Source organism: Argiope bruennichi, chromosome X2 (genome assembly GCF_947563725.1).
Source record: "Argiope bruennichi chromosome X2, qqArgBrue1.1, whole genome shotgun sequence".
NCBI classification, from domain to species: domain Eukaryota; kingdom Metazoa; phylum Arthropoda; class Arachnida; order Araneae; family Araneidae; genus Argiope; species Argiope bruennichi.
Window position 1 is genome coordinate 90,616,697 of NC_079163.1, and position 72,089 is coordinate 90,688,785.

Genomic DNA, 72,089 nt, shown 5'->3' on the forward strand with positions numbered 1-72,089 from the left:
AAAATTATTTTTCTGAATATATAAGAGAGAAAAAAGGTAAAGCATTTCATTTCCCGAATTAGGAAATGCAAAAGATAACAAATTAAATGTACATGCTTAATTTTGCACCTTCATTTTTTTTAATAAAATTGCAGAAAATCCTTTGCCTTAAAATGGCACGCCTTTATATATATTTCAAATTTAAAATATGTCTTAAATTATAGAATTTTTTGTAAAAAAAAAGTAAATTAACTCAAACTAAAAATTTCTTAAATATGAATTGTCTGCAGAAATGAAAACTGAAAACGAAATTGATATTCTTATAAAAAGTAAGAGGATACTGGTAAATAAAGCAATTTTCCCTTCATCATGTTGCAAACAACTGTATTCAAGATACGTTTAAAAAATCAATTTGTATTTTATGTCACTATTTAAGTTTCGTATTTTTTTTAAAAGCGTTTATATTTTGAGAAATTTGTATGTATGATTTTAAGTTTCTTTAAAAAATCTGAAAGAAAAATTTATTAATCATTATGAATATTAAAATGATTTTATTTTTATCATAAAAATTTTAGTACATGATAAATAAGTAATATATTTTTTTAGAAAAAAATTAAAGGAGTTTTGAACGACTAGTGTGAAATATCATAGATGATAATGTTTTATATTTGACTTTTCTATCCTGATTTTATTTTTTAAAATTTCTTCCTCGTTATATATCAGTTGGGTACACACAGAAAAAATAATTGTACTTGAAATCTTCGAAATAAGGGTGATTGTAAGTTTAGCAACTAGCAATAAATTAAACAAACCCTTCTACCAAGCTGCAAATGACAACCACGAGGTGTCCTATTAGTGTGGAAAACTGGACAGGCATTTCTATTATAGCCCAACAGATGCCCGCCCCTCCTGTTATTAATCTGAAATAAGGGACGATTCCATTCTGTTTTCGTAGTCGAAAAATTACCCCAGGTTTTGAGGCATTAGAATTCCCACTTTAGCCTTATAGAGTTAATGAAAAATTGTCTCAATCAACTTTTTAAAATAAACTGAATAATTAATAATAAAATCTTCTGTTTACAACACTTTGAAAAATTTCAGACCATCTTCAATATTATTGAATACTGTATAATATTGTTTATTAGATACTTGATATTCTACAGTATTCATAATATTGTTCAATATTTCCGAAATAGTATACCAAATTGTGGTGCCCTGGACACTTGACAAGGATGTAAGTTCTACTTTATTATACAGTTTTAAATGCGGCTATTTCATTCTTTCCTTATTTTTTTTAACACTTCTTAAATTAACCATATTTATAATTCAATAAGCATTTATAGATTTGTCGAGGGTACCAAAAAAAGGGTGTGTTATTAGCGTTTGGAATAATTTAGTATGATATCAGTACAGCATAGACAGTAAATGCTCGCATATGAATGGCCAAAAATAGTTTTAAAAAAATTAGTAACTTAATTATCATCAGAAACCAAGAACAATAAGTTGAATATTCCATTTAAATCTAAAATGTTTATTTATTACTAGAAATGAAGAGGATAGAATTTTTCGAAGAGTACTTGTTCTCACGACCCGCAACCTCTAACACTTGATATTTGATTGACAATATATTGTATCATGATTTAAACTGAGAAATTCATTTTTGTCAGTGCAAAGATATTTCGAATTTATTCTAGAAAATGAGAAAAATTTTAAAAATTCGTTTAGAAAAATTTCGGTACAGTTAATAAATGCCGCCAAAGACGTTTCAAAAGTAATTTGAAAGCAGCATTTGACAATTGTTCAGATGTTTCCAAGATATTCTACAAGATTGTGTTAATTCTGTGGAAGATAGACATTGTAAAATTTGATCCTGATGTCTTTCCTGCCTGTAGGTCTTGAATATATAAATAGCCTTATATTCTAGTGCGATAAAAATTCAAACCTGTAAAATGAGACGAGTCTTTTCGAACGAATCGCAAAGAAAAAACTGTGTTTGAATGCGGCATTGCGGCATTAACTAAACGCTTTATTTTTGACAATTGAGCCGTCTGAAGATAAAAATACATGATGACAGATGAGTTTAAAAAAGACGAATTAGTTTGGTAAATATGATTTATAATGTTCCTAATTATCATATTATTGTGAACGTAGTTTGTATTACACTATTTTGTTAATCTTTTTAGGGCGAAAGTAAAATATTTTCCTCCATGGCCAGCAAAGGTAAGCATATTTCATTTTATTCTTATCATGTTCTTATTAATTCTCTTATAAATTCTCATTAGAAATTTTCAGTTACTTTCCGATAGAGGCCATGAAACTGAATATTTTATAACCGCAAAAGATGTTTGAAGCTTTTTTTTTTCCTTACTCTATTCGGTACTTTAGTCATTTGTACGAAATAGAATGTTAGCTGAAACTAAATTTTAGGGTGCATTACACTATTTATTTATACTTCTGTTTCTTTTTTGATACACATTATAATATTTATTATTTTTCATACGAACTATTTTCCCCTTATTCTTTATTAAATAGAAATTATTTTGGTAAACGTTTACAGTTGGGTACCCCTTGAATTTTTGGCGATTTTTTTGACGCCAAGATCGGCGCCAAGGCGATTTTCGGTCGATAACCCAACAGAAACGTTAATGAAAACAAAACATTATTGAAACCAGAAGTAGTGCTTCATCGCCAATAAAAGGGGCACTAGAACCATTAGTTTTGTTTTTATTTCATACATATGGCATTAGATTTGTTATTCCAGTACAATTTTAGCTTCTATCATCTTTTCAACGGAAAAAGTGTTGTATTAATGAAATGGTTTCAATTTTTTCTTTTTTTTTTTTTCCATGAAGAATAAGGTAATGGGATTCAGTATGTATGGAGTTTCATAAATGTTCATTAAATCGTTAATGTTTTGTATTCTATGGTTTCTGTTTAGTCGAAAATATATTTCGTAAATACTAAAAAATAGTTTAGATTTAAAAAAAAATAAATAAGAATAAGATGAAGATTATTATAGCTGAATGATGGAGGCTTAGGGTTATACATCCATGTATACGTATCAAAATTTAAAAAAAATAGTTCCTAACTTGTATTTAAAATTTCCAACTTGAAAAGAAAAATTTTTTTTTAAAAAACTGGTGGTAAAAGTTTTCAGTTTTGTTTTTACTTGCAAATTCTCTCTTCTTGTTATAAAGGTTAGGGAAGAATAATATTTATCGGTTAAATATCCTTTTTGACTTGTCATTTGTTCTGTGCATTTTCTGTTTTAATAAATGTATGTCAAAAATGAAATCAATAACTAATTATGTTGATCATGTACCATTTAATATTTAAAAAAACAAACAGTTCTATCTAAAAAAATAAGTATTTAATCTAAGCAATTCACCAAATGCGTATATGTGTAAGACATGATTTGAGGAATCGGATATTGAAATATTTTAATGATTTTGATTCTTCATAATTTCAAGGAATTTTATATTATTAATTTTTATCTTTTGTCAAAATTTTCTTCAAGCCATGATGACAGCCGTGTAGCGAACCAATTAGGATGGCAAGAAGGGGAGGCATTGAGAAAGTATTTTGAACTTTTATAGTTTTTGGAAGAATTTGTCAACTCACTATTTTGGTTTCATGGGGAAAATAATAGTCTGTACTGCTTAGAAGTTAAAGTTATGGTGCTCTTGGAGTTCAGGTGATTAGAAAATTATTTCTTGAACAGAGCTAGTTTGTAATTAGTACAATTTTCCTCCTCTACAAATCTGATATGACAGCCTGGCCCTTGCAATAATAAAATTCTGTGAAAATAGAGCAGTTTAATAAATACATTTAAGCAGTTTAAAAACTAAATTGGTCACTAGTCATGACTTGAAACAGTTATTCAAAGGGCAAAAATACAACAAAATAGTTACAAATCTACAAAAATTCAAATGCAATAGAATTAATATCTTTAAAAAATAACAAGAATAAAAACAGTTTTTTGTAAAATATCTTAATTTCAATAAAATTTGCATAATATTGTACCATATAACAATTCATCGAAATTTCAGTTTAGGAATTTCATATTTCAAACTGAGAAAAGACACTGTTTACAAATATAACTGGAGCATTTATTAATTTATCACAAACATATTCAAATGTTATTTGATTATTTAATTTCTTTTTTAATTAACAATTTTTCTCCATAATAATCTGAGGTATGACATTTTAAACTTGAAGGTCTGAGAAAAGTGAAAGTCAACATTAATTTTTTTTTTTACAAGTTTCTTTTAAATTATATATATATATATATATATATATATATATATATATATATATATATATATATATATATATATATATATATATTAATAATGTTAGCAAGGGTTGGGGTTGTAGTACATAAATTGGAAACAAATTATTAAATTAATGGAATTGATATTTGTGAAACATTTTATCTTCGGTGGGATATTCTTGCTTACAGAAATAAGCATATTTGAGTTTTTTTTTAATAGTTAATTCTGCTTGACTATCCACCTTGCATCTATCTTCTGAGAAAATAAACTCTTTCTTTTTTGTAAATTAACACCAATCTATCTTCCCTTGTGTAGTCTAATGTAATGTGATCCCTAGAGGCATGAAAAGGTAAGAAGTTAGTAATTTTCTTTTTTCTTTATAAATAAAGAACTATTTTCTCTAGCAATCTAGATTTAAATTGATCTCCTGAGTCCTGAAAAGGTAGGTAGTTGTATGTTTTCTTTTTTATTAGTTAAACTATTTTTCCATGCTCTAAAAACACTTATAATTTAACTATATACACCAAATTAAATTTTTAAACTAGATAAAATTTATAGAAAATCAAAAATAATAATATTTTTGTGAGAACACATATTGCTAGTTTGCTGTACCCAACATTTTAAAAGAAATCTTTCAAACAAGCAGTGCATCTCAATAATAAGAACGAATACTATTTATGGAAATTTTCAAAACATATCGGTTTGAATTTAGTTTACTGGCATTAAAAGGAATTTTTTTTAACTCTTTTTAATACAAAAAGGCCACAAACACCCATTCTGCAAAGCTGTGGGAGCTGTCCATGTTGCTGGATATCACTGTCTAATTACTTCCGCTTTCTTTAAGTATGATTGAATAAATACTCATGGTACATATTTTGTTTGTTAGAGATACTCAGCCAGATGAATTTGGGGAACAGGTTGGTTTTTCTCTCAAAGGATGTCCAAGCATATGCTTACTTAATATCTGTCAGATGAGTGGAAATCTCTTGTTCTTGGAAAACTCTAAAATTTAAAATGTAATCAATAATCAATTTCAAAATATAAAAATGCCATGAAATTAAAACCATGCAAAACAAATAAAATATAATTAAATAACTTTATATTTTTGAACATGAAATATTTTAAGAATTCTAAACTTTTTCTAAAAAAATAGTATTTCAGTTTTTCAAATGTCGAAATCTATGGATTGCATTAACATAAATGTCAAAAATTAATGCTAGAAATAAGATGAGTTTAGAACATTATTATGAGTTTATTGACATTATTATCCAGTTGTGTTTTATAAATATTGTTTATATATAAAACACTCTTAAAGATACTGAAACAATTTTTTTTTTTCATTTTCCCCTTGATAACTTAGAACCAGCTTTCTTTTTTCATAGAATTTATATCTTTTTAAAAACATTTTTAAGCTTTGAACATAACACAGTTTGAAGAATGTTGAAAATATTTATCACTATTTAATTGCAAAATAAACCTGTTTGAACTGTAACACCCATATTTTTCCTTGATACTGATATATTTTCCTGAACGTGCTGAAGAACAACTGAAAGGGATAAGATGTGGTTTTGGTAGCTTTAACTATACAGATATTCTTCTCAAAATTATTAAAATGTTGAACGTTAAAAAGACTGGTGAGCTTGTTCAATAAATGGAGTCTATATTCTGAGGGATTTTTTTTTCATGAGCAGGTGCTAATCCTGGTAATTTTTTGTAAAGCATGTTTTGAAGAAACAGTCGTGATATTCTTTAACGATTTTTATTCTTCATAATTTCAAGGAAATAATCCAATTTTTCTATTATCATAATTTTCTTCTTCAGGCTATGATGAGAGCAGTATATGGAACAGATTAAAAAGGCAAGAAGGAGAGGCATTGAGAAAGTATTCTGAGCTTTTATAGTTTTTGAAAGAATTTTTTAACATTGTATTTGTTAGTGATGAAGATTTCTTGGTTTAGGGCTTCAGTTTTCAAATTAGTTTCTATTGAAGATTTCTCATGTATACAGGCCTGGTGCTTATTAAATCTGATATCATGAGTTAGATCTCCTCTTTCCAAACGTTTAATGTAGAAGCTTGAAGATATGCCATCCTCGTCATGGTGCTATGTCACAAAATTATTAGGTTCATCCCAAAATAGCTTTTGTGTTGTTTCAAAATAGGACATTAACCTTTTGTGCTATAAATTAATTGGGAGAAGCATACAGAGCAACATGCATATAATATCGTAACATTTATTAGAGACACTTTAGTGATTTAAAGATATATTATTTTGAACTACTCTTTTTGTTGTTGCCTACTTTTTAAAAGTCTTTCTTACTTTTAAACCAATTTGATCAGTTTGTAGAAAATATCCTAGAAGATTCTTATGATTTCATTCTTTTCTATATTTAACTTATTACCCAGATTATATGAAAAATAGAATAAAGTGAAATAGTGATCACAGACAGTAATGAACTAAATTTTTTTTTATTTATAAAATTGCAATTATATCCATTTTTGTTACTGATAGTGACAAAAGATGTTTTGACTAAAAGTTAAAGGCATTTGTTTCTTGATATTGCAACTCTGGAGTTAAAGTAAAGGCAAATTTGTATTTATCCATTTGAATTTAAATTTGTATAGTATTACGATTCAATTAGCTGTTAGTGTTATGTAAATATGACATTAATTTAATAGCTGAATGATGCTTTCTAAAGACCAATTATTTTAATCAAATTATAGAAAGATGACTAAAATAATCTTATTTTAGGAAATGTTTTTAAATTCAGAGTAGGCTTTGTTCATATTAATTTTTTGTTGTTATTGTTCTGATTAGTCATTTTGCATCGATTCCCTTCTTCAATAAAAGCTCTTATTAATTGATGATAAATACTTCACACTAATAATAAAGCTTTCTTTATCTACTCCTTAATTCCGAAAAGAGGCTTTTAATAGTCCTAAATAATGTTTGCATAACATGTTAAATTATATACTATATAATTTAAAGTATGCTGGGAAGATCCTATATTTTTCAAACATATAATTTTTTAGAAAACTAATATTTTTCAGACATTTATATTATAATATATAAAATATTAAAGTGCATTATATTAACTTAAATATTCAACTCAATAATCAATCAATTAATCATATATATATATTCATTATAGAATGTTATTTATCCAGTTAATATCTTGAAGGATATGAATATTCCAATTTAAAGAAAAATATGAAGGCTTGCATTTATTTCTTAGATTTGTAAAGTGTTCTTTTTAAGAGTAATTATAATCTTTTATTTCCATACTTAGAACATTTATCAGTCGTAAACAACTGATTGAGAAATTTAATTGCTTCACTACATATCTCTCTATATAACAGGAACAAGCAAAAAAAGAGGAAGGGGAAAGATCATGATCTAGAATTGAATCTCAACATCTTATAATATAGGTTATAAGAGTTTGGGGTTTTTTTCTCCTCTCTTCATTCATATTTTCTTGGAGATTTTGTCAAAATTGTGGATTTATCATATTTGTTAAAACTTCTTATAAGTTTCACTGAATCTCTACAAATGAAGTAATATCTTTCTTCTGTAAAAGTGAATGCTTCTCAACATCTCATTGCCAAAGGTTAACATATAAGCACCTTTCAAGAAATGATCTTGTGTCACTTGGCTAAGCTATTAGATATTGATACAATGCAATTTTGAGAAATTACATTTTAGTAACAGAAATTACTTGACTGAATCAAATCATATTTTGGTGGCAGTTACATATGTTCTCTTTATTGCTCTATATCATGTTCATTCATTTTTCCACCTTATAAGATTTTCAACCAAATGTATTTTAAATTATTTTGGTTACAAGTGAGATTTATATCCTAAAATGCCTTAATTAAAAAAGGAAGTTATAGTCATAAGAATTGTATGAAATTTCATGATTTTTTTTTCAGCTACCAGTTAATGGTTAAAAAAAGTTTTTAATTTTCTTAAATATAATAGGATATATTTGTAAAATGAGTTATTATGAGCTTCTTTTACTTCAAGATAGTATAGCATAGCATTATTAAAATTCACCGGTAAGATTTTCTGTAATAAAAAAAGTCAACATTTTGATTCAGTTTAGAATTGCATTGGTCATATAAATATTGAATTCTCTGATATAAAATTACCCTTGAGTAATTTTAAAATTATTCATGCATTTCATATTTAAGGATTGTTTTTTTCTTTTTTTCCTTTTCTTTTTGTGTATGTGTGTGTGTGAAATGCATCTCCATTACTATTGTAATTCTAAATTTAAGGATTAAAGTAATAATTATTATCTAAGAAGAATATAATTGAATTCTCTTAATGGTAAAAATAGCTGAATGATTCTGAATTTTCTGTTAAAATAGTTGAATGGTTTCATTTTTTTAAAAGTGTTATTTATATTTTTACTGTTAGGAACTTAAAGTATTCAGTTAGTCTTTGGATTTAATCATTAACAATGATTCTTGCTTTATAACTGTTTGATATGTTTTTATTTTCAGTTTTCTGGCCAAAATAAAAATCTTAGTTTCTAAAGAGTCAATATTTGCAAATTCATAATATGACAAATATGAATTATAAAAAGTACTTTTTTTATTTTAAATTAATTATAAGATTTAAAACAATGCTTTTAAAAATACAGCCTAGCAAATAGTACTACATTTTCTGCAAGCTACAATGTACTGTAAAAAGTTTATTTTTCAATTGTCATTGTTAACTTATCTAACCGTTTTTGCTATCTTCTTTAATGTTTTATCACTTCTTCATGTAATGTTACTATTTCTAATATGTACTAGTTTTATTTTAACATCAGATAATGAGAAATCTACAGTTTTTCCTATACATATGTTAACTTTTTGGCATTCAGCTATTCCTTATTCTCTTTATTGGAAGATCTACTTAAAGCCCCTTCAGAGGCTTACCTACATAAGATGGTACCTGGAAAAAATATCAAAACTAAATTCCTTCTTTAAGTTACAATCTTCATGTTTCCCTTGAAACTTTATGCTAGATTACTATAAATTAGCCTAAATAATGATGTATGGAACTTTTTTTAAAATTATTATGATTTGTCCACATTTTATTAACTGCTGGTTCACCTATTACACTACATTAATTTCATAATATCAACAAACTGTAATCTAATAATTAAACGTATTTAATTTAGAATACTGAAATTATTAATTGCTACAAACAATCAAGAAATTAATTTGAAAATAAAAAAAAAGGTCCAAAAAATGTCTTACAATTATAATTAAATTTTGATGCATAAAAAATGAAAACATATTATTCCTTCTTTAACCTATATATAACCACATATATATCTTTAACCTATTCCTATAACCACATTTAATTCCTTCTTTAGGTTACAATCTTTATATTTCCCTTGAAACTTTATGCTAGATTACTATAACTAAGCCTAAATAATAATGTATGGAATATTTTTTTAAATTATTATGATTTGTCCACTTTTTATTAACTGCTGGTTCACCTATTACTCTACGTTAATTTCATAATATCAACAAACTTTAATATAGTAATTAAACTTATTTAATTTAGAATACTGAAATTATTAATCGCTACAAACAATCAAGAAATAAGTTTGAAAATTAAAAAGGGGGGGGGGCAAAAAATGTGTTACAATTATAATTAAATTTTGATGCATAAAAAATGAAAATTCTTTGAATTTTTCAGCTAGTAAAGTTAATGATTCAGGCCCTTACATTTAACATGTGACTTAATTAAATTTCATAATTTTTAAAAAGTCACTGACATCCTTTATTTTGGCCTAGTGTGAATTCAATTTAAATTGTAATGACTATTCATTACTAATTGCAAAGTACATATTTAAACAAATTATGGCATGCAATTGAATACAAACTAATTGTAGTTGATGGTTTTATCCAGAAACTATAGTCTGTGTATTTTCTGTAGGCGGTTCGTCATATTTTCTACCTCGTTATTGGTTGTCTGGTACCAATAAGGCTGTAGAAGTGTGACTTCGAACCGCCTACAGAAAATACACAGACTATAGAAAAATTACTATTTTGTGAAATACATAACCAGATACATCTAGAAAATAAAATTTAAAAAACTTATAACCATCAGAATCAGCTATTTACAAACCGAATGTAATTCCAAAATATTATATGCTCATAATAAGGTGTAGAGGGGGGAAAAACTGGCATCCATAAACTGTGTATTATCTCAAAAGGTTAAATTCTTGATAAAGAATGATATATGTAATGATTTATTAGCCAGTGAAGTTGCATCTTATTCCAATGATTTTTATAGTTGTATTTTATTGGGAGAAATTACAAAATTTAGTTTTATGGCATGAATGAATAATGTAAATTAACAGCTACAAATATTATAATTCTCAAAATAAGGTTAACTGTAATTTTCTTATAAAATAATTAAACATATTTTTAACTTTAGACGTTTAGAAAGTCTTTTAAATCATTCATGTAGTCTTAATAAATATCACATGACAAATCGAATCCAGAAATGAAATTCATTTAAAAATATACAGAGAAAGAAAGAAAATCTAATATTTGTAAACTATAGTTACTTGCTGCTCTTTTTATTGCTTTTAGAGCAAAGTAAAATTCTTCATTAAAATGATATTTAAGATATAATAATCTTTTTAAACAAAAACATGCAATTTAAAGATTTGATGAAACATTGAAATAAGTTTGATTTAATTCCAATAATAAAAACTGCCATTTTAAATCATATTTACAAATATTTTTCAAAATTTGTTAACATTAAAAAATATGCACAGCTATATATATATATATATATATATATATATATATATATATATATAAAAATGATTTTTGATGATATTTTTGAAAGTTCTATCAGAAATCACCGAAATTTCATTTCATTTTAATTAATTTAAATTTGGAAAGAATTGTTTGCCTGTTGATGCACATATCCATTCTTCAAATATATTTGCATCAAATTTTATAACTAAGCAGTCTGCAAAGACATAGCTTTGGTAGTTGCTGCCCAAGGTATAATTTGATTTTTTATTCTTCTCCAAATTTGACCAATGGATGTAAATGAATCCTGGTCATGGAGTTATTTTGTTCCACGTTTTAAGATTGGCATAAGTTTTGTGTTCTTATTGCTCACTCCCCCCAAGAGTTGGACCAGGATCCCTCCCCCCCCCCCCCCATCACCAGCCATAGTCCCCTGCCTTCTGACAGTCTGTTCTATCAGCAGACATGTATTTGCTTTTAGTATTAGTAGAGATTGCTGAATAATGGGCCTTAAATAAAATGTTTCTTCTAAGTACGACATAATAAACATATTTACTAAAGTGTATTAAAAACCATTCTATAAAATTTTTTCAAACGTTTTCATTGAAAATTTTTTAACTTACTCAGAAAATTTGATATATTATTGATTTAACTACTTAAATAGCGCTTAAATTAGAAATTCAAACAAATGTCCATGTAACTGGCAGCAGGCTTGTGAAGTGCCATAAGTCACAAAACAATGTCCATGCGAAAATTTTAATACCTATGAAATATGAAACAAATGTACATATTTGAAAATATAAAGCAAAGTAAGAAATATGTAACAGATATGCATTCTTTTGCTAAAAAAGATAAGAAAATGTATACCAGTTACTTAATTCACTGAAAAAACTCCATAAATATTAAAATAATAATGAAACAAAGTTATTCATTGCTTTTTTTTTTCTCATCCATGGAAATTCTTAAATATTTAGAACTTGAAGTGTATACTTCACCAACCTAGTAAAAGTATTTGTTCCCTTATTTTATTCTGTTTTTTGAAAATAGCAATAAAACTATTCCTAGTTATTTGTCTCCAGTTGATATACTAGGCTTTGCAGGGATTAAAATCCTTTCATGTATAAAATTTTTAAAATACCTCTGTATAAAATAATATACAAATTTCTATTATCTTCTGAGATTTTTTAGTTTTTTCAGTTCAAATTAGAATATTAATTGAACCACAAGATTTTTAAAAACCACGTATAGCTAATTTTCTCCATAATTTATTAATAATTGTTACATTAGTATTCCAAATTCTGTTCACAATTGCTGAAATATAAGAAAGTTTTTAGAGAACATTTTGCGATAGTTAACTAAATAGTTAATTTTTTATTAATAAAAAAAATCCAACATGAAAATTAACTAAATCAATTGTAATTACTGATATAAGCTGTAAAATGTCTGAGTATAAAGTTTTCTTTTAGAATTTTCCTAAAGTGTTCGTATTCTTCAATGATTAAAAAAAATAATTTGATCTTGAAAGCTTTATTTTCCTAACCTTTGTTTGAATTTCAGTGATAAATTCACATTTTTTTTTTTTTTTTTTTTCAGCATTGTTAAATTACTTCTTTAAAACCAATAGGAACACTATCTAAAGATTTCTCTTATTTTAATATATAAGAGAAATTTAAGAATTAAGGATGTTAAATAATATTAAATTTCTATTAATTAATATTAAATTGCCTCAAATGGATTAACATTTTAAAATTATTTTCATGTCTAAATGAAATATCTATGCCGATACTAAGAATAATCATAGTTTTTCTAAAAGTATTTTAACTACTATTCAGAAGTATACAAATTCAGATATGGTTTTATTTACCTCCATAAAATTTTAGAATTACTTAATCTGTTTGTTTGTGTTTGTATGTGTGTGTGTACTTTCTACAATAATTTAAAAGCTTTTTAAGTAGTCTTTCTAATTATCTAATTCTTAAATTTTGAAATAAAGAAACAGTTTTTATATATGTATTTAGCTTATTTTAGTAATTTATAAGTGAGCTTTCCCTTAAAAAATAATTGAAACATTGGTGAAAGATTGACTCATGGCAAATGCAATATTAGATATTGTCTTTCAAGTAATTGGGTCCTAGCTTATTGATTGAGAATTCATGAGTGCAAATCTCAATTTCGACCATTTTTTCCCCTTGATTATGGTTTGATGCCTATTTCATTTAGTTAAATGTAGACAGTTTAGTTTTATATAGAAGTTCATAATGTAAAATGGTAATATTTATCTATGTATTGTGTAAAAGCAGATTTCAATATATGTTTAACATCAGACGGGAGCATTGATTAAAAGAATTTAGTTTTGCATTTGTGTTGTAATCTTGTGAAATTCCGCATCACTTATAACAACAGGTTATATTAGTTACTACAGATGAGTGAAAAAAATCATATGCTTTGTTTAATTTTTAATTGCAAGTATGTTCCCTTTCCACTTATTTACAGAAAGTATATTAATTGTATCTTTTATAGTTAATTGCTAACTTATATTAGCTTAGATTTTTGTATTTTACTGTCTTTAGAAAAATTTTGTAATGCAGTTTATTTTTAAATCTAAATTTGCTAATCAATTTTCTATACTAAACAATACCTGTGAACCACTTTTTTAAACGTTAAAAGAATTGCTTTTTCAATTAATAACCTGTAAAGGATTTTTATTAACTCATTTTTCAGGTGGTTGAACCTCCAGTTGGCAAGAAACGTAAAAATCATTACTACGTTTACTTTTTGGGGTCTAATGATTTGTAAGTATAGAATTGCATTTTACATTTACATCTTTTTCATTTTGGCCCTTTCTTAGAGTTGAATTTTATTACTGCAAAATCAAGGCTAAAATTAGTGTTTTGTTCTCTCTTTCTAAGGTTTAAATACGGTATTGTTGTTTGATATAGAAAGAGAAACATCTGCAATGAGTGTAAACTTGATGTTACTAAAATTGTTTTTTGATTAATATGTATTTGTTATGAAATCAATCCTAGCTTCATGCTCAAATGATGTACAGAAAATGCTATGCCATATTTAATTTTTGAATTCGTCATTCATCTTCAGTTTGCCATATGTACTTAATGAGCAGTGTGATATAAAGGTGTAAACTTTAATGTTAACACAATTCTAAATCTATATAGCTGAAAAAGCTTCAATTTTCATAGAAATATAGGTTTATTTCTCTAATATTGCATAAAAATGTGTAGCTATAATAGTAAACAATGTTTTTTCTGCCATTAGGCATCTCTTCTATGATACTTACCATCTTTCTTGTTTTGAAGGATATCTTACTTAAAAATAATTGCTTGTATCAATAAGTACTTCAAAACATGATAATAATTCTATATGATAATTTTCAAACCTGGTTCAGTAGCGGTTTTCTGCACTGGCCTTGAAAGTGACTCAAGACCTGAAGGGGTCTCAAAATCTATATTGCAGTGCTGAGCTGGCAGTAATTATTTTGCACTATAGACAATTTTACACACATTTTTGTTCCTTACACTAAAAAATAAATGAAAAAGAAAGTAACATAATGAAAATTAAATGAGTCAAATGAAACATAGGGGGAAATAAGCATGAATAGAAACGCCAAGTAAAAAAGAAAGAAAAATACAGATTTATGAATAATTTCAGAAGCAATGGTATTCAAGACATTTCTAACAAAAAAGGTAATATAAAAAATATTTGTATTTTGTAAAAAACAAGTATTTGGACACGGTGATAATAGAGGGCAGCTCAATAACTGTCAGGGGTATGAAAATTTCCACTGAAGTATTCACTACCTTAGTCTAATTATCGTGTGCCATTAATTATTAAGTATATAAGAATCTTGGTCGGTTACTTTTTTCGTTCACAAGGTCTGCATGCATAATTTTTAAATAAAATTAGAAAAAATTTAAAAACCCAATATTTTAAACTCAAACTCATGATATTTTGAATAATAATATAAAAAGATTATTTGCAATTATATTATAATAGAAAAATGCAATTTAAAATCAAATGAAAAGTACAGAATATAAATTTTGAATTTCACTCGTTCAGTCAGCTGATGGATGATTTTTTTTAACACTGATCACTTTTTGAAGAATAATCACTTTTTTAATTAATCACAAAATGCAATTTTGAACACTGGAACTGGAGACTATGGAAGATGACTGAAAGCTATTTTTATATTGAGATAATAATATAGCACAAAAGTGATATTTTCGAAATCTGGTTGATTCAATTTGGCACTGGAGACCACTGGCGAGTAAAGCAGGCGAGTATTAGATTGTGGTGATGATATAACAAGGAAATGACGTCGAGATCGGGATTATTCAGCACAGGTAAGGAGCTAGAAAATTTTTATGATGACAAGGAATCCCAACTCCTTGAAGATATAAGGAGCACGCACATGACGATATGGAACACAAACATAACGGTATTTACTAGTGGGTATTGCAGAAGCAGGAACGTTGGTTTAGCAGAGCAGGAACGTTGGATGAGATCTCAGGTTGCTGCAGGAGTAGTGTTGAGCAGCAGGGAATTCAACGGGAACTGGACCTGACTACGGTTTGCGTGAAACGATGTGGCCGGAGGCAGCCGAAGGAGACGGCGGTGAAAGAGCGTCACAACGGAAACATCGCAGCTGGGCGAACCTGGACCGAAGCAGTCATCTTTGGAGCACGGCGAGCGCAATGCAACGTTGAAGCCTGACCAGCGGATTTTATTTTAATTCATTTAATTCATAATTTTTCACAGGAAACTATCCTTGTCAACTCTTTAATATGTAAGCATTATTTTAGCATAATGAAGTTTAATGTGCAGAATGAAGCATAATGTAGTTTCGAAGACAGTTAAAAAACTTTCTATTTCGTGACGTCGTTTTATTTCATTTTGAAGAAGCAGGCATATGTACAAGCGATGAGTACACAGAACGACACAGAGAAGAATAAGGAAAAAGCTCTTGGACATTTTATCCATGGTCTTATATAACCTATGATTTTGATAGGGAAAATATTTCTTCATAGTGCTAACATATTATTAAGATTCTGATAGGGATTTCTGACGCATGTCAATCACAAGTAAGGAAGACGAAGGGATCTTTTAAAAAGAATGTGCTTATTGGACATTTTTTTTACCCCTTCACGCGGAGCGTGAATGTGTCGGCGTTTAGTCGATTCAGCAATTTTATAAAGCTTCTGTTGAATTAATTAAGTAGAGAAAGGGATTGGATCACGAAATAAGAGAATATTTTAGAATGAATTTACTATGGGCTAAATTAAGATAAAACCTGGGAAATTAATTAAATTGAAATTAAAGTTTAAAATATCATTACATATATATATGCTAAAAAATTTTTTAAAGATTTTAAAAAAATTATAACCACATATAATGAGTAATTGTTAAAATATGAAATGATGGTTTTAATTTTCATGTTTTTCATCTACTTATTTTCCTATTAATTGATTATTTGTTAATGAAAGTAAAAAATATGAATTCCTTTCTAAAACAATTTTATAATAAATGAGGAATATATAAATATTTCAATTCTCCAGTATAATGTTTCTAAAAAAGCATAAGCAAATAATTTTGAGACATATTATTCTTAGAATTTATTTCATGGACTCTTTGTGTTATTTCCGACAGAAAAGAACATTAAAAACACCTTTAGTGTAATAGTTTTCATAAAAATATATATTATAGAAAATTATATTTATTATTAAATTGTAAAAGAATTTCTGTTAGCTAAATGGTGGAATTTTTATTAAAGTGAACCCATTTATGAGAATACTAACATTTATAAATGCAAAATTATTGACACTTAAAAGTCACTCATTTAAACTTTTCTCTATTTTTTTAATGCTTTTATTTCTTTTATTCTCTTCAATTAGGTTATGATTTTTTCCCCTTTTATTTAATGTAAATAATATTTAGATTTTTTTCAAAAAATCGGGAAACAGTTAAATTCAGTGAATTATATTTAAATTTTAGAAATATTTAAGTATTACTATCTTTAAATATAGAAACAATGTTATAAATCATTACATATATATAACATGTTAATAATTACAATATTCAAATCATAAATTGTTTTGACAAATTTATGAATTGTCACATAATTTAACATAAATACTTCATTCTTTGAAATAAGATGTTTGGAATTTTTTATTTATTTATGTATTTTTATGTTGCAAAAATTACACATTTTTAAACATTTCGTTAGCATCAAATATTTTGAAAGTACACCGAATAATTCAGAAAAATCTCATCTTTAAAAAGGAGGTTCAATATTTAAAAAAAAACTACATATATTTTTCAATCATTGGAATGCTGCTGTCTTTATATCACTTTATTGTTGTAACACCCATTGGTCAAATATCTTTGTTACCTACAGCTCAAGACAGGGATAAGAGAAGATAATTTTTTTTTTAATCGAAGCAAAAGAAAAATACTATAATTTGTACAATTAAAACTGAACCTGCCTTGAAAAAAGTGAATAAAATTTTTATTCAGAATTCTTATTATTTTATTATTTATTGCTGTATTAATTATTTACTTATAAAAACATTTTTTAACTATTCCTAAGAAAGTTCGGCAAATATAGATTATTTCATGTCAAAATAACATGGTTATTCTTTTTATTAATTTTCCCCTTGTAATTATGAAGGATAATCAATTTTAAACATTCCATTTAGTTTTTTTCTTTTTGAATTGGTAGCTGTAGAACTTTGCCTAACCGTGTAAGGAAATTAATCAAATATTAAAATAATAATTTCAACATTTCTATATTGCCCCACTTATGGATCTTTATGAAAATGCATAAACCTTTTTATTTTCTATTCATTTTATTACATGATTTAATTATCACTCTTTAAAAATTATAAATATATAAAGAAAGAATATATTCTTTTCTGTTTCGGATGTGATATAATGAAAAGTAACAAAAATGGAGGGTTTTGTATTTAGATTACAAGAAATGCTTGACAATTTTGAAAGGAATGCAAGATTGATTTCCAATACAGCGGTAAGGTTGACATATATAAGGGAGAAAAAAACATTTTGAGGACGATAGGACTTATAGGAAAGGAAAAAAAAGACTAAATCGAATCATATTAGCAGTAATTGGATATGCTTTACCCTTGCTTTGTTGGATTCTTTTTGGATATAGTTTTTTTTTTTTTTTTTTTTTTTTTTTTTTTGAAGCAGATTGTAAAGTTAATTCAATATTTTGGAGTTTTGATTAATTTTCTTAAAAGGACCAACAGTAGAATTAAGAAAGTTATTCAAAAATTTAAAGACAAAAATTTTTCATAGAATATTGAATCTAAATTTGGTAATGAAATGGTGCATTTTAAATTCTTCATGTCACAACCTCTCAAAATAAATGAAGAAACAAGCGTGCAGTGAATTCTCATAAACTGATGTATGATAATTCAATCAACTTTTCTGAGTGTAATGATTGCTTTGAAAAGTTAAAGATTCTAATTGTCACAAATACAAGTAGTGAATGGAAGTTTCACGAAACTGAAGCTGCTAAAAAACTGCTATAGATTGTCAGCAAATCAAGAATGCATGAACTGTGACTATTACAGCCATTGAGCATCATGATGTATTTGAAAAATTTGATTTCCAAGATCGTTTAACAGAATATGTATAAAATCAATTGAAAAAAGTGGCGATATAAGAATTGTATAATATAATAATAAATTATAAATATAAAATATAATTTGTTTTATAATTTTATAATATAATAAATACTGTTTTTAATTTTAAAAGTGTCCAATCTTATAATTAAAGAATATCTAAACTATGCTTAAAAGTTTTGGTATCTTTTTACTATTTTGTATAATAAATAACTTAAAATATTTAATTAAGTCAATAAATTTTGAATAATTTTGTCCATTAAATAATTTTAAATTATTATTTTTAATTATAATAAATTTAGTAACTTAAATTTAAAATATCAATTAATTTAAGTAAAATAATAATTTTATTATTTTATGCACTTTTACTGAAAAATGAACGTACAAATATGAAATTGAATTAGAAAAAAATACCATTCTGTCCTTGAGAAGAAGAAAATCGACACTGTTTATTCCAGTTCAAAAGGAATATAAATAAGGATGTTTTCCCTTAATAATTCTGGGTTTGTAATAAAATTCATTACAGCTCATAAAAAAAGTTGTTGATTTAAGAACTCAAGTCAAATTTTTATAATTGAATAAGTTGTCTTTTTTAAAACTTAAATGAATAAAAACAAAAGTGATGTATTTCTCAAGAATAATTTTTCAATTTTTATTCCTGTCTAAATCAAAATGTAAATGCTTGGACATTGTAATGTCCATCTCATTTAGAAAATATGCAATGACAGAAATCACTGTCACTTTATCCTTTTGTATTAATGAAAAGCAAATAAAAAATGAAATTAAAAGGCAGAAACAATATTAATCTGATATATATTACATGAATAAAATAAGCATAGAGATAAATTTAAAAGCACAAGCAAATTTAGTTTACTTTAGTTTCTTATTAATACAAGCTACTTTGAAAGAGGCTTTAGAATAATTTTGCTCTTTTGTCGCCTCAAGTTGTCAAAATTTGCCACTGACCTGGTTGCACATTTTTATAAAATATAAAAATTAAGGCTTACGATTTTTTTTCTGCATATTTTAGATAAAATGTAGTTGTTTCTAAAGATGTATTTATATTACAAGCCAGAAAATATGTTAAATTTTCATTTTCTAACTAATTACTTTAATATTGGCATATAAAATATGACTGCTTTTAACGGGGACAATGTTTCATTGATATGATACAAATACAGTTAATAATTAGTCATTACCAAATGTTGGAACTCATTAATAATTATGTATTGTTAAGAATTTTTAAAACCAAGCGGTTTTTTTTTAATATTGATATGTTTATGAGATTGCAAAATTATTCATTGCAGACCATGAATGTGTCTCCCTTGGTGTAAGACAATTTGTAGTTAGTTGATTGAAGTGTGATGGGATGGGACACAAATTGACTTTGTAATGACCTTTTTCGAATTGCTGTTTAATATTTTAATCTGAATTGAACTTAAGAGTGACGATTTTTCATATCATCTCTTTAGAAATCATGCATATTTTAAAAATGAAAAGGTATTTTATTTGTAATATTAAGATTGTTCTCTGTATCAAAATCCATAAAAGCATATCTGAAAAATTCATTTGTATAGCATTATACAATGCTGTTTTCATGTTATAGTGGTTGCAGCTGCAAGATAAATTGTTTTTTTGAGGAATTCCAATGTTCTTAGATAATATCTTACTAATCTTATTACTACCCTATGTTAAAATTTATAAGCAAAATTCCATGTACTTTGATTTGTTTTCTTCTTACTTATTGTCCATATAGTATATGGTTTTAGTTTAGTAGAGAATGACTTTTCTCTGAAATGTCAAGTTATTTTTTATTATAAAACACAAACCATTTCTTGGGCAGCGTGAAGTTATTTCTGAATATATTTCTGAAAATTTAAGTATTTATATATTATACTTGCAATTAATAGTTAGTGAAAAGAAATTGCAGATTCCTTTTTTGTAATTGTTTCATACTTCTTTAGTCCTATTATTTTGAGATTAAATGAATTGTTAATACTGCTTCTTTTTTAGCGGGTGGATAGAAAGAAACAACATTTCTTCTTTTATTTACAATTATGACGAGAATGTTAGGCGTAGCTACAAGAATACCCAATATACTAAAGGAGTGAAAAAGGGTGGAGAAATCTATCATCGCATGCGTAACTTGGTATGGGTTTTCTTCAATTCTCTAAATTTATTGTTTTAAAATATTTATTTTCCTTGTAGTAATATATATAGATGGCTGTTTTTTTAAAATGTTTGCTTATATTTACTGATTTAATTATTGTTGAAAACATATATGTACTTATAAATAAAATATATCATTTAATAAAACTTGGAAAATTTAATAGTAATTAAGTAATTCAATTGGATTTCTTTCCACTTTGGTCTAGACAAACAGTGTTGAAAGGCAGTAAATTTAACTTTGTAGATCTTGTAATTAATAGTTCAAATTAACTTAAATTGTATTGTGATCTATTAAATTTGCTTAAAACGCTTTCTGATTAGATTTCCAAAACTGATTAATGTAAGGTCTGTCTCTTTTAATATTCACTGTAATGGAAATGAATCCCAATGAACTCCCTTGGTCATAGTTTAGAATTCTTTATGAGAGCACAGGTATAACTGAAAAAAGTTATCTCAAAATTTTTGAATGCTATTGATGAATATTATTTTATTATATTGATTATTTATCTATATATAGCATCGCAACATATGCACTTATAGGTTCTGCATTGTAGCTATTCATGGCATTAAGTCAAACATTTCTTTAAACTGTAAAATTAGGCCATCTAGAGAACCATTATTCATCTTTTTCTCTCTCTCTCTCTCTTTCTCTTTTTTTTTTCATAAGGTTTTCTTATAGATAATGAAATAAAAGAAATTGGATTTCACATTCCTTTAGTTTCTGATTTTATCATTTACTTTAATATATAATCCCTTTAATTTAATATACCCTTTACATCATATTCCCTTCTTTTTGTTGTGCTATTTAATTCGTTGCTATTCTTTATGCTTTTTTTTTCCCCCTGATTCAAAAGAGCTCATATTTGCTTTCCTCAGACCAAATAACAATATACTAGAATTATGAATCCTTTTGTAGATCCTTCAGATGTACATTTCATTTTCCCATTTGACTACAGAGATCAACCCTGAGTTCTTGATTTGGTGGCGATATGTTAGAGCTGACAATTCAAATTCAAGTCTTTCATAATATCTTGATATGGCATTCTTTTTTGTGTCAATATTATAATCACTAGCTTTTCTCCCTTTCTCCTTTCTTGTATTCAATGGATCTTGCCCTTCCATACTTCTAGCACAAATAGAAAATATATGAGTTTGACAATATGTACTTTACTGTTAGGTTTTTATATAATATCCCATTCTTTCGTTCATTAATGATACACTGACGGAGTTAACAGAAATCTCCAAACTCTTGGGCATTGCTGTTGGCTTGACTGTTTCACACATACACACAAAAATCCGATTTCTTTTTTTTTTAATTTAGCAAAATAAGGATCCAATTTGTACTCAAATATAACTATCATCAGCTCTTCCAATAAAATGAATACTTAAAATATGCTTCTAAAAGCAATATTTTCTTTAAAAAAATGAAGGGAATTGCAGAAATAATTAAAATGAATACACATTTATTGAGGTTGATATCAGGGTGATGGAAAATCATGACAAAGAAAAGAAAAACTGAGCAACAATGGTTTACATCATAGGTTCCCAAAGTGGTCCAGGTGGACCCTCAGGGGTCCATAGGAGACCACACGGGGGTCCACGTAGACGTGAAAAGAAAACAGGGGTTCACAAGTTGTAAGTGAGGGTCCACGAAAAGTTTTCTGGCTTTCATAATGAAGAACAAAAATTTTGGCTTGGATTTATCTATCAACATAGGTAGGTAGCATCATTCACTAGGTAGGTACTCAAAAATATTCGAGACTCAGTTCAAATACAGAATTGAATAGAACAATAGATAAGTAACAACACTGTACAAAGACGTATTGATGAAATGAGCTCTGATATGGAAAGCTTCTTGTGTAATTATCTGCAAACCACTCATTTTTCTATTCAATTGGACGAGTCTACTTTGCCCGGTAATGAAGCATTATTATTGGCATATGTTCCGATTTGTTATGGACGAAGAAATCCATGAAGAGCTGCTATTCGCAAAAACTTTGAAGTCGGACACTAAAGGCGAATCGATATTTAATGTCCTGAGTGATTTTTTTACAGAAAAATCTATTCCATTTACAAACATTATTTCGGTGGCAGCAGATGGAGCTCCTGCCATGTTCGGGCGATATCATGGGTTTATAAGCCATCTTAAAAGAATAATACCAGGACTAATTGCAATTCACTGTGTCATCCACCGACAACACCTTGTAGCGAAAAATTTGAGTGATAGATTGCACCAATCGCTTCAATTTGTGATTAACGCAGTTAATAAAATAAGAAGCAATGCTTTGAATACCCGTTTATTTGCACTACTTTACGATGAAAATGATGAAGATTTCCAACGACTGCTCTTACATACTGAAGTACGCTGGTTGTCGAAAGGTGCATGCTTATCGTAGATTTTACTCACTTTTCGAATCAGTGATATAGTGTCTGGAAACTCAAGCACCAGATTTAAAAGAAAATCTGATCAAATATAGAGCGGACATTGCATACTTAACAGATTTGTTCATAAAATTATATGACGTTAACTTCCAGTTACAAGGGGACAGCCTTAATTTAATAAAAACAAAGGGTGTAATTTCGGCTTTTCTTGGTAAATTGAAATTAATGAAGCAAAATATTACTCGGCGCGAATTCTCCCAGTTTTCACACTTGTCACAGATATTTGATGAGGATATTCAGACATACGCTCAACATTTAAATACCCTGCATGATGACTTCAAAAATAGATTTGAAGATATTCTGACGATGGAAATACCACCATGGATCATAACCCCATTTGATGAAACGGAAGAGGCGAATTTGGTATTACAAGAGGAGCTACTTGAGCTCAGCACCAACGAGGAACTGAAGGTGAAATTTAAAAAAGGCTATCAAACATTTTGGCTGCAGGCAGAAATCCCCAAAAAATATCCTGGGCTGTGGGAAATTGCGAGAAAATTTTTAATAGCGTTTCCCTCGTCATATCTTGTCGAAAGAAGTTTTAGTGCCGTTACCAACCTTTTAACAACAAAAAGGAGCAGATTGAACATCACAGAACGGGGAGATTTGAGATTACTTCTTACAAAATTGAAGCCAAATATTGATAATTTGTTGTCACTTCATCAAGTACATCCGTCTCATTAAAAGTATGACTATTTTTTATTGTTGATTTACATTTCAGAGTTCATTGCTGATTTTTTGTCAATTGTTGATTGTTTGTAATAATAAATGTTTATAATTTTGTATTTTTATTATTAGTACACAAGTATTATTTTAATAAATAGGACACAAGAAAATGTGCCACTTTTTTTTTTCTTCTTAACACCCCCAATTTAGGGTGATATTTTTTAGGAGTTTTGGTAATACAGTAGAAATGTAGCAGCAGGGGGTCTACCGAAAATAGTAAAACTTTGAAAGTGGTCCACGAGAAAAAAAAGTTTGGGAACCTCTGGTTTACATTGATACATTTAATAAGTATACATTTAAATTGCTGGCTTATCAGTATTTTATATAATAAAGCAATATATAATAATTATGGGCTATTACAAGAATGAATACAGATATTTTGTAGTTGGATAAAATAGAATTAATGTAATATAAGAAAGAAAGCTAACTGAATACATAAATTTTCATATTGAAACTTTGCTCATATTGATTGTATATCACTTGGGAAAAGGATAAATGTGGTTCTTAGCTTTTCTACATTTGAATGCTATTACCTAATTTGTTATATATTGTCACCTTATTGTTCAAGAGAATTGAAAAACAAGGTTTATGTTTTAAAGCTTGTAATTTTTATTTAATACGATTAAACAATTTATTGTATTTTAATATTTTTAAAGTATTATTTTGAAAAAGATATCAAATTAATGAATGTTGCCATGTTCATTCTATAAGTGTAGAACAAATTACTTATTGTTTTACATTCTTCAATGGTATTACAAATCTCTAGAGTGATATTCCTTTTTATATACTAAATAATTTATCCCGTTTCGTTTCCAAATATATTTCTGGCTTGAAATTATTGTATCCTACCTAAATTAATTTCTTTTTTGATATTTTGCTTGTACAATTGTTTGGATTTCTTTGTTGCCATCAATAAAGAAATCTATCTAATGATAAATCAGGCTGCTATTTGCTTTTTGGTACACAATTTGAATTCAGTTCAGTTTTCTAGTTTAAATTTGTTTTAAAAAATTAAAATTTTGAACTTTCTGTTCATCTGATTATAACTCTTTACATCTGTGCAAAAACTGAAAAAAAAAAAAAAAAAAGGCCAAGTAATAAAAATATATGCATTTGCATAAAAGGAGCAAATTTTTCTTTAGCTATTTCTTAAAAAACAAACAAACTAGATTTTCCTTTTTGTGTATCTGTATAACTTAACATTGTGAGAGTATGTAATTTTCAGAAGGAAATAAATCAGCAATAAAAATAAATAATAATTGGTCAGATAAACGGGCGGGATGGAATTGGAAAAAATTAAAGAGATATTTTTTTATAGAAAAACAAGTTTCCATTACTGTGCAAAAGTGAAAGTTAAAAAAGTTCTTTCAATAAGCATTTTTTTAAAAATTGCAAAATGTGAGAGGATTTTAAAATTAATCAGTGTAAGTTTTTCTGATTTTTTTTTTTTTTTTAAATTAAGAGAAAGTAAACGTTTTCAAGGTAAAAGAATATCTCCTTCCTATTAGAACTCTTAGTTATGAAATATATTTTTGATGTTATGGCCTCTTTATTAGAATCATTATTTAGAAAGAAAAAAAAGTAACTGAATTTATTAACAGTTATTCGTATTTTAAAAAAGATGCATGGTTTTATATAATTGATATAAAAATACATCTTTTATAAATATTCTTGAAATATTTAACATATAACATTTGGTATCATGATATTTAATTTTAACTAAGTTCTCTGAATCTCTTTTCACTTTGCTGTTTTGGAAAAATGGAAATGGTAAATTTATTTTTTTGTAAAGCTTTGATTTTTTTTTTTTTTTTACTTGGAAGAATTTAGTGTTCTTTTATAAATTTTTTAACGGAATATATGAGTCAAATTGGCGTTGTGGTATGGTTATGGTAAAAGAATGGTTTACTCTTTAAAAATATTATTGAAAATTTATTTTGCAGAACTCTGATGACGCTGAAGCAATGATTGATGAGGATACTGAGGACGATGAGGATGAACCTGTGCGTCCTAAAAAAGTAGGTTTTGATTTGACTTTTTGTCAACTAGAGGGATTCTTTCCCGTCTGTATACATAGATAATTTGGCACCATCTTTTTCGAATCTACATTGCATAAAATGTATCGCTGGAGGTAACGAGGGAAATGGAAAGTCTTCGAAAACGGTGTTGCACTCCCTCACATCGACCTTTGAGCATAGTGACAAGATGTGCCGAATTTTATTTCTTAATGTAGCAAAGAAAACCGAGTATGAATTTTGGATGTATCCCTTTCGATAGAGTGGATTCAAAATTTTAATGCAGGTCTGTAATTTTGGATATAAAATTGTGTATGAAATTTCATTTATCTAAGTTGTTTCGTTTTGAATTTACATACACGCGAATGTGCAGGCCGACAGATGGTTATTTCTCTTTGGTGGTTTTAGTCCAAAAATTAATACACATATATATTTCTGATGGTAAAACTAAGCAGCAAGTTTCCTCTTCTTTGCATTTCTATGTTACCCTTTTCATATGCACGCAGACAAATAGATTTCCATGTGACATAATTTGTGCATTAATTGTTAGAAATCTACGAGTTAGGTGTTAAGTCCATATGCTTAATTTCATCTATCGCACTCAAGTCGTTTTTTAGTCTGTTCACAAACCAAATTAATTCTAAAAATGGGTATTTTAAATTTGTAGAGCTTTGAAATGTGAATACTTATCAAAATCTTGAGCATGAAATTGGTTCCTGTAACACTTTCTCTTTGTGTACTTTTTATACGAAAAAGTAAAAACTATCAACTGTATTTGAGATGAAATCACCGGAAATGTACTCTCCAATATTTTCTCGCATACTTTTTAATATAGTTCTTATCCCTTTTCTTCCGCATTAAACCGTCGTCATAGAGAAAGGACATGAATATCTTGCATTGGTGTTTGTTTCGAAATTCAGATTTCAGGCGTGATTCTCGCATTTTTACTAAATTCGAATTTTATTCGAATTTTATTCAGAAGATTTTTATTCGTATTGACTTCATATATATATTATTGTATTTTGAAAACGCAGGTATGAAGAGGTGTGATAGGTGAAAAGTTTGTAATAATAACGAGCTCTATGATTATTTCTACTATATCCTTCTTCCATAATCAACGGCAAAAGTTTTTATTGGTTTATATTTCAGTGGAAAACTGCCAGTGTCCCCCCCCTCCCCTTCTTTCTTTTTCATTTGTTTCTGAAAAAGTGTAATTTCAATGTTAAATGTCCACCAAGGAAATATTTTTGTTGCTTCAGTTTAGAAATTCTAATTTGGAGCATTCATTTTTTCTAACCTCTTAATATTTCTTGCTTCGAGAGGTGTTAAACTGTGAAGAAAGCAGTGCTAAAAAATCTTTTTCTATAGTTTTATTTATTGGAATATATAATTACTGCTCAATCTTCATTATTCAATTGATAAATCATCGTGTAACAATTACTTCTGTGGAGAAGCTACAGTGAATTAAAAAGTAATGTTGAAGTATTTATTGATATATTTAAAACGTAAATGGCAAAAGCAATTGGTATAGTTAATTTTTGCTAACAGATTCCTGTTTTAATATATATAATTTATTTAAAAAAAATTAAATCGTATGTATTCAAAATTGTAATGTTTAGTGTACCTTCACTAAATTAAGGGAACAAATTAATTAAATGATTTATAAAACTACACATGACTTAGTGTATTTTGGTAAGTGTTTATTGCCATGAATGGCTTTATTTACTTATTTTTGTCACTCTTGATTTATTAATATTTTAATACTCAATGTTAATTTAATTAATTAAAAATACACTATATAATCAAAAGTACCCTGAACTCTCTCGGACTTGCACATTCAGCAGATGTTCTATGTGATTGGGATCAGGACTCTGAGCAAGCCAGTTCAATTACTCAACACCTATAGAATGTATTGGATCGTCATATTCAACCAAAAACGTAATAACACACTTAAATAATTATGCTCGCCAGTTTTCTTTTGCAGTATTTATAGTTCCTGCACATTCCAAAAATTAAGGGATAACCTTACGGATTGTGTAACACCTGGCACTGTATCAGAAAGTGGTCCCATCTTTGGGAGTTAGCTCACTTCTGTAGGTTTTGATTATTGGCACATCTGCTGGATAAACAAAGCATAAAGGTATCCGGAGGACGTTTACTTTCAAAATAATACAGAATGATTAATTTCCTATTTAAATCAAGGTAATTAAGTATTTAATAGCAGATTGAATTATAATAAATAATTATTTGTAAGCTGTTGGGAAATAAAGATTCTACGATAAGAAGAGGAATAGAAAACGAAGAATCAATAACATAATCTCAAATGAAATGTACTACACTGATATATTGGAAACTGAACTTCTCCTTATTATTTAAATTTTTCGTTATTACTGTTATTTTATGAAGCAAATAAATACTTATTTTAAATAAAGTTATTATTTCACAATGAAAATTATATATGAAATATAAGTGCCCAATTTTTTTAATGAGAAAGTATAGTTCGAAGAATATTGTTTCAAATAAATTTCTAAATGGAAATATTTTTTTAAAAAAGTATGTCTTTTGATTGCTCAAACTTAATCAGTTATGATTCTTTTAAAATTAAGAATTATGGTGAACAATATGAAGTATTTATAAACTGTAAAATTTATACAAAACATAAATATTCCCTTTGTTTAAAAGGGGTTTCTATTAAATTTTCAAGCATTAAAAGATAACAGAAAAAAGGCTTAGTTTTCAAACTAAATTTACTGTGCAAGAATTAAACTATAAAATAGAAAAATAATTTCAATTAAAATCTCAGAATATAAAAGTTGAAGAAACTTAAAATTGCCTTAACTATTCAGTCTTATTAATATATTATCACCTTTAACTATAATCATTTCTCCTGTTTGATGTTTCTACCCATTTAGACAAGTCCATGATGTACGACTAGACACATATTTAAATATAACTTTTTTTTTCTGTATCAAATAGATTTGCATTTCTGAAATAAATGTTTTCATCTAAATTTGTGATTAATCCCTCTAAACTGAAAATTATGCATATCTCTAAAATTTGTAGGTAGAAATGAGAAATTTTATGTCTACATACATGAATGTAAGTGACACACTTTACTAATTGATACTTTTGCACTATGGGGAATATATAGAACTTAAATTTCTTATTATCAAAACAGAAGTCAAAATTTTTTCATACAATATCCCACCTTATTTAATGAAACTTTCTAATTATGTGTCTATATATGTAGTATTTAGGGAAATAAATCCTTGCTCTACTTTTTTGGGACACCTTTTTTTATATATATAAAAAAAATGCGTCTTTGATTATTTAGATTCAAACATAAATCTTTTGGAGTCATATGGGCTTTTAATTTTCTCTATGCCTCTAAAAATTAATTACCAAAATTTTGACTGACATTTAACAAGTTCAGCTATTTTGTGTAGTTCTAGCTTCCAAATGAGAAGGGAAGGCCATCTCGAATGCATAAAATTCCAGGCCGAATTACCAATTGTCTTATATTTCTCTGACTATCCCACCGAAAGAACGCTACTTCGATTCTTGGTCATAGTTCAGCATTATAATTTTAAAACTGTTGTACTGTTGCAAAATTTCGAATAAAATAAAGACACGAATAATGGCAAAATCATTTACATTTATTATTACTAGTAGATGTGGAGAGGGAAGTATCTTACAACTTTAAGCGAGCAGTTTTTGTATTTATATAAATTTATTAATTTCGTGTATTTCGGAAACAGCTTTAACGATTTGTATAATTTTATATTTAGATAAGGTTTTGCTTTTTAAATTTATATATATCAGTGTCTTTCCTGAAAAAGCGCAATTTTACACACACGGAATATTTTTTATAACTAACAATTAAAATAAGTTTATGCAATTTCCGCTTCGAAGTATGGGCAGATTGGTATAGTAGTCAGAACAACATGAATGACGCATGTGTTGAGGATTCTAGGTTCGAGTCGCGCTTTTTGCTTTGTTTTTTTGCTTATGTATTTATATTTAATATTTTCGCTTTTTAAATTTATCTATATAGATGTCCTCTCTTAAAAAACGCAATTTTACACACATACGCATAAACAAAAACATTTTTTATACCAACTATTACAGCCTTTTCTATTTGCTCTCGTGCTGACAATGTCATATAGCGCCATCTCGTAAATCTTTGTGATACTTGCATTGTTGCCGTAGGATGATAATCTACTTGTACTCAAAATTTTCAAGATGATGCAGTATGACATTATCCAAATATGAATACGTTCGGCTCTCATCCAATAGCAAAAATGCATTCATGATTTTTTTATTTATTTAAATCTTAGTTCATATATAGGTGAGATTGAAAAATATTCATATGTAATCAGCATGTGATTCGTATCTAAATATTTTCTCAAAAAAACTTTTTTTGAGTGAAGTTCGGTTTTCCAAATATTCAAGCCGATAATATCCCATTGCATAGTGAAAATGATGTGAAAGTAATGAACAGTTGCAAAGAAAGCTTTAAAGGGGAATTACATTCTATGTGAAATTTCTTAATAATTGACAGACATTTTAGAGTTTATCAGTCTGATGTTTCCACTTTTATATTCAAGAATTTTGAAATTCCTATTAAAAAAAATCCCGCATTCTTGAAGCATTTTCTTATCTCTTATTCGGTTGTGAATACTCTCTGCGAATATTTTTTCGTTTTTAGCATTAACTAAAATGTTAACTAAATGTGTGTGTTTTTTCACTATATTATCATCTTCTTAATGCTAGTTATTTCTATTATTACTAAAGCTATGCTTTTGCATTTATATTCTATCAAAGCAAAATGTTCTTCAACTCAGCTATGAAAGGCTCAGATACTCTATATTGTGCCATATGATGTTATTCAGTCTTCAACTATTGCGAATATTGTGTAATGTCATACAATATTGTGCAATATACGTTTACTATCAGGTAATGATTCAAAAAGAGGATCAAAAGTAAAGAAGAGATTATACAAACCAGAGAGTTTCATAATAGTTTGTCAGGTCGTAGATGAAAGCTGTAAGCAGGAAAAGATGCCTAATGTTGAACTTGATGGAATGAACCAAAGTGCAAAAATAGCACAAATCCCCATTTGCATTTATTAAACCAAAATTATGATAAGAAGTTTTAAATGGGCATGGCCACAACCTCGATATATCTTACACCGGAGACGGAGGCATTAATTTATATTTTCCCAAACACACGTGTTATAGTTCCAAATTTGCAATGAGGTCCTCTACCGATCGTATTGAAAACTCGTACAAGATTTTTGAGGCAGCTGCGCTAAATGAAGTCAAAACAAAGCAAGTGCATGTGAAGATCGAGGTATAGGGTCACCTCATCCAAACTATCTAGAAGGATTATCGCGACTAAAATTGCTTGTCTGTGTTTTGTCTTTTCCTTACATATTTTCATATATCAAGTTCCTCTTCAGCCGGCTGGTAACGAACGAGATAATACTTATGTGTCAGCACCATTTCGCTATTCCAGTTCCAACTCTGGCCTGATAAACTGTTACAAAATTTTCCTATTTTGGTGTATACTATCATCATTCTTATTTTGTTTTCGTGTCAAATCTTGCATGCTCAATATACTTTTGTACTGTTTCATTTATGTTGATAGAACTACTAGTTTTAAAAGCCAAATAATAATATTTTAAATTTTAGATCATTTGTAAAAATACTTTTAATAGCTGGAAGTAATATAGTTGCTCCATAATGCTATTTATACATTTCCATATCGGTTTTATATTCGGAAATTTTCTTAATATTTTTCACTCATGTTTATCAATGCAGTTTTGTAATTAGAAATCTTTTTTACCAAATTTATTTTAGTCTTTTATTGAAATAAAATTATACACAAAAAAAGATTCTTTTTCATGTATGCTTAAATCTATTCACAGTCATATAGAAAAGGCAGAAAAAGACCAAAGAATAAGAAACGTAAGAAGTCTGTGAGAGTTTCAGAAGACGATGTGTCATCTACCAGAGCTTCAGATGACAATGTGTCCTCTTCCAGAGCTTCAGAAGACAATGTATCATCTGCCAGAGCTTTAGAGGACAATGCGTCCTCTACCATTTCATCATCAAGTTCCTGTATCATTTCTATTCATGTAAGGATATGTCATTTAAACTGCTATATTTTTATTCTAGTTTTTTAGTTCGCTAAAGGTATGTTTTAGAACTTTTGTTTTCTTAGAAAATCTGTTATGAGCTTTAAATTTAATTTCGCCTCTTAATCTGTTTCGAGGAACTATTTTTAGATTCTGGTTCTTTTCATTCTCCAGAATGTTGTCTTTATTTGATTGAAAATTTTATCTGCCTTTTAAGAAACGTGTCTTATATTCAAGAGCATAATATTTATTTTACTAAATCAGTTAAAAAAAAATTTTTAAATGCAGTGCTAAATTTAAATATTTTTACATCTCTTCATATTTCTTGTTTAAATTAGACAAGAATATAAACAAAATATCAATGGCAATGCTGTAGATCATCGTCAATTTTACTAATAAAAGACTTCATATCCACAATGAATAATTCCATGAACTGACCGAAATGTCCGATAGCGAACGAAAATTTTTCTAGTGCAATCTTTATCACATTAAAAGAAGTCGAAATACAAATGGACATAATATCTGTTACTTTTATATTGCATTAAAACTGCAGTATTGAAACAATTTTATATGCTGATGGGAATATGCTAATAGAGATAAAATGAATTTATCACCTTTTGTTATTTTATTGAAACAATTTGTTGATGTATTTTTCTTTGTAGTAAAGAATACTTAAATATATTTCTGCTATTTATGGATTTCTAATATAATTATTTCTCATATTTTTGAGTGGAAATGGCCACTTTCTATTATTATGAATAATGCTTAGTAATAGAAAGCATTATTATGAATAATAATATGAATTGATGCATTTGTATATTGCGAACACAACAAAGCGGAGTGCAAACTTCATGAGGATGTAGTTTTAATTTCGAATAGTTCCTCGTCCAATCACACAAACCTTTGGTTATTCCTATGGGTGGGTCTACACTATTGAATCATTATTATATGCAATCATTTGACACTCATAGGGATGAGCATGATTGAGGTCAATTCTAGAATGCAAATATGTAATATGGTCAATGTTGACTATTTCAAATGCACTCGTAGTTAACTTTCTGTTATTAGGACTTCATTTGCAAGATTTTGCATTTTGATGTAATGACAATGATGTAACAACATAATACTTATTATTTATTCACAAAATTTTATTTCTCATATTCTTATTTGCATTTTCAGAACAAAACAAAAATGTTTTGCATCTCTTTTTAATGTTTTGAACAATGGACAGGCATTTATTTTATGCATTCGTGTGTATTCTTATTAAATCGTAATGTTGTGTACCTTTTGTAATTGATATTTTGGTCTCATCGATTTCAAAATGTGAACTTTCCGAAATTTGCTTTTGTGGAGCTTTGCTACCTACATCATTATGTAGTGTACAGACATTTTACTATGTCACGCAGTTCTGTTTGATTTTATCCATTTTCTTTTTATTTCAAATTATAAAATGCATCAAACTTTTAACAAAATCGATTAGAATACCTTAAATAGAATGGAATAGGTATTTGTGCATTGAATTAAAAAACAATATTTTCTGTGACATAAAGAATTTATTTTAATAATTCTTTTAAAATTGAAACTTTTTTTGATTTGATATGATTAACTGTTTTTCAATTGTGATATTTTTTATATTTTTAGTATCGGGATTACAGAAAGATAATTCCAAAAGAAGCAAAAGTGCTTCTTAAACGGTGTGATGAAAAGCTGCCATCTTTAGAAAGCCATGCTGATGAAGCACCTGTCTCAGAATCTCCACCAGAAGATCCACCTGTACTTTCACCCGAATGTTGAAACAATATATCACCAGGGTGGCCAGCCGATAATTTTTTGTTTCGTATGTTGAGTAGTAAATTTTATTTTACAATGATTTTAGTTTTTAAAAAATAGAAACAATTTTAACACATTTAAGAACATATTGTGTTATAAATAAATAAATAAAATGAAATAACATCATTTTGAAGATTTTAGATGCATCCAGAAAAAAGGGAAATTCAAACAGTAGAAATGATGGCCACCCTGATAAACTCCTTGTATTCCATGGTGCGAATTTAAAATTTTCTGTATTTTTATAATAAAGTCATCCATATTAATTATCATTGTTTGCATTCACTCCGGTGACTTTTAATGATATAAAAACTATAAATTGTATCCATTATACATATTGATTTTACTGCTATACAATGTTCTATATTTACATACTTAAAAAAACTGTCTCATGGTATTCAAATTTACATTTTCAAAAAATGTGTCATTCTTGCATACATGATATATTATCTTATATTAAGAAAAATTGTTTTGTATTTCTCTATATCTTTACTAACAGTTACTAGTGTTTATATACTGTATCATAAGCATTTGTATATTGTGTCACAAGTGTTTATATATTGTGGCACAAGTGTTTATATATTGTGTCACAAGTGTTTATATATTGTGCTACAAGTGTTTAAAAATGTGTGCTATAAATGTTTAAAAATGTGTGTTATAATGTTTAAAAATGTGCTACTTTTGTGTATTTGTACAATAAATAAATTGTGAACAAATATTTGGAATTCATTATTTCTATTGACATTTTTAATCAATCTTTAATTTAATCATTTCTTAAATTTTCCTTCATTAGCACAACAGTTTTTATTAATTATTGTTTTCCTGAATTAACAAATCTAAAATATAATAATAGAATTTAATTTTCCTCTAATTTATATAGTAGATACAGTTTTTAAAATATGACCGCATTAAAGGGAAAAAAAATTTTTGTGTTTACTAATACAGAATAAAAACTTGCTTTACATGAATTTTTTTTAAGACCAGCTGTCCCAAGACCAAGGTTCAAAATAAAAAAATACATGCAATATATATTAGTATTTGAATAAAATTTTGGTTCAAAGTGGGAATGTTGGTAGACATTCGTTGTTCCAGAAATTCATCTAATGCTGCTAGTAATTCAGATCGAAATGTTTAACTATTTAGTGTTATGCAGAATGACTCATTAAAACTATGAAAGAGAGTCATTAAATTTCCTCATTTGTAATATTATTAATATTTAAATATTGGGCGTGCATAATTCTTGTTTAAATTTCATAATCTTTGTAGATGATCATTTTGAAGTAAATAAAAAAAAAGGGATTCTAATTTAAAAAATGAATTGGAACTAAATTGAAAAAGGATGTTTAAATAAAATTTATTTTTATTTAATGAACGAAGAAAGCCGAATAATCGACAAAAAACAATTGAGCAAAAATACATTAAAAAAATTAGCTGTATTTTATATCAGCAAAAGAAAGTGTAAAAATTAACTTGTAAAAATTAAGTATTGAAATTCGAGACAAGTTATCATTAAAGAGATTTTTGTGTATTAAGTAGTATGTAAAAATTAAGGATAATTATTAATTAGGGATATCGTTTTTTTTTACTTGTAAAACGTCCGATTTAATTATACTATGAAATTTTCAATGAAAAGTAATGTTATAAACTGCAATTAAAATTGTTTTTAAAATTTAGGTGAAAATGCATTATAAATAAATTTGCATGATTGAAAAGATTTTATAAAAAATTCTAAAGTGGAATTTTGATTCTCCAACGTTTGTTGGTCAAATTTGGGAATTTCAAGTTAAAGTCGTTGCCCTGACGAGTTCCATCAGAAAATATGGATTTGTTTTCATTATTAATAAAAATTGTTTGCGATTCTAATTCAGTCCTTTTTTAAAGAGAATGGTTATTTCAGAAAAGACATTTTAAAGAATGCTTATCTATTTCAAGAATCAATTATTAACTATAATACCATTAGGAAATCTATAACACGCAAAAATTATGAAATATGTTTGATTGTTCTTGCTGATACAACGGGTTAAATGTTTTATTAAATTATTCTCATTTCAAAATTGAGCTCACCATCCTAATAATAAAAGTTTGCTTCACTTTTGAGTGAAAAATTCGTACAAAAAAATTTAACTCCATCTTAAAGCATTTAGCCTCTAAGATTAAAATATAAAAGGAAACTGTTGGGAAATTTTAGTTTTTTACAAAGAATTGTACTAATGTTGCTGGTTTATAAATTGACGCTTTCTGTTCATATCGAGGAATATATAAAATAACGTTTGAAGAATGCTTTGTATATTTGAAAAAAATTGACATTCCACTATTTAATAGCACAATTTATATCCTGGGCTGACATAAACAATCTAGAAGTGTCCACGGGGAAATCCAACTTTATTCTGTTTAGTAAATGGGTAGCAGGACCCAGAATCTATTGGCAGGGAGAAAGAATAAAGCAGACGCATGCCATTAAATACCTAGGTATCCATATTGATGATAAATTGAATTGGAATACCCACCTCAAGCATTTAGCATTGAAAGCGCAACAACAACAATTCAATTTTCTCAAAATAGCTGGCAAATCTTGGGGGATAACACTTCGACACAGAAAAATTTTGTACAGGACAGTCATTGAAAGGATGCTTGTACACGGAGCTGGAGTTTGGTGCCTTCACCCAACGGTTAGATTAGCAAGAAAGCTCTCTTCCATCCAAAGAAGCTTTCTGTTAGCAATTACGGGAGCATACAAGACCACGCCTACTGCAGCACTTCAGGTTATCCTTGGCTTGCCACCACTACATCTGAAGCTTCAAATGATGGCAAGAATGACTGAACTGTACAGACTCCGTGGAATCGTACATGATATGCCACATATCAGCCCACACGAGTATGAATACAGAGCTACGGGCTGGACGTCACATCCTTCCAAACATCTCCAAGCACATCAAATTTCGTTGGAAGACGGTGGGTCTCAGAATGTAGTACTCGGGATCTATACAGATGGATCAAAATCCTCAGCAGGAGTTGGGGCTGCATTTTGTGTCATGCAGGATGCAGTGACTATACACCAATGGTCAACCAGCCTATTGAAAGAAAACACGGTCTTCCAAGCTGAATTACTAGCACTCAACAGAGCAGTCAAATACGCAACCTCTCTTCCTACATCAGATCCAGTTACTATTTACGTCGACAATAAAGCAAGTATACAAGCCTCAAGTTCTCCAAAATCCAATAGCCAATTAGCAAGAGATACATTTACCCTTCTTCTTGCAAACCCTCACATTAAAATCTCATGGATCAAGGCACATGTAGGCTATGAAGGGAATGAAGCGGCTGACAAACTAGCCAAAACAGCGGCTAATGCTAATCAAGATCGGAATATAATGAAGCTCCCAAGATGTCACCTGAAGAACATCCTCCAAACCGATATGATGACAATATGGCAAAAGGAATGGGAAGAAGGCGAAACAGGCCGCTCCACATTCAATATAATACCGAAAGTTTCTCTATACGCTGCCAACTGGTACAGAACGGATGTCCTTTTCTTCACTGGACACGGTCCATTCCCGACATACCTACACAGATTCCATCTGGCCAACTCTCCTTACTGTAGCTGTGGGGAGATAGGATCCCCAATTCACTATGCCACCGAATGCCTACTGACTCTGTCATGGCACATGAGAAAGCCAGAAACCAGTCTCGAAGAAGAATGGTACAGGAGAGTTGCATCGAATACCCTTTCACGTGGCAAGATCCACTCCATAGTAAACCATATTCACAAATACCAAGACCTATTCAAGACTACACATTAGCTGAGACCAAAATGCCACATGTCAAAATCAGCCGAAATTATAACTTCAAAAGTCCCTCAAAAGTGCAGTTCTCGAGAAGGAAATCAAAACCACAGGATTCAGACGGACGCCACAGATTTCTGACTCTTTAGTGATTACTTATATGCTAATATATGTCATACAGATATTCTCAATGTAATTTATCAATTTTTCAGTTAGTAATCTCATTTCCCTGTAAGTTCAACTCAAAGTCACCATTTGTTTAAGTATTCTTTTCCCCTCTATCCAGTTATTACATCACCAAAAAATTGAATATAGTCATATAGGATTTGACACCAATGTGATTCTCTCTGGAGAACCCTGGATGGTCTGTCGTCTCTTTCTTTTTATCTTCTTTCTTTCTTTTTTTTTTCCCTTCCATCTTGTGCTCATCCAACTGGTTAGATAACTTAGTGTTATAGGCACCGGGGGCACAGGATGGCGTTATGTTATGTTATGTGTGAAATACTTTGAAGCTCGAAAATACTTATCGAATCTGTGATTTTTGTTTCCGAGATATATTTGCTATCTCCTTTGTCACATCTTATGTCATTTTAATATGATAGTTAAGCACAAGTTATGTATTGTGCATCAATTCATTTCTGAATTTTGGTAATAGCTGCCAAAAAAAAAAGTTGGAGCATTTGGTTAATATCAACGCATTAATAGGGATACTATACAATAATAATCTAATTCGTGTTTGAAAAAATGATTGAGTTGGGATCATTTTTTATTTAGTTACACTATTTACGAAGCAAATGGTTTAACAGCTTAGCTTGCAATTCTGTCATTTCCATAGTTTCAAAGATGCCTGAGGTTGGTAGTGAGACAGATCCGTACGGACCATTCCCATACGGGTCATAAAAGACCAATAAAGCATGCGTAGCTCTTTGAAAAAAAAAAAAAAAAAAGAGGTTAGGGAGTGATTAGTCTAGGTTTGCTAAAAACATGTTAGTTGTAGGCAAGAGTATTTGGCGGGAAAATATATTGGTATTTTAACTAAATTTTGATGCTCAAACAAAAGGAAAAAGCTTATGTCTTTGTTTCAGTATGTATGTGCTGGCTAAGTACAAACTAGACCGTCTGACTTATGCCTATCAAATTTGGCAAATATATACTTTGGAGGGTAGAAAAGTGACTTTCAGAGTAATTTTCAAAAAATTATCTTTATAATGATACCAAATTTTTTACTGTATAATTTTTCTTTCTATATTTAATAAATTTTTTGAAATATTTTAAACATATTTTGCATTGTTGAAAAGAAACTGAAAACCGATCCCATGAATATTTCATCTTGTCTTTTGTCTTACTGTTACAAATATTTCCTTTTTTTTTTTTTTTTTTTTTTTTTCCTATTGTTGTGACCAGAATAAAAAGATTAAGTATATTTTTCCATGATGAGTAGGTTTCAATATTAGGTATGCTTGTAATAATTTTTTTGATATTTTTTTTTGTATTTACGAATGAGATTTAACTTCAGAATGAAGCAGTGTTGGACATTTTTTTAATACCTCCATTTTAAAATATTTCTGATTTTACCTCTGATATAATTGAAAAAATAAATATTATGTGCATAAATTATAGATAGAAAAACAGAAAATTGGGCAAATGCAAAGCATAATGAAGATAAAAAGAGTGTACGACTTTTGAAAGAACGATTTGTTGTGAAAACAATTGAAATTTTCATCAACCATTAACAATATATTAATAGGAAATGATTTATTTCATTTTAATATCACGATTACAAATTTCTACAACGGAAATACACTGAAGATGTTATCAAGGTTTCATGTATTATGGTTGAAAGTAAATTAGAGAAATAAAAGTGAATGTTCGCTCATATAATTTTGAGGAAATAAAACATCTCTTCAAAAACTCCTTTAATGTTACAGCAAGAGTTTCTCCTGCAGCGTGATAACAGAAGTCTGATTTTATTTCTTTTAATAAAAACTATTGTTCTAAATTAATTTGCTCTTGAAATCTTATATTGATCTTGACTGGATTTCTTCAAACTATGGTCTCATTGTGAGATAACCAGACTTTTTCTATAGCAAAATGTCTGCAACATGCACGTTGTTTTCACGAAAAAAAATTGCTTAAGAACGTCTGAATCAATGGGCACATCGAAACCTTAAAGCCATTTCTAATAAATATGATTTAATTCCCAAGAGATTTGAATCTATAATGCGGGAGCTGTAATGTCAACAGTCGAAAGAGTTATTTAAATAATACTAATTAAGGGGGGGGGGCAGGATTATTAAATAGGCAAAGTTGGCAATTGCCAAGGAGCCCCTCAGCTTTTGAAAATTTTTAGCAGTTTTAGAAAGTTATTTACTTTATACTTCATTTAATGACAGAGGGCCGAGCAATCAAATTTAAAGTCAAAATCAAGTATTGATTAACTTAATTTTGGAACTTTTACTTAAGTACCATTACAATTTCCTAATGACCATTTACAAGTTATTCTTTATGCTATTTTAAAATTCTAAAAAATTTGGATCTTTAAAGTTTAAAAAAAATGTCCCCTCCTTTTACAATATCATTTAGAGTGTTTTAAAGAAAGTTGTCTTTTGTTCTAAATATTTTTCTTAAAGTTAATTTTAAATTTTAACTGTGCAGTTTTTTTATATGTGAAATATTGAAATGGACTTTTTAGGAAGAGATTTGCGACTGCAGTTTTTCAAAATTTGCTACTTAAAACTGCTGAATAAAAATTAAATTAAAATCGATAAAGAATTTGGAGTGAGAAAGGGGCCTCGAGATTTTCATTACCTCAAAGCCACTGGAAAGTTTAAAACGGCTCTGAATTCTTCTGAAATTGGAAATAATTACATTGTTTGAAAGATGAGAAAAAAAAAAACATAGTTAATCAGTAAAAATTGGCAATAAAAGTGTAGATGTATATTGTTGAAGAGTGTATTACCAGAACTTCTTTTTCACGATCTTTAAAAAAAATTAAAATTTCTGAAGAATATATAATACATATATTAATGTAAAAATCATTTTTTTTTCTGTTTTATTTTTCAACAGTAGATTTGGGTTATGGTTTAATAAATAGTGCATCTAAAAGAAAATTAAATTTGAATTCAGCTAACATCTACAGATTTTCACAGATGCAAATGATTAGTTAGCAAAGTATTAATGTATTTCGGTTTTAATAGATTGTTTCTTTTTGCATTGTTCTTATGCACTGTGTACTTGCAATATTTCATATACAAAATGAAAAATTATATAATGAACAAATAATTTATCCTTACAGATTTTTTAAAAAATACAACAATATTGAAATTAAATCTACGATGATAAACAGAAAATTTTAAGTTTGTAATGGCGTTTCTTCCCTGAAACTGATTTTTTTATAAAACTTATATAACATGGAAACTTAACTTCTGTCGATGAAAGTTTTTTTTACTACTTACTAATTGCTTTTGCAACTATTTCCTCCTTAGAAATCATTCCAATCCCATTAACCTCATTTAATTATACTTCAAACTTAAAAGAAACAACTTTTTTTTACTTGGCTGTATTTAAATAACATATATTTCAGTGTTCGAACTTATTGAATTAAACAAACGAATCAAGAAGAAACAAAACAAAAACAAATGAAATAAAAAATCTTTCGTTTAATGCAAATGGTTGTATTTATGTAAAGTAATGCATTTACTAAAATCTAGATTATTTTTTCGAAGTGGAATCAGTATTTATATGAGAAGAAATATCATTCGTCGTTGATTTTTATCATACATTTTTGAATAAATTCCTTGAAAAGAAATTCATATTTCATAAAAAACAAAGTGGAAAGTAGTCAGATAGTATCAAAACGTATGAAATTTTATTAAACAACATGTCATTAAGTATTCGAAATTGTGTTAAACATCATGCTAAATTTCGCCAAATTTGATACTTTTAAATAACGTTTAAAATGTTGTTACCTTTTCTAGAACTGATTCTTATCAGTAACACAACCACATTGTAAACAAGATCATTAATTGACAGTTTTATGATTGGTACGGAAAGTATACTGTACGGAAAAGTCATACAACCCCTGTAGATTGAATTGTGCAGTGAGTTCCATAGCAGTCGATATGCTAAGATAGTCCTCCCCCCCCCCCTTTTCTTTCTTGGCATATGCAATCCCATTGTTTTTAGCGAAAGAAATATTTACTAATATTTATTGCTTGATGCTTATTTTTCACGGGAAGTGCGAAGAAAGCATTTTGTTTTGTCTCTCCACGCGTTAAATGTGGTAATTCGAAAACATGGCCTTAAAGCTTGTTTATCGGATGCATCAAGAAAGAAAACCAACAATAGGCAAGAATTCGGAGAAGGAAGCCAGGGATTCCAACACATATTAAGATAACGCTTAATGATTTTTTTCAGCTCCCTCTTTCTTCAACAATGTATATTGCCATTTATTGAAACACTGGAATAGTTATCCAGGAGGGGCACTAAGAAATTGGTACATTGCCATACTTGTTGCGATTCGAAAAACATTCGAACTGCAATTTTTAGTATTTTATATAGTGAAGAATTTATTTAAGTTATGGCTGGTAAGTGTATATTTAACCATCCACGAGTTGTTAAAGAGGAATATGCAGATTATCCGATAAACGGAAAATAAGAATACTACAGGATGAATATGGTGCGCCAAAGAGATATGTCGAACATGTGAAAAGCTACTCTAAAAACACTTATAGTCTCTTTACAGTACGTTACACATTCGATCATCATTCTTATTAATATGATGTTTTGGAGCACTCCCTTTAACGACGAATTAAAGGAATTTTACTGAACTATAGTGAAATGTAATTAGTTGCAGTATGTAATTATGTTAGTCGATCTCGTAAAATCTACTAAGATGAGATTTTTACTTTAAGCTTTAAATTTTCAATGCTCGTGAATTCTTTCGCGGTGTCTTTTTAACATCCCCATCTATTTGAAAATTATTATTTGACCAATCTCGCCAAATTTTATCTTTTACTAAGAAAAACAAAACAAAAACTGCTGGATTTGGTACTTAAAAATGTTTAAATAAACAAAAACAGAGCAAAAAAATTTTTGAAGACTTGTATTTTTCGGGGTTCAGATTCTATCAATTTACAAAGATTTTTTTTTTTTTCATAACTCTTATAAGAATTTTTAGCCCAATTAAATATCTTTACATAATGGTTTGTTTCGTTTGACCAACGCACAGTAAGCTAGGAGCATGAAATTTGGAAAATTGTTTGTTTCTTGTTTGGCTATTAATGGAAAGGTTCGATAATGATGACGGACCTTTTTTGTATTTTAAAGATTTTATTGTTTCTCCGCTTACGGGAGTTGGATTGAGCCTTGCCTTTCGGCGTTGCTGCTTCGTCGATGATGTTACAAAGACTGATCGTTGTTAACATATACCGCTAGAGGGCGTTACAAGTGAGAGGCGGGGCAACATGCTTACGTAACATACTCCCGCCTTGAAATTGCACAATTTCAATATTCAGACACATATGAATTTCACACATAACAATAAATTCGACAGAATTATTACAAAAAATGAATAAATGTAAAAACAAATTAAAAAAAATACTGAAATAATTCTTAAATATAAATTTACACAAAATAGTACTGAAATAATTCTTATATATACACATTTATACAAATGAGTTAAAGTCTCTATATATTATTTACAATCATATACACATATAAATCCAATTAATTTTTTGGAAGTAAACATATTTGACTAATACCTCTTTTAATAACACCATTCAAAACTCTTATTACAACAACTCTGACTAAACCATCTGAACTTTTTATTAATTCTTGAATTCTACCCAGTCTCCATTTATGTGGAGGCAAATCTGGATCTTTGATTACAACCATATCATTAAGATTTACATTATTCTTAGCAAACTGCCATTTGTTTCTAAGATGTAAATTATTCAAATAATCACGTTTCCAATTTTTCCAAACTTGTTGTACTAATTTAGTTAATTTTTGCCATTTTGACAAATAATTAATTTCCTCTAAAAATTCAGAAGGTTGCACCTTGCTTACCATGAAGTTGGATGCTGCTTCAATTTCCATTATTATTATCTTACCTTTTTTACATTTTAGAAGAACACTTCAAATGATTAATAAATCTGAAAAGATAACTTACAATTTTAGTATAGTTGTTACTTAAATTTAAAATATTACAAATAAAATTATTAGAAATATTAGTTAGTAAATTCAATTCACAAAAAGTTTTAACTTCCTTCATAAAGTCATTATTGATTGCACACACTCGCGATTTGCTGCACAAAGGACTTGTTTTCACTTCACTGGATTTATTTATTGAGCACTCATAGATGACTGCAGCGTAGGCCTTATTTGAGGCATCACAGAAGCAATGTAGATCTATGGTGGGTGGGTGGAAACCCATTTGTGAAGTTGCATGCCTCCTTTATTTAAAAGTTCTATTAACTGCTGTTGTAAAGCTTTGGTTTCTGGTAAGTTAATTGAACCAGTTAAAATGTCAACATAAACATCAGTAAGAAGTGCTGCAGATGCTTGAGGAAATTCACTTTTTTCCTTCTCAGCTAATGCCTTGAGTGTTCTGGTGGCTAAAAATGGAGCACATTTTGTTCCATATGTCACAGTCCGTAGTCTGTATGTTTGCACAGGAGCAAATCTATTAGGTTTACACAGAATTTTTTGCAGGTCTCTATCTGTTTCTGCGACCAAAATTTGGCGATACATTTTCTTTATATCTGTACTAAATGCAAACTGATATGTTCGGAATCTTGGAATGATGCAAAATAGTTCCTGTTGAGCTGTTCCGCCGTTCAATAAAATAGAATTAAGTGAAACTCCATTGTTAGAATTTGCAGATGCATCAAAAACGACACGAAAGGGTGTTGATGTGCTTTCTGAGCGAAATGCGGCATGATGAGGAATATAATATTCACTATTGGCAATTTCAGGAGAATCTAAAATTCCTTCCATAGGATTTAACTGGAAATATTCATCCATGAAAGCCTTGTATTGTATTGCCATTGTTTTATTTTTATCTAATCTTTTCCAAAGTAAATTTAAACGTCTTTCCGCCATTTCTTTTGAATCGCCTAGAGTAGAACGTGTTTCTTCAATTATTGGTAATTTAACATTTCTTCCAGTACTATCTCTCTTATGAGTGGAAAGAAAATGTTCCTCACAGTAAGTTTCTTCATATGTTTTTGATTCGACTGAATCATCTGTATTATCACCAGGAAAAGATTCTAAGTTAAAGAAATTTTTAACAGAATTCTCCAGATTATCATTTTTAAAAATTAATCCAGAAAAGAAATGAGAATTTCTGCCGTTGATTGTTCCAGTTACTAAATATCCGAACACACTATTTTGTAACAAGAGTGAATTATCATATGATCTAAATTTTTCTGCTTTCAATAAATCAAAGAACAACTCACATCCGAGTAATGCATTAATTTCACTAGGAATATGAAAAGTCTCATCCGCAAGTTTTATCTCACTTGGGAAGTTAACTTTTGAGATATCAATTTCTTTAGAAGGAGTTAAATGCGTAATTTTAGGCATAATTAAAAATGATACAGTTCTGGAAAAATCATTGTCTTCATTAAAAATGGTAGTGGTTAATTTATTTTTAACGAAGAATTCTCCTCCGTTAATACCAGAGATGGATGCATTAACCTTTTCCCGCTTCAAATCTAAAGAATTGGCCAAATCTGCAGTTATTATGTTTACCGAACTCCCTGAATCCAACAGGGCTTTTATTTTTATTTTTTGACCAAATGCGTCTTCAATAAATAACTGCGCGGTGCATAGAAGGTTTGAAGATAGTTTCGAGTTACTTGCAAGCGCTGACTCAGCCTCAGGGGTCAGTTTTTGGGGGAACCTCGACGAGCCAGACGGTTCATTGTTTACATAAAGTTGCTCCCCCGCGTCTGGGGGCGTTACCTCTGCAAAGCGCGTACTTAAGAGTTTAGGATCCAGATGTATCAAAGAATTATGGCCTGATTTTTGACAGCTTCGGCAGAGGAATGTGGATTTGCAGGGTGGCTTATGCAATTTCAAACAGTTCTTACAAATGTTATATTTTTCTAAAAGCTCGATTCTTTTAGAAACACTCAATTTTAAAAATTCAGAGCATCTTTGTAATGGATGTTCAAATTTACATAAAATACATGGCTTCACATTATTTAGTTTATTCGCATTAAGAAGAAAGTTTTTTGGCTTATTTATTGCGCCTTGAAATTCCTTGTGGAACTTGCTACTTGTAGGGTATTTCCCTAATTGATCGAGTACCATCGCTCTTGATTCTAAAAATTGCAAGAGCTCCTTCAATGAAGGTATTTGTTTTGATTGGATGGACATTTCATATGCCTTTCTACTCTCTTTGTCAAGTCTTTCTAATATTATATTTACTAATATAGCACTTGTTAAGTCATTACATTCTAAATTCAAACTTTTTAAACCTCTTAGACTTTTATTTATTGTGTCTGTGATATTTCGTAAGCCTTTTGCGGACTCAAAATTTAATTTTTCTAGTTTTAGCATATTTCGAATGTGAATATCAACAACTGCTCGCTTATTTTCAAAGCGTTCTTCGAGAGCAGCAAACAGTGACTCAAATGTATCGTCACTTGTTTCTATAAATTTAGCTTCACCACGGAGGGCAGCTTTTAAATAAAATAACTTTTGATCATTCGTTAATTCGGTATTATCGTTTATTAGACACATAAATTGATTTTTGAAATTACTGAATTCTTCCATTTTTCCGTAAAACAGCGGTAAGGGAATTTCTGGAAGTTTCGTTTTTAATTCAATATGATTGATATAGGCTTTCAAATTTGAATTTTGATCATTTATATTATGGATTACATTTTCGTTAACATTATAATTAGAGAGTAAGCATTTCAAACTTACCTCTAATTCGTTTCTTTCTTCTTCGATATCCAATATTTCTTGATCGCACTTCTGGCTAAGTGTTTCATCTTCGTCGATTTCTAAATAATCCTTGAATAAAATTTCTAATTCATTTTTTATTTCTTCCACAATTCCAAGCTTTTGTTGACAGGTGAATATAAATTTATTTTCTTCTTCAACCGTTGAACTATTTTCAACAAACTTTTTAACACTTGTTAGTTTCGCCTTTATCCTTCCACGGATTCTATTTAACTCTTTGGCTTTTTGAGTTTTATTTTTCTCCATAGTTTCGCTAATTCGTCTCCGGATCGCTAGGACCAGAATGGAAAGGTTCGATAATGATGACGGACCTTTTTTGTATTTTAAAGATTTTATTGTTTCTCCGCTTACGGGAGTTGGATTGAGCCTTGCCTTTCGGCGTTGCTGCTTCGTCGATGATGTTACAAAGACTGATCGTTGTTAACATTTACCGCTAGAGGGCGTTACAAGTGAGAGGCGGGGCAACATGCTTACGTAACAATTAAAAGCCCATTAAGAAAGGATTTTTCAAAATTTTAATTCGAAGTATAATTAAAAAATAAAAATAGAATTTTAACTTGTTTTCACCAGAACTTCAAACCATATTATCGCATAAGAATTATTTTAATACAGTTTTAAAGATTTAAAAAATTTCTTTTTTAAGTTTTAGTAATTTTTGTAAGATTAGGTTTGAATACTATTTATAACAGTGATTTTTATTATAATGGAATTCGAAAAAAATATCGATCGTTGCTTCTTCGAACCTTTGAGTCACCTTATTTTACCTCTATTAAGGTTGTGATAGAAGAAAAATAAATACTTTCTTTGTTTTCATTTAAACTTAAAAATTTTTTAAAGCAATGAAAGTATTTTTTTTAACTTAAGCAACTTAAATTTTGAAGCAATGCGATATATGGTCTCGCGCCTGCTTCAAAAATTACTTTAAAAAAGATTCAACTGGCATTTTTTATTTTCATTTTGCTTCTAACTACAGAGATGAAATTTTTTTAATTTCATGAATTTGTTTCCGTTATTTATGAAAACTAGTACTTACTAAAGGGTATTTGTTTCTTCCTAAAATATATAATCAGATTTTTCTGTAATTTTTTTAAAGTAAGAATTTTTGCTTAGACTTTAAAAAGAGAGTTTTTAAAAAAAAACATTTTCGGAGCATTAAAAAAAAAACGCTCTCAGAAGTAAGAGGAAGTTGCATTTTGATAATTGCTTATAAAGGAAAAGACTAGGGAATAAAAGTTAGTTTTAAACAGCATATTTTTACTAACCGCATGGCATGCGAGCTAATATAGTGATTCGTGTTTTGGAGTTTGTTAATTATTATACAATATACCTTCTTTTACGTCCACTCTGATTATGAAGCAATAGTTAAAGAAATTCTAAATTGTTAAAATTCTTTAACAATTTAGAATTAATTTAGAATTTAGAATTGTGAAAAATTCTAAATTTTCTAAATTGTTAAAGAAATATATATACTGTCAGTTGGGAAAATGCTTTGAATGAAGTAAAAAATAATTTTGTATTCGTTTAGAATTAATGAATGTATAGTTGAAAAATTACGAAATCTCTCACTCTCTCTCTCTCTCTCTATATATATATTGTTACAAACTTGTAATGTTGCTTCCCAGTACGAATAGTTTCATCGTCAGAAAGACCGTTTTACGATCAGTCCTGTTGGGCGCTGATTAGGTGCCGCGTCAGAGATCTGAGAGCTTGGTGACCATTTGGCGACAAAATGGATAATGCTGGAAACTTCGAGAATTTTAGCAATCCAACCAATAGGAACTGAGAACGCCCAGAACCTTCTCGGCCCGCCTCCCGGGAGCTTATAATGGCCTGCAATCTCAAGCTGCAATGAACCAGATCGGAATCGTAGACAAGTGACGAGTCTTCGAGAGGATAGCGAAGCAACGGCGGAGTGCCAGCGTTGTGTGGAGCCCAAGCTATTGCTGAACTGGGTTGTGTGCCGAATCCTGTTGTCTATTGTAGAAGCAGCATCAAGTTGTGTGTGGAGTAACCAGTCGTTTGGTAGTGAGTCGGCAGTTGAATACAACTAAAGCGAGGAGACAGTGATAACTTCAGCCGTCTACAGAGATAGTAGAGCGAAGCTCCGAGGATTCCCTCTAATGCTGGAATCTGTCTGGCCGCTTTGTGTGCTGTGGTCGATTACTACTTGTGGGCTACTGTTTTCTGTAGTGTGCTGTCCTATGTGTACGTCTCGGCTGTATATAGTTGCCGTCCTTGTATTCGTCGTCTGTGTCTTTGTGTTTAATAAAATTATTTCTATATCGACCATCAAATTTTAAAAGAACCCCGACGGAAGAGGAAATAAAATCCGTAACAATATATATACAGAGTTAGCAAAAAACAAGTTACCCACTTCAGAGGGCTCTAAAATGCGTTCTATTGATCCAAATGAGATTAAATTTGAACTACAGATTATTGAGATGATGTGCTTTACATTTATTAAATAAAAAAATAGTACACAAATTCACTGTTATATGGCGTTGTAACACACATAAAACCATTTAATATGGTTTATAATTGTTAAATAAAGTAAAATTAAAATGCTCAATATGTCTTCCTTCATTTTCAACAATATGCTCTAATCGGAGAACCATATTTTCTATAGATGACCGGAGTAAGAATGTTGTCCTTCAGATCTGGTAGATATGATGGCATTTGGCGGTCGATATTGTCCTTCAAATAACCCCACAACCAAAATTCGCAGGAGGTGAGTGTATGGCGAGCGAGGAGGCCATGTTATTGGGAAATGACGGCTGATAACTCGTGCTTCTGTGAAATGCTGTATTAACAATAGTTTTACACGACGATCAATATGAGGTGGTGCACCAACCTGCATGAAAATGATGTCTTGAAGGCATCCACACTGTAGAAGAGTTGGGATTCCAAAGTCCCTCAGTATATCATGGTATCGTTGTTCTGTGACGGAGTAGGTTTGTATTCCATTTGAAGTTACCTCTTCAAAGAAATACGGTCCATTGATAAAGGTAGCTGTAATACTTCACCATACTGCACTTTTTCAGGATGCAAGGGTTGTTCCTGGATAACGTGAGGGTTTAACTCCGCCAAAATTCGACAGTTGTGGGTGTTAACCTGCCCATTGAGGCAAAAGTTGAGTGATGAGGGCCTCATCACTCAACAGAATGTTACATGGCCAAGTTGTGTCAACAACCATTCCAGCAAGGAACTAAAGTGCAAAAGTTTTAAGGACCTCTAAGTCCCCGTCCTGCAACAGGTTCACAGACTTGATTTTGTATGGATAAAAATGCGTTACGATTTTTCGTACAATTGAATACGGCATATCCAGAACACGGGAAACAACTGGCAAACTCACACTATTATACGGTGACTGATTGCTGGTTACAACGAGCGCGATCGCAACATTTTCGAAGCTGGAAGAAGTGTTTTTTTTTTTTTCGTCTTCTACGTGGAAGAAATGCCAAGTTGCCCAGTTTTTTCAAATTTCTGCATCATCTTCCATAGGGCACTTGGAGACATTGGACCTCTTCGTATCTGCTTCATACGACGAAATTCCTCTAGAGCTACAACGGAGTTTTGTTGGTTATAGTAGAACAATTTCATCAGTAGCGCTTTTTCTTGCAACGTAGGCATGATAAACAGAGAAGAAACCAATGTTCGTGCAGAATCCACCTTCTTTTTATCCAAAGAAAAATGGTAATAGACATGCGCTGTAACGCAAATTTTGTTTCACATTTGCAATATATGCAAATAAATGCAATTTATGTTACAGCTCCATCTATTGGTGAATTTTTGTACTAATTTTTTTTAATTAATGAATGTAAAATGCATCATCTGAATAATCTGTTGTTCAAATTTTATCTTATTTGGACCAATAGAACGCATTTTAGAGCCCTCTGAAGTGGGTAACTTATTTCTTGCAAACCTTGTATGTGTGTGTGTGTGTGTGTGTGTGTGTGTGTGTGTGTGTGTGTGTGTGTGAAATATTATTTTGGTTGAAGCAGAATGCTGCAGGTTCAAAGACATTGAAAATACATTTTACATTTTTAAATTATTTTTAATATCCATTCAGTGAAAACAATTTATTTACAAGCAGGCGCGGACAAGGCACATCCACAACAACGCGAAACAAAAGCAGAAGTAAGAAAAGAAGGTAAGAAACAAATGATCACTAGTCTTATATAACATGGAATTTCCGGCCGCGTGTCGACTGAATACATGTGTTGACCTTTGAGAATTGCAATGGAAGTATCACTTTCACTCGATACTTAGAACTGATTGCGCAGTAATTTTTACACAGTTTCATACGTGAAATGGTATCAGGAAACAAGAGAACACTTTAGAATCAGCCCGACATGGGATGAATTAGGCAAACATTTTAGGAAATTAATTTGAATTAAATTATATATATATATATATATATATATATATATATATATATATATATATATATATATATATATATATATATATATATATATATATATATATGTAATGATATTTTAAACTTTTAATTTAAACCAAATTAATTTCCAAAGCTTTATCTTAATTTAGCCTATAGTAACTTCATTCTAAAAATATTTTCTTATTTCGTGATCCAATTCCACTTTGGGTTTAATTAATCCCCTTGTAAAAATAATGCGCCATCAGTACTACGTATCAAATGAAAGTGATACTTTCGTTGCCCTTGTCAGAGGTCAACACATGTATTCCATCTGCACGTGGAAGGAAATCCTATGTTATATAAGACTAGTGATCGTTTGGTTCGGGCCCTTTTTCCTTCTTTACTTCTGCTTTTGTGCCGCGCTGCGTCTTCTTGTAAATAATTTTGCTTTCCTGGATGGTGGTAGAGAGAGAATAAAACGAAATTAAAAATACAAAGTCTCGTCTATGTCTTCAAACTTGCCTTCTACTCTTCAGAAAAATATATTACATATATATACAGGGTGTTGCCGAATTTGACCTACAGAGAGATCATAGTAGGCATCAAGTGGATTAAGATTCATTATGCAACATAAGGTCCTAAACGACGTTTAGTAGGTGAAAATCGCAAAAATATAGGGAGACAGAAAATTGTTGGAAACTGTAAAAAATTAATAAAAAAATAACAAATGATGTTTGAACTGTGAATTTTCTTTTAAGTGAAAGCATATTCTTAAAGGTCATTTTTCATGTAGGTAACATGCCAATTTGATGATCCAGGGGGTCGTAAATTACCGAAAACGAAAAAGTAATTTATAACCCTTATCTGCAAAAATATTAAAACTTCGAAGAAAAATAAAATATTGAAAATGTAAGAAATTTTGTGCTCTTTAATTTGATATAAGCGTGTAGTATGAAAACTGAGAAAGTTTTAAGATATTCAAGAAAAACTAAAATGTGTACCAGGAAACATCGCTGCAACATCGGTACCGATGTTTGCACAGGGTGTTGCCAGATTCGAAAGATAAATTCAAAGAGTTAATAGTAGGTATTAAGGAGATGAAAAATTAGTATAAAACATAAGGTTCGCAGGTGACGTTTATTCTGCGAAAAATTGCAAAAACAGACTTTGAAAAGACAATAAGCCTTTCGAAGAGAACGGCCCTATGAATGCGAGGATTAGGAACAAGCCTTTTCGTACGTAAATTTTTCATGCGTTCCAGAAAAATAAAAGCAGCAAGGAAGTATTAACTAATGAACATTGCAGAATTGATGGTCGTTAAACTTCATTCGCAAACAACATGTCAGATTTCACGAATGCAACTTAAATGTGCTTGTGCACCATCACACATTTACCAAATGTTCTGGCGTACAATCGTTGGTATTGCTGTAAATCCGGAGGAACGTGCTTCAAGAAAATAAGGTACTTTTCGCCACTAAGGCGTTCGGATAGAAAATACGGTTCCAATAGATCACCCTGCCGATGTTAATATTAAACTCGTGTTATACGTTCGACAAGATAGTGATGTCGGGATTTTCGACTGACCAAATATGCGCATTGTGAGAGTTGAAGACGCCTTCTTTTGTAAAGCAGACTTCATCTGAGAATAAAACTCTCGCAGAAAAGTGTGTATCTTCCGTTGTGGCATCAAGTATCCAGCGCGGGAGTTCATCATCGCATAAGAATTGGATTTTCTTCAAGTGGAATGGGTGCATGTTTCTCTTCGACCACGAAACTACCTAAAAATATGTGTTTACATTATATATATATATATATATATATATATATATATATACAAAAGTATTAGAATCAAGTTAATAGGAAAAACAAAAATCAAATAAAAATTAAACCAAAAAAATTATTAAAAAAATATTAAAAAAGAATCTTTTGTTAAGAATTAAATCTTTTGGATAGCAATTAGTAATAATATTAGTATTGTCGAAGTTAATCAAAAGTAGGTCATCAATATCCAAAGATTATCCACTATATTATCCACTATCCAAAAGATTTAATTCTAAAAGATACAAATATAAATCAACTTGAGGCTACCTTTCTGGATTTAAAAATCGAAATTGCTAATGATAAAACAATAGTTGGTATATACGATAAAAGGGATGATTTCAACTTTAAAATAACAAAACTATGTAACTACCATTCCAATCTAAACTCTAAAATTTTCAAAAATCTAATTTTCTCACAAGTTAACAGGATCAAAAGGGTTTGCAATAATAAAAATTCTTATATTGAAGCATCAAATATCCTCCTTAAAAATTTAATTAAAAATGATTTTCCTAGAAATTACTGTAATGTCAATTTTTTAATTAAACAAGGTATGGTTTGGGATTAATCTTTTGGCTTAAATAAAAATAGAACTTTACTTGCATATTGGATCACTCAATAGATGGCGCTGGGTGCCTACCTCTGTTTACATAATTTACCGTTAACTTTTAAAAACAGGAAATCACAATCGATTGTTTAAAGTTTCCTTCACTGTTGGATGGTATGTTCTGGTCTTTTCGTTTTTAATTTTAATTTTAATTTTAATGCTGTTTTTGTTTTTATTGTTATTGTTTTTATTGTATTTTTACTTTGTGGTTTTTTTCTAATTTGTTATTTTGTATTTCCTTTCTGTTAAAATGATATATCTCTTGAGCATAATTTCAGGGGATTTTCGGGTCACGAGGAATCATTATTAGACTTATGTCTGTATGTCCTCACAGAAAAAATCCCTTTATTTGAATCCCTGCCTGAGGGTGACCCTTGAAAAAGTCTTCAGGCCGGATTCTTTTTTAATATTTTTTTAATAATTTTTTTGGTTTAATTTTTATTTGATTTTTGTTTTTCCTATTAACTTGATTCTAATACTTTTGTATCAATTCATCTGTGTTTTAGAAGTAGCTGCAATTGCGCTCTCTAAATACTATGAAGTTCCTTTTTGGTTTTAGTTTAAATAGGTAATAAATTTTAGTTGCGATTTCGAAACTGTTTTGTTTCGTTTTCATTTTAGTTTCGTTTTCAAACTTTTTCTTACTTTAGATTGGTTACTATATATATATATATATATATATATATATATATATATATATATCAGGGTTGCCAAGCCACCGGGAGAACTTAGGATACCGGGAAAACAAAAGGAATTTAAAAATCGACTAAAAAACGGGAAAATGAAGGGAAATTTGAAAATTTTCATTAAAACAGGGAAAATACATGGAATTTTAAGTTTCCTAATTTTTTTCCCATCTAAAAAAGGCCAGTCTCTAAAGATTGCAAGAATAAGAGATCGTAGTCATAACTTCCAAAAACGAAACAAACCCTTTGCGACTGTGTAATGCAGAAACTCTCACCTTTTCTACGCTCTCCCCCTCTTTTCTGTATAGATCAGCCCAGTTTCGATTTGTGAGATAATTATTCTTTTTTCCATGAGATTATCGAATTATAGCTAATGAGCATGCGCGAGACTTCTATAACTATGTGAAAGATTACGTAGAAATACATTACTCTGGCGAGAATAACAACACTTAATTTGCGACCGTATCGCGATGGTATTTAATCACTCACACGTGAGTTCATTGAATGGTTTGTTTATCATTTGAGAACTTGTGAGCTTATTCAGAGCAGATTAGAGAATTTTTTAAAATAATGAATTGCTCAAAATACGTATTTAATACCAATTGGACGGATAAAAAAAAAAAAATCAAACCTGATTTTGCTGAAAGGGTTCAAGAAGTCCTGCGAAATCTGTTTGTCGCGTACTGCTCGCTTTGTGTGAAAATAATAAGTCGAAATAATATGGGAAAAAAGGAACTTATTAGTCAATACAATAAAAGGGAAACAAAATTGCGTTTCAGTTTAAAAGAGTCATCATAATTAATATTAAACTTTGTATCTAAAAGGAATGAAGGAGAAGATGATACGCCAAGTCTGAAAACGTCTATCATTTAAAGCTGAATTTTTATGGACATTATAACTTGTTGCGTCACATTCGCCCTTTAATGCATTCAATGATATATCGGAAATATTTTCACATATATTCACTGAAAGTGAAATAGCTAAAAAGTGTACATTAGGCAGTATAAAAATGTCGTACCTTATTTATACCTCTCCATGAAACTGATAGAGGAAAAATCTGCGGAAATTCATGCCCAAATACAAGAATTAGCAAAAATGAATAAAAAGTAATTTTGCTTCGTAATATTTTTTTTCTTTTTGTTAAGTAATCATTAAATGATTTGTATCATGACAACAAAACTGTTTTGCGTTTTGTAGCACCTGAGTTCTTTATTTTTTGTGACTTACAATTAAAGAACATGAAAGGTAATATATCCCTCCCCCCTTAATGTATACATTTTGTCTTGCTAATTTCTAGATAATAAATAAGGAGAAATTTTTTTTTTGTATATAAATATCAAAATTCTTTTAATATGCTATTATTTCAAATAATGTTAAATTGTTGCTTTCTTTCCTTTCTTTTACTAGGCCTTAAAATCATATTGCATTATAATTAGAACATGAATGCTGTTTTTGCATTTCTTCGTATACGTACAATGAAAAAACAGGGAAAACTCAGGAAATTTCTTTTTCCTGATTTGAGTGGCAATCCTGATATATATATATATATATATATCTTGGTACTATTTATTATATTTAATGAAATAATATTGACAAAATAATGTTTTAAACAACAACAGAAAAGTTTCACTTTTCTTTTGCGATTAAGACTGCTCAAGCTCTGAAACTTTGGATTTCGTTATTTTAGATCGTTTCAACAGATTTCAATGAGACATATCAAATTGAAATTACGTATAATTTATTATTAACAATGACAGCTCACTTGTTAGTTCTGAAGCATTCCCTACATCAGATATTAGCTTATTTTGCAATATTTATCGATTTTTTTTCTCTTTTGTAATTCAAATTCTCAGACGATTACATATTAAAATTTTCTTAAGTTGCAGTCTATAATTGTCTGTAAGAGCAGGACGTCTTTTGGAACTCTTAAAGATCCGTAGAGTGTGAAATTAAAACCTTGGGCTGTGTAGCTCCCAGTAAGGAATAACTCATATTGCCGCACAAATAAGAATAACTAGCTGTCGCCGTGACTCAGTTGGCAGATCGTTTCAGTTCTATTGGTTGATCCGGTATTCGAATCCCAGCCACGGTGTTTTATCCAAATGATGGAATTCTTTTTATTTAAAATGTTATCTATTGTTTATCTAAGCTCATGAAGATTCTTGATTTTTCGTAAATATTGAGATTGAATCGTCCTCGAACATTCTATATATGTGTAAAAGCTGAGTCCCATCACTTATGGGTAAATACTTACTCAAGTGTTGTTGTGAGTTGTTTCCCCCTAATAAATCGAATTTTTGTGTTTAAACTAACAGCATAGTTCTTTATATCTTCGTGACAATAAATGTGCCCATTTTGCATCATGAAGTATCGCTAAACGAAGGAGAAACTGTCTTCTAAGGGTAGCTACGGGACAATTTTTATCATAAAAAGAAATTACTAACTGACGTCCTCCCTTTCTCCTACCTACCTTGTTTCCCATGATTTTTATTTTGTATTCCGCTTTAATTTTGGGCGAAGGAAATATTTCTGGTTTGCCACTCACAGTTCTAAAATAGTTTTCTTTAAATCTCTTTAATCAATCGTTCACATGAAATTGTTTAACAAAACAGAAGGAAAATAGACATATTTTGTAAAGCGTTTTTAATCGATAAGAGGAATAACGATTTGTAAGCTTTTGCGAAATTATCTTCTCGATGTATTCTCTTAAATACAATTCTCTAATTTTAGTAGCCTGAGAAAATATTAAATACTGCGTTTTTATATTCTGTTAATATGCAAAAAAATTAGACGTTTTACTCGGAATTTAAATTTTTGTCTATTAAGAGTTTTCTGTTTCCTTCTTACAAAAAGAAAGTGTACTAATTTTAGGAATCTATGCATTTATTTAAACTCCCTGAATCTTTCTTTTTAAAGATGGGCGAACATAATCACTGAGAAACGCGGCCAGACAGACGAGTGAAATTTAGTTTACATTCTTTAAACCACAATTATACATTTCCAGCAAATTTTGACTGAAACTGATTAGAAGAAAATTCAAGTATGTATCAATGAGTGTGTATAAGAGCATGGTGACCCCAAAGCGCAGCAAGCTAAGTAGATGACATTTGATATTTGGTTTTATTACTAGAAATCTAGATGTGTATAAAAAGATTCGCCTTCTTTCGAACTGCCTGTTATCTCGTTAATTCACATGTCGGTACGATTACTCCTAATCATTACAAGCAAGATGAGTGAATTTTGGTATGCAATCTTTACTCCAAAATTATAAATACATCTCTAATTTTTAATCATATGTATCAATTGGGTAGGCTGTCCTTGTGTTTGTGAACACACTAGCCTTCAAATACAATAAAAGTGATAAGTGAATTATAGCATATAATCTTAACATCAAAACTGTGCATACTGGACTCAATAGGACGATCGGAAAAATTCAAAAGTATGTACTTGATTCTCTTCACGACATAAGGTTGAATACAAAATGTGTCGTATAATGTAAATATTCGAGAAAGTCAAAGGAAAACCCCTCCTGCGGTTTCGAACAGATAATGTATGTCAGCTCTTGAGAAATATCTTTTGTATTACTGCTGGATTTTGAGTAGACAAGTCACTTATTATTAACGGTTTTTTTTCCTTCTAATTACATGGCAGTAAAAGGTATTGGGGTGCTTTGGAAATATTTTAATACCTCCTTAATTGCTTAGAACAGATTTATTTGTTTACATATTTGTTGCACGTACATTTGTATAAATATAAGGAGACAAGGAGTGGCTTTTGGGTCGTGCAATTTTATTTCAAATAAACCAGAAGAAAATCCATCTTAGTGAAGAGATGTCTTGACATATGTGTATCAATTTCCAAATTAAGAAAGTGTTTATACAATATTCACTATAAAAAAAAGTCCTCGTAATATGCTACCATATACATTGATTTTTGAACATTTAGTGTGGATATGGAAGAGTAATTAATTCTGCTATACTTCATCGGTGGCGCTTTAATTTCTATGGTGCTACTTGTTTAGTGTGGTGTACTATTGTTTTATCTAATTATTTGGAAGAATTGTTTCGCCGTTAGTATTGTCAGAATGATGAGACTCTAATACGATTCTTTGAAATGTAATTTCGAATGTATGCTCGTGGACTTCCATCATAGTCTAACTAATAGCTAATAGCAGAAAAACACTCTAACCTTGCTTTTATTCCTACTCTTCATAACTTTATATAGATATTGTAAACTTAATCCCTTGTATACTCGGAAAATTATTAGGAGACACAGTTATATACGTGGAAATGTAAGGATTCATATTAATGCTTAGAAAATTTAAAAAATACTGTTATTAATTTGCTTTAATTATTGAAAATTAATCAAAGAGTGTTTGCTATATGTCTTTCACAATAATCTAACAGAAATATGAAAACGATGTATAAATTAGAGTGACGAGTCAGATTCGACGTACAAGTGCAAAGAGCAAGCTAAATAAAAGAAATCATTCTATTTAAAAGAAATGTTTATTAATTGTGAAGAAAAATGAGTTGTAATATGGAAATTGTTCGACAAACAAAATGAATAAGTATTTCAAAACCATATACATATATATCACACTGTTATAATATTAATATGTAAAATATAAATATTTTATTTGGGAAATAAATTAGGTAGTTAAGACAATTATCACAGTCACCATAAATTATTGCTACGGATTTAAGCCTTGTGTATAAATAAATATATTTACAGAATAAATATCACAGACTGGTAGCTAAACTAAAAGTTAGGAGGGACTAGTTGTTAATCCGAGTTAAAAAAATATTCTAATTGAGAAAACATCAATTTCTTCTGATGGATTTCGAGGAAAACAATAAAATAAGACAAACAGAATGCTAATTTCCTCTAAGGTTCTTTCCTTTGAGGTTGCCTTTCCTATTAACGTGCTAAAATAAAAGCTGTTTTCTTTTCTTATTCTTGACTTTATTTCTCTGCCAAAGATCTTCGAATAAGCGACATAAAATCGTTCCATTTCAGTGGGCAAGTTCTGATCGATGTACAGATCTAAAAAAGTAAACATACACAGAATTAATTAATTTTTCATTGAGAATTATATAGTATTTGATTCTTATGCAGCCCCTCTTACATAACTGGTATTAAACTAATCTATCACAAATTATATTAATTTTAGTAATTATATTAATTCAACTCATAATTGGAAAATTTAGATGCAAATCGTATTAAAAAGTACAATACATATATATTTCATGAGGATTTATTATGTAGTTGTGTTAAAAGTCCACTTAAATAAAAGGAAAATCAAATATATCAAGCTCTCATATAGCATGGTAAAAATATCGGTCATTGCAAAAAAGCACATTATAGAAAATCTCGCAGTACGGCAACCTTTATTTAAAATACGACTCTTGTGTAGATAAATTTCCCTTACTTCAAGATTCCCCATAATGAGAACGGTTTTACAGGAATTTACTTTAATTATAAAGGTACAGAAACGTATTTAAAATATGCTGAATGATGTTAAAGTTTTACTAGAACCTCATTTTTTCGGGAAATCTAATTGAGTGTTTTAAGGGTTTAAGAAGATCTAAAAAGTTTAGTTTAAATTTACACAGCTCACTAGTTAGCTACAAACTAACTTGAAATAATCGTGATTTGTAAAATACTTTTAATAGATAACAAGGAACATATAATCTGAAATCATTATTGAGAAATTCAGACTAGGATCAGTTAATAGATTGAGAAATAAATCTTGGTTTGAATGGAAAATAAAATTATTGCTATTAAGTTCATTAAAACTTTTTCAAGGCTTCTCAGAAAGCGGAGCTTTATCTAATTTAACGAAATAAAAATGAATGTTTTTCAAATCTATTCCAACAAAATAAAAAGAAACATTTCATTATTTTTTTATATATTAAAGTGCATTTTTTGTATTCAACTTAAAAGAAGAAGAACAGTCATTTTATCATATCTAAACAAGTCCTGCAATTGTAGCATTTGCTCTCACTTTAGAGAGTATGTCAGCTTCAAACCTGTAGCTGGCGACTTTTAATTTCACGACCTGGTGTTCTATTATAAAAATGGTTTCTAGTATACCTGGCTACCTTTAAAGTTTATTATTTGATTTAAAAATCTCATAATTACTTTACACTTCCAGTTGTCCAAGACTTCGCTTCATTTCTGATGATTTGGCCATTTTTTGAAATCAGAGAGCTCCATCGAACTGTTCCATTTGATATTATTTCCTTCGGTATTTGTCTTATGACAGTCGGCGGAGACCAGTGGTGCCAGTGATGGGCAGTGGTTCTGTTGAGTTTCGTAACTGTCACAGGGGACTTACTGTGAGCAGCTTGCAGGGAGAGAGGCTTTTCACTATAGTTGGATAACAAAAATGGATAGGAAGGCACAGACCTGTTCATATTATAAAAGTTGCTTTGACTTTTGTTTTGCGAAACCTCAGAATCTTTCCGCTGTAAAACCTGGGAGAAAAAAGAAGTTTTAAATTGAATATCAATCATGTGTCATGACATGAATTAAAATAACTCGTATAATATTAGTGTCTTTAATATGCCTACAGAAATATACTCTTATTGATTTTCATTTTATTTTAGACGGAAAAAATAATTCATATTTTTCCTCTGTCGGCTAAAACGTGAACTTTTCTTCTTCTAGAATCAAAATCGTACACTCTGGAGAATATGTGTATAAAATTTGGTTGCTATCTAGCCTATAGTTGTGGACAGAAGTTGTCTACGCCCTAATTGTTTAATTTAGATCATACTGTATAAAAAAAATTTTTAATCGAATTTAATAAAAATTAATCAATTTTAATTAAAATTATTTAAATTATTTTTAAAGGGATTTTAATAAAAACGTATATTACAATATGATAATGGTCTAATGAGTTTACTTTATGGCTGAAATTTATAATAGTTAACTTTAAAACAATCAGCAGAATTTTATTTAGTTTTAATAATTTCCATTTTAATAACTGTGGAACTGAATGGAATTTCTTTATTTCCCAATTTCCATTGGGGTCAGAACTAACCGTCTTATCAAAAGGGACTTGTTATGAAATTAAATTTTCTTTAAAGTACAGGATATGCCAATCTCTGGATGGAGGAATGTTATCGTTATTTCTGACTGATTCTAAGAGTTCTTACTAATTAAAGCTTTCGTCCTTAATCGAGGAAACTCTAAAGATTTTCCATTACTGCTGATATTACTTTTTATCGAATAGCAACTGTCAAATGTAAACAAATTTCGTATGGGAAGGCTTCAGACGGTTTGATTGATTGTTTTTACAATTGCATTTAATTCATCGCTTCACTTTGCTATTAATGGAGTTACAAAATATTATAAGAAATGCTTGGAAGAGAAATCGCTGAAAACTTCATTCATTCAGAAGAAATAAAATGTAAAAGAAATCAAGAAGATAGAAATAGGCGAAATAAAAGTTTTCACCCAGCGGAAAAATTGGCTTAATATGTTGTCTGCAGCTTGGCTCACTTGTAACTCACATCTACTATCTAATTGTACTGGACCATCTATATAATTAGATGACTCTTTCTCAGAGAGGGATAATCTAATTATCTTATTTATCTAATTATTTTAACCCTATGAACACAATATCATAGGGTTAAAATAATGTACACTATGCTGTGTACATATAAGTGCACTATATTACAAGATTTTTCTATACATATAGTACACTATAATATACGCATATAGTATGCTATACAGATAGTATACTATAATGTACGATATTTCCAAGATATTTTTCGATATTTTAAATGCCGGTCAGTATCGTGAAGATATCGTAACAATGTTGTTGGGCATTTTGTGCCAATAAGGAAAACACCATAAATTGCCTTTTTAATCATATCAGTTTCATTTATGTATAATTTATATAATTTTTTCATTTTCAATCAATATTTTAAATTTAATTTAATACATAATCAGTGACCATACTTTACATATTTTGGTGAAATTCAAACACATCCATCAAAATATTCAATCCCGTGCTTTTACCAATATTAAAATTAAGATAAAAAAGAATTGCTTTTTTGGTCATTAACTTAATATAATTAAGAGTTTCATTTCTGCTTTTATTTTGTAATACACTAGAAGATGTATCCTCTATATGGGTTGTTATCCTTTTAAGAATATCTTGGATCGGATTGTCACATATTAATTAACGAAGATTGTAGTAGAAAATCTCATGCACTTTGGTAGCTTAAGAAATAAAAAACTTATTAATTGTAGCACTTTAGATGTAAATATATAGCAACATAAAGAATTTTATTTTTTTGATAGTGGGATCTTCTCGATCCAAAATGTTCACCAGCACTCAAACTTTTTCTTATGAAAGTAACATAAAGAATTTTATCTTTTTGATAGTGGGATCTTCTCTATTCGAAATGTTCACTAACGCTCAAACTTTTTCTTATGAATGTGTGTATGTGCTGGTAATCAACAGGTCAGACTGTTTAACTTAGAGCCACCAAACTTGATACATTCCTACTTTAGAGGATGTAGTATGCACCTAAGAACGTTTTTTTAAATGTTAATTAATAATTAAACAAAATTTTATGGTTTTCTGCGATAATTTCCGAAAATATGACAGTATAAAAATGACTTTTACATCATTTAAAAATTCAAAAAAAATCATCTTTTCAATTACACCAATTTTGAGAATTGCCAAGCTTTTGTCAGAATTTGATGCAGTGTCTTTGCTCAATTCACGTATAAGAGCAACTCACTAGTCAGCGATTCATATTCTTGTACGAGGAGAAAAACTCAAGAATAAGCAATGTTCATTAAGCATTAAGGTGTCGTCACCTTCTAGTGGCGGTTTCCTAACATCATTACTGTATGCGAGGGAAAATAAAAGGTCGGATGCTTTTTATACAGCCCTCGTATATTTAAAAAAAGGAATTTTTAAAAAACGTAATTTTATTTACTAAATTGAACTAATTTTTTTTAACTCGCTTCTTTAGCTGAATTAGCTTTTAACTGTATTTGATTTAAATAGTCAGAAAATTGTTGATTGTATTCAGATGTTTATTGTCTCACGTCTTTTATTGTATTTTCAAATACCACACATTTCTCTTCATTTTTGCTTTCTATTTCATTTATCTTTCGTATTTGATCTATTATATTTCAAAACACAATTGCCGGCGTCCTGGCCTAGGGGTAACAAGTCTTCCCGTGATTTGGGCGTCCCGGGTTCGAGTTCTGGTTCGGGCCTGGTTGTTCTTTACCCTGTGCTCTATCTGTGATGTGCGTGAAAGAGCCCCCCCCCCCCATAAAAAGAGGCTGTGCAAGCGAGCGTGTGCATGTCATTTTCATATCGGCTAAAGTCAGACTTCTGCCCTGGGGTCATTACCCTCAGAAGCTACTGCACCCCTCTTTTCCCGATCTCTTGGGTGTGGTTCGAATTGGTGTTCAATCCAAGGGGGACAAGCAACAACAACATAACCTAATTCTTAGGAGTGTGAAAATTTTCATCTGTATACGATAATTTTGAACAAAAAAGTAGAAGGAACCGAAATATTCTTTCCCCATCCAGGAATGTTTGAAATGACAGAGGCATGCTGCACATTCTATTACTTATTGTTTCGTGGGAAATTCTTTATTTTATTTCTTTCCGATTAATTTATTATCGTTCTTGTGGATCATTTTATTATTTTATTTTAGAATCAATTTATCATCTGCGTTCTTCAGTTTATTAACAAGTTTCGGTGTTTAAGAGTAAAGATTAATTAAAGATCTAATTAAAAGATTTGTGAATATGCCAAACTTCTGATATTATACCTTTTAATGCATTTACTTATGTGTTACACGAAGAAAAGAATTTAGCTTTTGGAAAAGATGTCGCTATTCCATGCTATTTTTTGCTGATGTTTTGACACAAATGGAAAAACTCATATATACAACAAATGTTAAAATATAGGGTGTTATAATTAAAGTTCTACTTTGAAATGACCATAAAAGAAAACTGCTGGACCAAGTGTTATCTAACTTGGTAAAAGTTTAAAGGAGGTTATGGGAATTTCTTTTCCACCAAAAGAAAAGGGAGGAGGGGTCAGAAACTCACCACCAGGGGAGGAAATGGCGCTGTATGCAATATTGTTAAACAAAATAAGACGTATAGTCATCGGTTTAAAATGCGTTTAATCGTTTCTGAAACGAAACTGTGGAAATTTGTAAAACCGCAGTGTGTTGTAGTTGGCTTACGGCAGGAAGGGGCAAATGATTTATGCAGATGCGCTTTACACGTCGTTTGGTTTTCCATATAAAAGTGAGCCTGTTTGATAGAGTTCTCATTTTTACGAATCGACAATGTCTCTAACCATGCAAAACCATGTTTTTTTCATTAAATGTTATTATGAATGCAGTAACATCGATTGGCGTGCTTTGCAAAGGTATCATTCAGTAACAGGAATACGCCGAGGGATATGTTAAGAGCTCTTGATCAGAATGCAGTAATGCTATTTAACTTGCTTTCAAAAAATGATAAATGCCACATTGAACATGTTTTGTAACACATTTCAGAAACGATTAAACACATTTTAAACCGATGTCTGCATGTCTTATTTTGTTTAACAATACTGCATGCAGCTCCATTTCCCCTCCTGGTGGTGAGTTTTGGATTTTTTTTTTTTTTTTTTTTTTTTTGGTGCAAAAGAAATTCTTATGACCTTCTTTAAACTATTACTAAGTTTGATAACATTTGGTCCTATAGTTTTCTTTTTATGATGATTTCAAAGTGGAACTTTAATTACATCCACCTTGTATTTATTATTTCTATAATTCATTGTATTTTTTTTTCTCTCTCTTGTCTGATTTCTTCGACAGTACGTAATCATAGGAAAACGACAGAAAAGTTAACGAATAGGAACCTTATAAAAGAAAAAGTAAAATTTTTTTAGTTGGAAAGAGAAACGAAGGTTAATACTGCACTGCAAACTTTTTTTATTTTATTTCCTACATTTTTTTAATTTGAAATTGTTTATTTAAGAATAGAATTAATATTTATTCTTTTCTCACACTGGTAATTGTAAAAGCGGTCTTTGTGCGATTGTTATTTTTAGACAATGTTTTCGCATAAAAATCTAGAAAAAATAAACTTGTTATTTATTAATTTGTAATGATTTTTAAATAAATTTTTATTATTCACTTGATTGATAAGTTTATTCCATTTTTAATGATTCAGGACGATTCTATGAACACCATTCATGAATTGATTCCCTTTTTCTAAAACCATCGATATGAAAACCAATTCTAAACTTAAAGAGAATAAGAATAAAGAAATTTTTAATGTCACATATACAGGGTATCTCAAAAACCTTGACCGCGGCTTTTATTCCTTAAATATTGATTATAGTCATATACTGTAAATAACAAAGTTGCATAAAGAAAAGTGTAAAATGTTATGAAATCGATTAAAATTTTCTGGGGATTAAACTTCAAAAAATACAAAGTTTAAATTTTTATACGTACCATGTACAGAAAATGCCCAATGAGTAAAATGTGTCCCATCCTCTAATAAGGTCAAGTACAAAATTTCAGCAATTTATCACAAAAAGTCTCAAAGATATGAAACTACATAAATGCTGACTTAAACCACTTTTCAATGTCTGGATATGAATTCACAAAGCGGAAAAACCATGTGGGATGCTCGTGTTTTAGGGGTCGTACACAAATTAACAGCGAAAGTAATGATTGAATAAATAAATAATGATTTTATGATTTATTGGTTCAAAAGTATTAAAAATTTGTAGAAATAATAACTTAAAGGAAAGATTACACAAATTTTTTTATAAGTTCATTGACTGTGCTATTTTTAAGTTAAATTCTGTAATTCATGATATAAAATTTTAAAGTATTTTTCAGGTAGCATAGATTTTAAAATTTGTATTTAAAACTAAAGATATGAAGCATGTTTTATTTCCTTAGGATGCATTCCTGCGCCGCGTCATCTGCACTGAAGCTGTAAACATTTGCATTTTAATTTGTGATTGACCCTTCGCCAACTTTGTTTTAACATATCTTTCAGAGTTTTCTTGATAAAATTTTGAAATTTTGTACATGACCTTATAAAAGTACGGGGCAAATTTTACTCACTTTTTTTTTTGTGCATTTACTTTATTTCTTTTTACGAGGTCCGTATAAAAATTTAAATTTTGTATTTTTTTAAGTTTAATCCTCTGAAAATTTTAATCGATTTCATAGCATTTTGCACCCTTTTTTACACAACTTTGTAATTTACAGTATATGTCCATGATCAATATTTAAGGAGTAAAAGCCAAGGTCAAGGTTTTTGAGACACCCTATATAGTAATCACGAGGTTCCTTTGGGATTATTTTGAAAATCTAGTAAAAAAGCCAAACTTTAAAACTATTTTGGCGTATTCTTTTCGACTTTACTAAAATACAGATAACGCACACAAAGTGATAAGGATTCCTTACTTTTATTGCTACGGGAACAGTTGAAAAAACATCCAAAAAACTGAAATACTTATCATGTTTTAAAAGTTTACGAATATCATAAATTAAATACATACATTATTATTATTATTATTAAAGTTCCTGCACTTAAAGTAAGTTTTTGTCTTTGCAGAGGACCTTATATAAATTATCAATTAAAAGAAATTGATTTTGAAAGCAGTTCTGGGCCACTAGAACTTTTATGCAAAAATTTGTTTCCCACATTACTTCAAGATAGTTTCAACGCTTTGTTTTTTTATGTATTTTGTGGGTCTTTATTATTATTTTTTTTTAACTCACAGGATTCCTTTCCCAGCGATTTTTCAAAATAATGATCTCACATAAAGAAAAACAATTTTGATAAGAATTAAGTTATCCCTTTCCGATAACACGAATAAAAAGTGTTTAGGGTTGTTTGTGAAGATTTAAATAAAATGTAAGTTTTGCGGGATTTTTTTTTCTAACATATAATGAAATATTAAAAAATTAATTGTGCTTTTCTCTTTTCCGTCTCGTCACAGTAACAATCAATGGAATCATTTCATATTCAAGAGGCACTCGTGAATTCCACTACGCCAATTTAATTTTTGAATCCAGTAGGCGTATTGTTATAGCGAAAAAAATAATATAGCTAGCTAGCAACACACTCATCATATTAAATGATATATGTTTATTAAGTATCTGTGACATCATGTAAATTGCCTGTTTAATCAGAAACACAGGAAATGATTACCATGGAAACCAGCACAGTAAGAAAGAATTGGTTGGTAATAATGGGCCTATATCAGGTTTTATTAGTAATTGATGGACGTTAAAATTAATTTTTAATAATAATTGATGAACGTATAATCAATATTAACTTATGACTATGCTTTCCTTCTAATTAGTATATATTAACTGAGCTTATTCTTGCCATGGCATACATAATAAAACTGGGTTTATTCTTGCCATGGCATGCATAGTAAAACTGAGCTTATTTTTCCCATGCGTAGTAAATTTCAATATGCTTTATTCTGAGCAACAGAGTAAGATCATTAATAAAAGTTTGGCACCTTTACGTAAATGTTTCTTATTAGTAGTATTAATAATTAGTTTTTACTGTTATTTGTTTAAATTATTAGGTTATCTTAATTTAGTTAATTAGTAAACAAAGATGGTTTATTAATAAAGTATTTTTGGCTTGCTGAGTAGGAACAATACTTACAGTTGGTTCTGTGAGATATTGAAGCGTAGCTGCAATGGTTTCTAGAGCGGGATTTGATTGAACAGGATTAGTTCTTCGTTCTGGAAGCCAAGGCACTCCGAAATAATGCTGGGCGAGGTAGCGGTTGGGAATAGCCACTGGTTCAACAACAAATATCATGAGATAAATTCCTGCTAAAAGGGCCATTAAGTGCAGTGCGGTCATGATTCGTTGTACGTAAAACAAGCCAAGTGCCCTTGCTGATCCTGTTTCAAGGACATTTTTACAATTACTATTTTATTTGAGAAACAATGCACAATATTAGTTTTATTCTATAAAAAAATTAAACAAGAGTCTCCAATCTCACGATTTAAGAATTTTACAGAAATAAAATATCTAATTATGAAAGATGCTAAAACAACCTGAATGTGTTATTAATTTATTAACAAGAATGAATATGTTTCAAATAGTTTTTATTAATTTATTTAAACTTGTTTTTTTAAATACAAGTAAGAACTAATTATCTTCACATAATGTGTGTTCAAATGAAATAAAGGAACTTGAAACCAATATTTCTTAGAAAAGTAATTTTTATTTAATCATTTATTACAAACAATGATACCTTAAAACAATGTAAACAAGTTCGAAAAATAAAAGATGTACAGTAATTTCCAAAGAAACCTTCGGTGAACAAAAACAGACAAATAAACAACAACATAGAAGCAATACTGCAATAAATAAATAAATAAATGATTAAACACAAAACTTATGAATTCTTTCTGAGTATTAAACATACATATACTGAATATTAAACAATAAATAACAAATGAGAAAATAAGGAATAGCATTTAATTTCCTGCAACAGTCAATCCTTTTTAATAAAGAAAAAAAAAAAGAGATTTTTAAAATAATTGAGGATAGATTACTAGATAAAAGTGTGTATTTAATATTCAAGATACTTTTTTTACCTAATAAATAGAAAAGTTCTAAATTTATCGGTAAGATGTCCTTTAAAACATGAAATGATAGCTTCATATAATACTGTAACATTAATACTGATGAAAAGGTAAACTTGTATGCTCTTTTTAACAAACATTCACACACATAAAACATTGTTTGGGGGGTAAACATTGTACGATCACATTCAGCAAATTATTGAACTACATTTTTAACAGTTCCTTTAAATATTGTACAGCATTAAATATATCTTAATACCAAAATTAGATACTATATATTTTCAAGCTTTGTAGAAAATATAAAGCACTGCTTTTTATTACATGTAGAGTATGCAACTAGACACCAATGAAGTTTCAAAAAACCAGTTTATGCTTCCTTCTGAAAATGAAAATAGAATATAGAAATAATATCCAGTCATTTTTTTTTTTTTGATGTGATACAATGGTTTCAGTCCTTTCCAAGTTCTCCATTATCTTCATGATCCTAATATAGCTGCAAAAGTGAATCAAACAGAATTAATTTTTAGGAAGAAAATCTTAAATAAAAATATTATTTAAACACATTTCAAACTTTTTGATTTTACTAATATTTAAAGTGCTGGAAGTTGCTCAAGAATTTTAAAGCCTGCTCGTTCGACAAGTTATATTATAGATTAGAAAAATAAATTATTCTATTCAATGTGCATTTTAATTGTGGCTCTGGTACAATTGGATTGAACAAGAACTGTAAAATTCTAAAAGCTGGAACTTTTTAATGCACGTTTAGATACATGATAAGGAGCCATGAAAACAAATATGGGTAGTTTCAGCTTACATTTGATCAGGAATCAAAAATCAATTGAGAAAAATATTTCGACAAAAATACCTATCATTAATATTCACAAGACAATTATACGAATTAAAAATGTTCTAAAAGTTCTAATAAATATATATTTCATTAATTACTACATTTTCATACAGTTATATACACTTTATATTGCATGCATATATTGTACATACATTGAATATTTTTAGCTGCCCAATAAGAAATCGACGATGAAAAAGTTTAAAATGTTCCAAATTAAAATATTTGTTGCGATTCTACATTTTCCATTATACACTGAGTGATTAAAATTATTCAGGCACTTTTGGTTTTTTATATTATTCCTAACACCTCTAGAAAAGCTGGAGGTGTGGACTATCTTTGGACTTCGACTTGTAAGTAAAAAATGCATCTGAACTCGCATTCTACTGTGAAAAATCAGTCACCAGAGCATTTAACCAGACATTGATAATGGAGAAAAGCATTTTGGCTGACCGCGTTGCGAAGAAAACAGGTATTAATTTGAAATCTTCAACCAGGGTTTTCTATACTTTGGACAGTATTTTCAGGCTTTTTCATAAATGTGTCACGTATATTAGGAAATATCTAAAGTTTTAAATATTCCCAAACTTTTCCGCAACTTTTTTCTTCACAGAACGCAGAGCTTTAAATTAAATAAAACGAAATTTACAGTTTATATCATAAAAGTATTATTAAAGTATTATATTAAATCTGAAATAAAATCTTTAAGGATCCGAGGAAATAGGAGTATTTTTAAGAAATAAATTTTAACTGCGCATGCTCGAAACATCGCATAATTTTCTTTTTAAACTTCAAAGTCAAATATGTAGGACAACTTATGTAATGATTCCAGTCGAATACCTTTAAGATTCAAAAAATATATCGACGCTGCAGCGAAATGAATTTCAGTTGGTCTCGAAGAATAGCAAAATTATGAGGGGGTTTCTATAAATTGATAATTTTTAAGGACGAAACTGTGAATAGTTGTATTCAATTCCACAAAAGATTGGAAATATATTAAACACACTTTCATACTTGTGAATTAAGATACGTATCATAAATTGCAGTAATTCAGGAATTATAATTATCGAAAAAAATTATGTTATTCATTATAATTTGCTTCAACATTATATTTCTAATATTATGTAATTTCATTTACAATATAATAGGAAGCATACGAATGTTTCAGTTAAGTTTTGTTTCCATGACTATTTCGCAAAAAGTGGCAAACTACTTTGGCAAGACAAGCATTGTCAATGAAAATTTATGCCAATATTTTGAAAAAAATTGTGCAACTGGTTCTGATTAACTATAAATAATTTTTTCAACAAATAATAGACGAGAAATTTATGTTTTCTTGTAAGTATACTTTTATTTTAAATTGCAACTTTTTTCTTGGACATTAATTTATGCCAATATTGTTGCAATATCTACGAATAACCACTTGGAAAGTCTATACTAATACTGAAGGAGAATGTCATTTGTTCTATTATACTAAATTAACTTCTCTAATTTTAATAGACTTGACTCATAACAAAGGTTTATGTAAGGAATAAATGTTTTTTAACTTCAAGTTTAAAACTTCCTAGATGTGGTAATCCTTCATCAACTTTACACATTATTAAACTAGAGTCGTTTCATATATTAAAAAAAAATGGAATAAGTTAGTAATATAAACGATTGGTTTAAAAGAACTCAGATACTTTAGTTCCCTTTGGTGTGTAAATAGAATTTCCAAAAAAAGAATGTAATCTTTTTTCGTATGCAAACATTCTAATTTGTAAACATCATTAATTCCAGCTCTGCACTGTTCCTGCTTTCAACCTCAACTTACTGTAATTAGATATCAGTTTCTTTTCCAAGCATCATAAACCTGGATCTTCTCTTTATAGGATTCGTTTTATAGATTCCATATGACAAGTTTCTAAAACTCCGTAATTATCTCGTTATTCCACTTCCACTTTAAGAATTTTATTAAAGCTCCAAAACAAAATTCTTGGAAAATATAAGATTTCCTAAAAATAACGGTGTGAAAATTGAGCAGCGACTCTGGATGTAGATTAATGATATAGAATCTAGATATCTATTTAAATTTTATATTAATGAAATCAAAATTGAAAATCTTAATGCTGAAATGTCTAAAATAAAGTCAATTTAATGACAAGGACAGTTTTTTAAAAGTTTTATTGCGCTCTTATTATTAAAATATTTTTGAAATGAAGGCAATTGAGTATATTGCAAAAACTTTGAATCACCACAATCAAATATAACATTTTATTATCAATATGTAGAATTCTAAGTATTTTCTATTCATTATATTTGAAATAACTATCAATTTATATTTGTTCCCATGCATTTCTATCTGCATGGGTTATTTTCTAATGTAT

The 72,089-nt window shown here is 29.2% G+C and overlaps 2 protein-coding genes across 2 annotated transcripts in view; one reads left to right on the forward strand and one right to left on the reverse strand.

Annotated features, from left to right (window-relative positions):
• The first annotated feature begins 1,828 nt into the window (after positions 1-1,828).
• Positions 1,829-34,667, forward strand: LOC129960943 (cytokine-like nuclear factor N-PAC). Its single transcript, XM_056074699.1, has 7 exons — positions 1,829-2,081; positions 2,163-2,199; positions 13,744-13,814; positions 20,694-20,829; positions 25,961-26,035; positions 31,962-32,171; positions 33,813-34,667. Exons 1-7 carry the CDS (start codon positions 2,044-2,046, stop codon positions 33,963-33,965), a joined length of 720 nt encoding a protein of 239 aa, XP_055930674.1. The 5' UTR covers positions 1,829-2,043; the 3' UTR covers positions 33,966-34,667.
• Positions 34,668-58,805: 24,138 nt separating this feature from the next.
• Positions 58,806-72,089, reverse strand: part of LOC129960479 (uncharacterized) — a 22,025-nt gene continuing 8,741 nt past the window's right edge. The window contains exons 2-4 of the mRNA XM_056073944.1: positions 67,945-68,189; positions 60,393-60,727; positions 58,806-59,294 (exon numbers count right to left, since the gene is read on the reverse strand). Coding sequence (XP_055929919.1) covers positions 59,264-59,294; positions 60,393-60,727; positions 67,945-68,189 — 611 coding nt within the window. The 3' untranslated portion in view covers positions 58,806-59,263. The remainder of the gene's footprint in view (positions 59,295-60,392; positions 60,728-67,944; positions 68,190-72,089) is intronic.

Bases quoted from the DNA above. Each gene is read 5' to 3' on its own strand.
- LOC129960943 (XM_056074699.1), top strand. From the start codon at position 2,044: ATGATGACAGATGAGTTTAAAAAAGACGAATTAGTTTG. The intron at 2,200-13,743 runs GTAAGCATATTT...CTCATTTTTCAG, and splicing joins TTCCTCCATGGCCAGCAAAG to GTGGTTGAACCTCCAGTTGG. The intron at 20,830-25,960 runs GTATGGGTTTTC...TTTATTTTGCAG, and splicing joins ATCATCGCATGCGTAACTTG to AACTCTGATGACGCTGAAGC.